The sequence below is a fragment of the Tenrec ecaudatus genome, chromosome 11 (genome assembly GCF_050624435.1).
Source record: "Tenrec ecaudatus isolate mTenEca1 chromosome 11, mTenEca1.hap1, whole genome shotgun sequence".
Lineage (NCBI taxonomy): Eukaryota > Metazoa > Chordata > Mammalia > Afrosoricida > Tenrecidae > Tenrec > Tenrec ecaudatus.
Genome location: NC_134540.1, coordinates 13,554,688 through 13,615,635, shown reverse-complemented (window position 1 = coordinate 13,615,635; position 60,948 = coordinate 13,554,688). Strand labels below are relative to the sequence as shown.

The following is a 60,948-nucleotide window of genomic DNA, read 5'->3' as shown; positions in this document are numbered from 1 at the left end:
GATGAGAGCAAACGGTCATTTCAATGACAGGAAAGAGACCAGAGTGGATGTCCGAAGTGACTGCAACTTGCTTTTAAGGACCGAGCAGCTGAGGCCAGGGAAGAAATCATGAAGTCGGTGCTGCACAGAACATCTCAGAGTGGTTTAAGGAGACAAAGTGTTAGGGCAAAATGTGCACCGACCCGGAGTTAGAAAACCAAAAGGGAAGAAAGTACTGGTGTCTGTCAGGGATGCCCTGTGCCCTGCGCTTACTGGCTTTCCCCAACAGCCAGGCCAGCAGCAGCCTGACTCTCCCCACAGCATCGGAGGTTTCCAAGCACTCTTAAGAATGACTGTCTGGGATCCTCTTTGATGGGACTGTGCCCGTGACCTAAACCCATTTTCATCTGTTGTCTCCAATAGTTCAAATCTGTCCATCCAGTGAGTGCTTTTACCATGTGTCTGGATGTCTACAAGGGTCCAGTGGGGTCCACTGTACCCCTGTGTGCCAGCCACTCCAGGGAAGGCGGAGCCTTTTTAGGGCGAGGATAAGAATTCTTCCCCGTAGAGGGTTCCTGTCCATCACATAAGGTGATAAGACCAGTAGGAGCACAAAGCATTTTATTTGCGCGTAATCACGCAGGAAGGGGTGCTTGATTGGCTTCCTTGAGCTAGGTTTCTATTACAGAATTATTACAAAGGGATTGGAGTTTTGCACCAAGTGGATTGAGAGACAACCGTAGCATCAGTTTTAAATGAGCAAGTTTTAACTTTTTTGTGATAAAAGGGCTTGGATTGCAAAGTTCCTGGGCCTGTCAAGCAGGATTGCGAATTCGTAGCTACTTTTCATAGATCGCCTGTCTGTCATCCAGGTGCAGTCATCTGTAACCTCATCCTTGACGTGGGTTAAAGTAAAACAAGTTGGTTGCAGGGGACCGCAGGGTGGTGCCATAGCCTTGTCTGAACTGCTCTCTTAACTAAAAGGGCTTTGTTAACCACTGCAGAGGATGCACGGAGCTGCCCTGCGTCAGTTCTTGTGGACAGCCTGAGGGGTCAGATGGCAAAGCCAACAGTTGGTCGGTTGACAGTCCTGGTGACTGAGTTCGTCAGCAATTTTCATGCCTACAAAAAGCACGGGCAGGATCAGAACACGGAGAGCCTCAGAGTTCAGTTACTCACTCTCACTGCCTTTGAGTGGAATCCGACTCAGCCACTCTGTCGATATCCAAGACGGAACTCTACAGGAGCAGCAAACCTCGCCTTTCTCCCACACAGCGGCTGGTGGTTTCGAACTGCTAAGCTTTCCGTTAACAGCCCAACTCAACTATTGTGACACATAGTAGGTGCAGCGGTTCTCAACCACTTTGGGGGTCGAACGACCCTTTCACAGGGGTCGTCTGATTCATCACAGTAGCAAAATGACAGTGATGAAGTAGCAACAAAAATAATGTTATGGGATCTGTATTAAAGGGTCGCAGCATTAGGAAGGTTGAGAACCACTTGAGAATTAAGAGTCCCCCCAAGAAAGATAAGGTCTACTCACAAGACAAATGAAGGCTATAACAAAATTCCTGTCAAGGGCATAAACGAGAGAATCACTACTAAGAAGGACAGATAAAACGCTAATAATTAATGTTACTTCAAAACGTGTGTCTTAGCTGCTAGCAGTCGGGAGTTTAGTAGAATGTAAAAGCTGGAAACAGTTTCAAACAGGCAGTAAGATTTGAAATAGAAGCGAATAGGTGTTCTAATCCCAGGTCGTAAGAAATGGAAGTACTACCTCTAATTTCATTTTTTTTCATGAATGTTTTGAAGCTCCTGCATTTCCTGAAAGCATTTACATAATGAGGTGTGAGTTCACAAAGGAGGACCAACATCAGGACAGGGACTAATCTCCCGCAGCTGGAGTTGAGGGCCAATCAAACGAATCCGCATCAAAGTGATGAAAAACACGTCCCTAGGACCTCTACGGCTGTTGGAGCTTTTTTTTTAGCCACTAACAAATTTGCATTTATAGAAGGTTACTTCAAAGGCAAATGGAATTTAGCAAAGAGCTACTGAGTCTAGCATGTCCATGCAAGTTATACGTTTGACCTGGGCAAAAATGATCAAAAGATGGCACCCGATGAGGTAAATGATTAAATTCATCAAAATAGCCACAACTAAAGGTTCTGATTCTGGTCACGAGCAAAAATCTAGAAGCCAAAGCTCGCCTTTCTGCGCTCATTTCAGAGTTCCTAGCAGATGAGTTACGGCAACTTTCAAGACCGAAAATACCCACGTTTTACTGCAAGTTGTGGAGTCAATTGCAAGTCAGAGAGGTGGTCTACCAGAGGATGGCTCCGCATGCTGGACCACTTGAAGTTGTGTCAGAGAATTTCCCCGTCACCCGAGGCCGGGGCCATCCCCACCTAGGACACATGGAGCCAAGTTCCGGCCGCCTGCAGTGTTGCAGCACATGGACTCCTGAGCAAGATCCAATACGATCCTTTCCATCGATCTGGCACCTTTCTCCAATTAATGTAATCCACAAACAAGAAGGGTGGTGCGGCACACCTGTCGGGCGGGGCCTTTCCTGTCAAAGCCACTCAGAAATCTAGATCAATAATACTTAATAAATGTATTAGCTCGGGATGGATGAGGGATGTTTGTCAGCTGGCCTGTTACAACCTCATGAGTTAAGTTTAAGGGCCGCAAAGAGTAGCTCTTAAATCCATCACCATTCATGGGAGGATTTGCAGCCAAGTTAATCCCACGGAGGACACGAGCTCGGTTTACTGAGTTGTTCTGATTCCATTAGTTCACCTGGGGTGAGGTGAGAAGGGCAAAGAAGACTTCTGGAAAAAAAAAAAAGGAAACATTCCACAAACAGTGATGATACGTGGCCCGGGATTGCAACACAGAATGAGTGGCGCTCCCCACCGAGTCACAAAAGCAACCGTGGCTTTGTGACAAGGAAAGAAACTTCCAACACGAGTACCTTCAAATCACAGCTCACAGATGCACAGCCATTGGTAGGTGGTGACAGAATAAATCTATTTGCCATTCAAGCTTAGGGTCAATTAGAACTACTTTACAGGTGAGGACTGATAAGGTTTACCTGGATTCAACTCTGGGCAGCCAGAACATTGCTTCCCCTCCTGACCCTACAACTTTCTAAAAAGCTCTTCAAAAATTAATTTAGTTAATTCCTGTGACTACGTTCCTACTCAATGTTCCTTTGCGTCAGAGGTTAACAAAAGAATATATAAACCTTTGGGAACAAACGGCCAGGCATCAGGCCTTTCCCGTAAGATAAGATTCGGTGCTAACGTTACAGTCTTTTTCCATCGCTGCTTCCCAGTCATAAACGAGACCGCGTCAAACTGTGGGGTTCTCTCTGGAGTGTCGACCGTGCAGTCAACCATGACAAAGATGACGTCTCCCATGGACAGAGGGTCAAAATTGACTTGATGGCGGTGGGTTGAATTTTAGTTGGTATTTGCTAAGAGCTTGGGGGAAAAAAATAAAGACATGGACTCATCTTGGCCAGACCTAACAGAATATAGCCTACTGTCTTCAATTAGAGTTTAGCAAATGTAAAAGGCATACTTCATTGTCTCCTCTTCACTCAGGTCACGGCAGCGCGGTGAGTGGGTGTGTGGATGAGGCGGCAGCTTGCTTTTGCAGTCACACCAGCTAAGGCAGTTCCTCTGACTTCCCTTAACTGGGAGCATTTTCGGGCTGATGGGCCTGGATATTGATTGAACAGTTTAAAATGGAGCAAGGATGTCAAACACCACCACTACCACCACCACCACCACCACCACCACCACCACCACCACCACCACCACCCCAGCTCCCATTTCCAAAATTACAAGCAATTCAACAGACTTTAAAAGTTCATACAAATGGTGACTGATAGTCCCAAGGCTGGCTTGCAAGCTCTCGGGGTGCAATTAATTCATTCAGCTTGTGAAACAGAAGTTAGTTCAGAACAAGGGTTCTCTCCAACCTATCAGCGAGGTTGTAATAGCATATCCCTCTGATAACAAGAACTAGGAGGATGCGGTTTTAAGTATAACCCATCTACAAAGAGAATTACCTTGGGGTTGAGCTGGGGAGTTTTCTGCAAATTTCGCCTAGGGCCAATTAGCCGATCTGTTGGATCAAGGCACTCCAGAGGGAGGGCCGGTGTTCACGTGACTGGGGCCAGGAGGAGGGCAGCTGGGTTTAAAGAGTTCCCTGGGTGCAGCTGAATGTTAGATGCTGCCGGAGGGATGACGTCACGTGAGAGTATTAGACAATAAATGTCAAGTCATTAACACGCAAGGCTTTAAAATTTCACAAACTAACTTGTTAGACGTTTATCCAGATAGATCAGACACTTGGACGTCATTGCCTAAATTTCCTGTCTAATGAGCATCTGAAGCTTTGTCTTTGGACGCCTCTCTCAATCACAATAATGAACATACTTCTCACAGACTGACTTACAAACTTATTCTGAACAAGACTACGTACTGTCAAATTATAAAGAATAATGACTCTATTCATGCCATGTAATAGCAGCAAGTGACTTCAGGGTCTTGAAAATGCTTCTAAGCCTCTATTGTATAAAATGTAATTACTGTTGAAATGCAGTTTATCTAAATACTTTAAGTTTTTATTTTTATTTTTTTGAACTCAGATACTTTTGTTTAATAAAGAATATGATTTGTGGCAGTACTTTTCGACTCATCTTCATACAGTATGTCAAAACGAGACTGCTTGAAAGGACAATAAAAAGCTACCAAACCTGTTATTTGGATCCTGAGAAACACCATCCAACCCATCTTTCCAAAAAGAAAACACGCTTTGCCAAATAAATCCAGCTCTTTCCCACTGTGATTTTACTTCTGGTCCTAAATATAAAGCTTAGCGGAATCTTTTGATCTCTTGGATGCCTATTATTACTTTGATCTATTCACTAATAATTACAAGTGCTTGTGTGTACAATACTGAGGTAGGGGCTAACCCATCAGCGTCCCAGGTAAACTCCAGTGTCTGACCAAGAAAGCTAGAGGAATGATTTAAAAATTTTTTAACATTTATTTGTTCTAATATTAAGCAGCAGAAATATAAATAGGGCTTTAAAACTGCTTTCTTGGAGGTTATTTCTTAGAATGGGACAATGTAAAATATTGACTTGATTGAAACCAATTATGTAAGGCATGCAAGTACTTTACTGTTGAAAAAGTCATGATAGAAAACACAAAAGAACAATGATAAAACCAAGCCCACTGTCATCAAGTCAGTCCTTACTGTAGACAATCCATAGGACAGAGTAGAACTATGCCATTTTGGTCCTGCGGCTGAAAAGTTTTTACTCAAATTTTTACTTTCAAAAAGGCGTTCCCTGATTTAATGATATCCCTGTAAGGGTTTATCAACTCATTTTGGAAATCACCCCATCTTTGCTCACCTGACCAATTAATTGATATGGATATACCTGGAGTGAAGACATTTCTCTAGGGTCTAGATCATTTCAAGTGTGCCTCATTGTGAAGATGATGCGTATCCCTTGTTTTCTTAGAACTCCTTTTACAGTGGGGAGAATTTTTACATTTTACAATTCTTTCATGATAGGAACCTATTTGTTTTCTGATAATTACAGTAAGGCAGCATTTTATTTTTGTCTTAAAAGGTCTTCATTTTTTGTGGGGGAATTTTTTTTCAAAGGTGGTACATGACCACACCAGGGGGGCCAAAGAGGCTGCTCTTGCCCACCCTCTCTTTCTTTGGCTTATGATGAGATATGTTTTAATTATCCACTTCATTTACATACATTTTCGTTAGTGTAGGTATTTTGAAAAACAAGAGCTAATTAAAGTTTTATTTGAATTCTTTGTTAGTACATTAACTTTTTTTTAGCATATTTCCTTTAATAATCTTGTAGATAAACACATAACTCTCTGCTTAACTTTCCCTTAGCCTTCTACAACCTTCCATAGCCATACAAATTCTTTTCTCATTTTGGAATGACTAATCTCTTCTACTTTAGAATAAAATTATTATCTTTTCTCTTAATAAAACACATTTTATATATTCAATCTAACCTAAAGTACTTAGAAAGATCTTGTCATTTCTTTTTGTGATCTTTCAAGTTGGCATAGTATAAAATAAACTTTTCTTAGAATGAATCCATTTTTATTAGTTCCAGGGAATTTTAGGAATATCTGATTTATATAAATTCTATTTATTAAAATAATCAGAGTAAATTCATTGAAGAGGTATTGAAATCTAATTTGATAAAGACCTCTTTTGAGTACTGAAAAGCCAGATATTTCTCTGAAGACTAAGGTGTGGCTGGCGAAAGCCATGGTATTTTCAGTTGCCTCAAATGCAAGGGAAAGTTGGGCATCGAACAAGGAGGACTAAAGAAGAATTGACGCGTTTGAAATGTGGTGCTGGGGCAGAATATTGAAAGTCTCATGGACTGCTAAAAGGACAAGGCGGTCGTCTTGGAAGAAGTAAGGGCAGAGTGCTCCTTAGAGGCAAGAATGACGAGATCTCACCTTCCCTACTGGAGACAGTCTCTCAGGAGAGGCCAGGCCCCGGAGAAGGACATCGTGCTTGGTAAAGTAGAGGCAGTGAAAGAGAGGAAGGCCCTCAGTGAGATAGATGGACACAGGAGTTCAGGCACAGGTGCGATTGGGAGGCTGGTGCAGGACTGGGATGTATTCAGTCCTGTTGTGCAGGGTGACTATGGATCAGAACAGACTCAATGGCTCCTAATAACGAAAGCAACAATTTAATAATACTATCTGAACATGGGAAAATTTCTTAATTGTATATAGCCTTATCTTCTTCAGGCTTTATATCATCCAACAATTTATTATTTTATTTTATTTTTGGCTGGGGTGGCGGGGCATGGCAGGAATTTCATTTTTCCCAGAGCATTTTTCAAATATACCAATTTATAATAAAGTTTCTCAAAGTAGTTGCTAGACTCTTGGGCACAATAGGTATATTTACAAAGCTACCTTATGAAGGAAACAACAGCAATACCCTATCAACTGTTACTTATGGCTTCTTGTGGCAAGACAAAAAAAATTTAAACACAAACAAGACAGAAAAAAATACATGAATTAAAACCAAACCTCTATAACATTAAAACACAAATATAGGAAGCATTTTTAACCTTAATTTTGCTGGCTACAGATTTAGTCTCTTATTTTAAGTATATTACTTTGTATCATTGGAAAAGGCTTAAAAGTGGGAAGTGATTTAAACTGCTCTTAGAGCATTTGAACAAATCCGGATACAAACTATCAAGAGTAGGTTTTTAACCGAGGTGGTTTTCAATCCAGAGTCCCTCACATTCTAATTTACCTTACAGAAAAGTAAATCTACCTACATAAAAAATTGTCTCAAATTGGCAGCTTTCTCCAGACATTTTTGGGTGAAAGCATTGCTAAGTTTGGGATTCACCACAGAATTGGATCCGTGGTGCTGAATGCTCTTTAGAAATACCATCCTCCATCTCACCAAAGAAATGTGCTCACACCTCTAAAGATAAAACCTTTTTTTTTTTAGAAAAAGAAAAATAGACGAGTTCTTCTGCCTTCTTCTAAATCCCCACCAGGTGGCAACCAAGCTAACTTTTCACTTTACCAGTACAAGAAAGCACTTCATGAGTTCAAGATCATGTGACCAATAAAGAGATCAAAATCAAACAAAATAAGACTGTACACACCATTCAAGCTGTGAACAGAAGTGATGCAGAAGCCAAATGAATCCGCAGAAAACCTCAACACAACTAGTTAAAATCCAAATGAAAGGGGGGCTCCCCCCCCCACAAAAAAAACACCCGCCCCCAAACACAGAAGCTCTGAGATCTCAAGGAGGCAGAAAAAGAACAACAGACTTTTTACAGCGGCACCAGAACAAACACTAATCCACGCTCCCTCCGAGGGCCTGTCGAGAGAAGTCACTTTCAGGTCACAGGTGCGCCCCCGCCGGACATAGTGAGATATCACTCAACCCTCAACATGAAATTCAGAGGATTTACCCAGCTTTAAAGATGCGTTTGAATGGGGGAACATGAGCTTTACTGAAGCCAAAGGAACAGATTCAAAATGTGGGAGCAATAGACGCCTATGTAGGTAGTCACAAGTCATCTAAGTTACATCATTTAGCTGGGGGTTACAAACTTAGCGCCACATATGACCGGGTCGAGGAAGAAGTGAATCACAGGGAATTTCTGTCTAAGAAACAGCTTGCTCAAGTAAGTGATGGCCAGGGAAAATCAGACGAGAGCGGTGCCTCGGTCTTATTCCTAAGGCATCGTTTCTGCATCGTTCAACTGAGAATGGAAAAAATAAAACAAAAACTCCCGGCCATGAAGTCAATTATGACTCGGAGCGACACTAAGGATGGAGTAGAGCCGCCCCTGTGGGTGTCTGAGGCTTTAATCTGCACGGAAGCAGACAGTGTCCTCTATGTCCTGCACAGGGCTGGCGAGTTCAGACAGCTGATCTTGTGGGGAGCAGCCGCCCACCTGCGTATTTCTCCTGGGAAAGAGGGTTTCTTCCCGAGAGAAAGAAAAGCCACAGCGCCAACAGACATAGAGCACTCCCGTGCACTCACTGAAGCAGTGTCTGCAACAGCAAGACATCAGAAACGGCCCAAATGCCCATGGGTAGAAACATGGAGAAAGAGACGTTGGAACTTACCCACAAGGGAATACTATGCATTGCTAAGGAGAGAGAGAGAGAGAGAGAGAGAGAGAGAGAGAGAGAGAGAGAGAGAGAGAGAGAGAGAGAGAATGAATGAGGAAGCCATGAAGCACATGGATGGACATGGACGGATCTGGAGAACATTATTCTGAGTGAAGTCAAAATCCATCACAAAAGGGAAAATTCTGTACACGCCTGTACACGACGGCGACCGTCAGGCTAAAAACCCAGACAAAGACTCCCGTGCCAAACTTTGGAGATTCCCGAGGCAGGGCACGGATGGTCTGCCTGCCCCGAGTCCTCTTTTACCTCCACAAGATGAAGCACTCGCTGAAAGGCCGACAGGTTTGACTTGGGTGAAAGGGGGGGGGGGCACAGAGCCCTAAGAAGAGCAGCCACCAGGAAAGGGTGTGGGGACAGTGTGGGGAGGGGCTGTTGAGTGACTGGAGCAGTTGAATACAGAGTTGGTGGTCGGAAATGTAAGCTCTCCACCTATTTCACAATTAAGTCATTAAAAAACAAACTGTTGAGGACACTTGGTAGAAAAAGATACTGATAAACCTCGAGAAACAGTGTACCAGCTTTCTTCCAGCAGGACCACAGAGAAGCAATCTCCCTAGCTACCCATGGCTTCGAGCCAGATAATGAGCCTAAAAAAAGTCGGTATTGTGAATTTGGGTTTTCATTCTGTAGAAGGTAGCTAAAGCGTGGGCGTAGGTCAGGCATGTTGACTTTGGTCAAAGGTTCAGGAACATGCGCTCCTGGAGCACAAATACACGTTCCTTACTTCCCAGCCGCTGTGAGCCTGAGCCCCTGGACAGACCCTCCCTCTACCAGATCGTGGGTTTGGCAGGAAGCCTTTTTAGTTCTTATAAAATAAACAGTTGTATCCCAGGCTAGCAGATTCTTTTTAATCAGCATCCTACTGATATGTTGTGATGTAAGTTTTTCTGAGCTGTTCAAATATACAGTTCACATTTGTCTTGGAGAAAGCAATACTTCAAAAGACCTTTGTGATCGACACAATAGATGGACTACAGAGTGTGATGAGTTGTACAAGTCCCCAATAAAATGATGAAAAATATATTCTTGATAGTGCTTGAAAGTTTAGGGAGGAGAAACCTCCATCGAAAGCATTCATTCTTAAATAAAAATGGGGTTTTCTTTGCTTCCTTATCGCTAATATTTGAAAGAAAAAATTTTATACTGATCAAGCTCAATATTTCCCCATCCATCTAAAGCTACCACAACGTGCTCGCTGTGGGTGATGGTGGCATGAAGTGCAGGTGAAACAAAACCACCTGTTCGGCTGTCACACGTTTCAGACAAGTGACACAATGGCGCTGGGAACCATGGGGAGGAACGTGAAAGTGTGTTCTCTAGGATCTCTGAGTCTGAGAGGAGGAGCTAGACCAGTAGTCGCAGAATTTAAAATTAAAATCTTGTGTGCTTCCACTTTCTTCCTGCTTAAGACCCACCGAGGTGTTGGCCTGGGTGGTTTGGGTCGATTTTGGCAAATGCGCCAGTTATGGAGTGGCTTAGTCGGGATGGTCTGCCCCGCGTCTGGTTTTACCGCCACACACTTTTTCTAAGGGTGTGCTTTTTGCAGAGCACAACGTTGTAGATTTATTTTTAATTTGCTGTCTCCTAACGATAGCTAGTGGAGAGAGATGCTTTCAGTTCATAAAACGGTCCACATGCTGCCACCAAGTCAACTTCTTCTTCAAACTACCTGCCCTCCAGCGTCTGAGAACCACTCATCAATCATCCAGACAGGTGTGCCCGGTCAAAGAGAGTTCACACCAGGAGACTCATGCGGTGTGCATGCTCTGTCTCTGGCTTGTTCCCCTTGGCAGGTTGTCTGCAACTTGTCTTTCACCCATGTGGTTGCACGGGGCAGGAGTCCTCCATTGCACAAGGCAGACCACGTTTTGTTCGCGCTTTTAGTGACGGATGCCTTTCGGCTACCATGAATAAAGTTGGGGCATGGTCTATTCTACTCTGTCCTAAAGGGGGGCTATTGACTGAATGGCAATCTGTTTGGCTTAGATTTGAAAGTTGTTTTTGTTTTGTTTCCAGGAAGGAGCATGTTATGTTTGTTAAATTATGTTCTATTATGTTCTAGTATAATGACTCTAGCAGTTTTTATTAGTTGCTGTACCTTTTCTTTTTTTCCCCGGATGACTTCAACTTAGTCTAGATTGCTGAGGTTTGTACCAATAAAAATCAAATCGTTCCAATAAGGATAATTTTAAAAAGCCAAACTAAAACTGTTTTCAAGGACAATGTTGGCCTTAAAATACCATGGCAACACAGCCCTTAGCATTAAGTAGCATTAAGCCAGCACCAAAGTGAAAAAGAACGATTCCCTAGGAGTGCAAGGAGCTCTCATCAAAAATAACTCTCCAAGCTCTCTCTGAAAGTACAGGGATCGCCGCGAAACGATAAGATCCCCACGCCTACGAGGAAGCTCCGTTAGTAAAACCACTATTCCAGTTTAGGCATAAACTACTCTAAGTCAGTTCTGAAGTCAGAACTTGATAGGACATGCAACAATTACTAGTGTGTGGACAGTGAAAGTCAAAAACAAAGTGGAAGGATTGGTGGTTGGAAAATACAGTCTCAGGGGTGATACTGAGCCTGCAGAGTGTGTGAAAGAATTTTGCAAGGCCAACGACTTATTCGTGGAAAATACCTTTTCAGTCACATGAACGATGACTATGACATCATTTCCATATAGAATGCATAGGAATCCAATCGACTACATCTGTGGAAATAGAGGATGGAAACGCTTGGTATCACTACCCAGAAAACCCAAGGGCCAACTGTGGAACAGGCCTCAAATCACTCACATTCAGTACAAGTTCAAGTTGAAGCTTAAGAAAATCAAAACAAGTCCATGTGAGTCAAAAAACAACCATGAGCATCTCCCACCTGAATTGAGAGACTGTCTTAATAGATGGAGTGTTAAAATGAAATGTGCAGCTAGAAAATCACTCAGAATTTTTCAAGCCAAAAGAACTCCAGGGGAAAAACATGTAAGCCTCGAGTTGCAATATTGAATGATCCTATGGGGGAAATATTTAATAATCAGGAAATATCCAAAGAAGGCAGAAGGAAAGCTCGGTCTCTGTGCCCAAAGGGATACGCAGCCATTTCGAGAGGTGGCCTATAAGCAAGAAGCAAGAGTATTGAAGTTCGAGGTGCACTGAAGGCACTGGAGAAAACAAGTCCCCAGGAAAGGATGGGATACCAACGTTCAACAAGCCCGCACGATACTCGAAGTGCTCACTCATGTAGGCCAAGAAATTTGGGAGACAATTACCGGGCCAACGGACTGGAAGACATCCATATTTGCGCCCATGCCAAAGAAAGACGGCTCAGTGGAGTGCAGAAATTATCAAATAGGACCTCTAATATCACATTCAAGGAGAATTTTGCTGACTTCAAAAGCAGCTGCAGCAGTTCACAAACAGGAAACTGCCTGAAGTTCAAGGTGGACTCAGAAGAGGATGTGGCATGAAGGCTGTCATCGCAGATGTCAGTTGGGTCCCGGCTAAAAGCAGAGAACACCGGAAGGTGCTTACGTGTGTCTTCTTGACTGTGCACAGGCATCGACTGTGTGGGTCCCACTCGCGATGGATAACACGGAGAAGAATGTGAGTTCTAAAACCCATCGTTGTGCTCCTGTGAAACCTGTAATGGAAGCCAAGGTAAAGTCGTTCAAATGGATGAAGGGGATATGGAATGGTTTAAAATCCGCAAAGGTGTATCTTGTCACCATGCTTATTCAATCTGCGTGCTGAACAGGTAATCCAAGAAACTGGGCTCCATGAAGAAGAACATCAGGATTAGAGGACCCTCATTAACCACCTGAACTGTGCAGATGTGTGAACTGGCTTGTTGGAAGGGACAAGGCCTAAGAGATCAGAGACTACCATCCTCAGCACGGGCTTCCGTCGCAGGGAAGTCAGATCCTCACAAGTGGACCAGCAGACACCAGCCTGATCAGTGGAGAAAAGAGTGACGTCGAGAATTTCGTTTGACTTAGATTCACAGATCCATGCTCAGGGATGCAGCAGTCGTGAAATGAAGCAACACAGACAGCAGAAGATCTTCAGCATGTGGCCTATTGAAAGTATTAAAGAGCAAAGAGATACAACTTTGTGTGCTAAAGTGCTCCTGGCCCAAACTATGGCATCTTCAGTTGCCCCAAATGCACGTGAAAGTTGGACAATGAATCAGGAAGAACCGGTGCCTTTGAATTACGGCATTGGTGAAACATGCTGAAAGAACCATGGATTGTCAGTACAACAAACCTGGCTTGGAAGAAGTACTGCCAAGTTGCAAGCATGCTGGGCATCTTATCAGGAGGCAAGGGTCCCTGGAGAAGGCCATTATGCTTGGTAAGTAGGTCAGCGGAAGAGGAAGACGCTCCAGGACATGAATAGATAGATAGAGTGGGGGCTGCAACAATAGGCTCAAACACAACTGTCAGGGAGGTGGGGGACCACCAGTGTTTTGTTTTACTAGACATCGGGTTGTTATGAGTCAGCATTTACTCCATGGTGCCCAACAACAAACAACAAGGACGTCCCTGGGTAGTGTAAAGAGTTAACACACTCAGTTGTTTCCCCAAAGGTTGGGGAATCCAGGCAAAAATGCTTTGGAGGAAGAAAGGCCTGGTTGTCTGTTTTGGAAAGATTGCAGCCATGGGAAAACCCATGGTGCATCTTTCTACCATGGTACACACACACACACACACACACACACACACACACACACACACACATTGGACACACACAGGGTCGTCAACTCCATGGCAGTCACGATGGACACAGGATTGACCAATGTTTGCAATCAATACAATAGCCAGCTTTACAGAGTGTGGTAGTCACATAATCTGTTGTCAATTTGAGACTTAAGAGTGAAGGGGTGGAGGTTAGCCTGTCAATCAGGTCACAGCTTGATGACCTCATTTGGAGGGGTTGAGATAAACGGCTCACTGGAGGCGGGACATGTGCTCACGGCGAGACATTACTAATGAAAAGCCTGATGCAGATACACTGAGGCAGCCAGAGCCTGGAGCTGGAGGAGCCACACGGAGACCCGTCCCAGCGCTGAGATGCTTCCACCATCACTGGATCCACAAGACTTTCCACCAACTGACCTCTGATCTTCCTGTATTTGGCGCCATTGCATGTATTTTGTGAGTTTGAAGAGACATGTAGAGGTTGTACTAGACATATGCTCGAATATCAGACTTCGGGATTTGATCTGAACTAGGCTGGGATGTTTTCTCAATATTCAATTGCTTTTGTATAGAAAACTCTTTCTTATACACATGAGTATCTCTGAATTTGTTTCTCTAGTCAACCCAGACTAACACATAGCGATTCCTGAACCTCGCTCATGTGCAGTTCATTTTGCTCTGGGTAGAGTGGTAGGTTTCAGAGTAATATCTAAGATTATTCTCAGAGCAAATGCTTCTTTTAACTTCCTTTAGAATGATACACAGAAGCAGAGGTTAACTGAAGATTCTCCATGGGGATACATGTGTGCACATGTATGTGATTCAAGCAAGGTGGCCATGTCAGCAATCTACCTGGTGCCCTCTCTCCCCTCTGGGTTTAAAACTTAGTCTTCCTTGCCAATGGATGTTAGTGAGTAGCTTATAAATCAAGTCGGGAGGAGAGAGAAATGACACATGTGAAAAAACAAGTTCATAATAAAGACTTGTCTAAACCCATGACCACATTCAATCCCCAGTCCTTGCGTGGGTAGGACCACACTTTGTAACGATGACAACTATTTTCCTAAGAAGTTTCATCGTTTCAAAATTCTTGAAAATGATGCTTAAAGCTTCCATGTTTCAATTTCATCTGAATCGCAAGAAGGAAGTTTGGCAGGTTTTTGTTTTTAGTTTCAGAAGAGAAAACAAAACAATCTGAAGAGGTGTATATTTAATAGAATTTAATAAGCATTTTACATATATACTCTAAGGATCAACGCATTCACAGGGGAGGGGAGAACATGATTGTATGCTAAAATGACACCTAGGGTTAAAAATGAGGTACCAGCTACAATACAACTGTAGGGTACATCTCATCCAAAAAATACTTCTACCGCAAACTCTGGTCGGTAAATTTTCCACGTTTTGCGCTTATGGAGGTTGTCTAATTCATTTCTTGGAAGATAAAGCCTAAGAATAGAGAACAAAATGATCATTTAGCTTCAGGCTCACAGTAAAGACATGCTGTCGGGGCACCCTAGTTAGATCTTGAAGATGATGATGATAACAACAAAACGACTTGCTTGTTACCGTCTCAGCCTCTTGTCCGTGTCCCAGCTGGCCCCTTCCCCTCGCTCCCTGAGGGCCTGCTGGGTGGGGGCCACTGAGCTGCCTCAACTTCATCTCCTGGGGGAGGCAGGCTTCACTCCCCTCCAGACCTGATCGCTATGCTTTGTAATTTCTACTATGGTTCTTGAGGATGAGACGAAAGTGGGGTCTGCAGACCCACGGTCCGCTCCAGACCCACTGCCCGCGGCTGCAGACTCGATTTCAATTCGCAGTCTCTCTCCAGGGCGGAGGGGAGGTGCTCCTTAGGGTGAGCAAGGCTGGCTGCTTTGACCACAGCAGAAGGGCCTCACCCTCTGTGCTCCAGGACTTCTAAGTGGGTCCCCAGTATAGCTATATTTCTAAATAACCGGATTAATATGGGTCCAGCCATGGAAAATGGTGACTTGAGGCGTGGGGGACAGGGGGCGTTTCTAGAAATGGAATTTATGGCCATCTGTAAAAGGTTTGTCTGACACCCATACCCGCTGAAGACGAAGCCACGTCTGTTGAGTTATATCAAAGCCGTACCTGTGATTTTCTATAAAACGCGTGTGGAACCAGAAGAAAAACGGGCAGTTGTCGTAGTACTTGGGAAGATCCTAAAAACACGTGGTTTAAATTAAAAAAAAAAAGAATCAAGACTATGAATTTTTTGTAATAAAAGGATACCACAGCTACTCGTGCCCAAGGGATTCCAACATGCCCCACTGCTCGTGTTTGTGTCATTAAACACGCAGCACTGCCCCGTTTCCAGCACATTCTTCTCTGGCCGTTTGCATCAAGACCGTCAGGGAAATTGGTTAGTGAGCGGTATTTCGGAGCAGAGGCACCTGGTCTTTAAAAGGGCTTCAGATTCAGATAGTGCTCAGTAGCACCCGCCAAATACCCAGTGGACCGATGCCCAGCTAGACGGGCACCCTCCTGTTCTTCCGGCAGCAGATACACTGATGAATTAGCCACAATTGGTGATGAGGATCTACCTAGGAAATTTCACATGCTTATTTTCCCTCATAGTTCTTGGCAACCGTGAAGGCTGGATGTTACCAAAGGCCCCCAGGGTGTGTCCTTTGCCCCCGTGTTTCTGCTAAGATTTTGAGAGAGATTCAGAATGCTCCTTTAGTCAATAGGCAACCTTCCAAGAGGTGACCCACCCAGGTCACTTGGATTCATCCTTCTACACCCATGAGAGTCCTCCCCCACAGGGAACAAGTGAGGGAGGAAGGAGGCCACAGGAAATAAGCTTTTAAATTGACCTACCCAGTTATACAGGCAGTGGTGGCTGATGGTTTGGTAGGGCAATGGAACCACTGGGGCTTAGAAATGCGGTCTACAGGGACTTGTATGCAGGCGTGCATTTAATATGCGCCTGGTCGGGACAAATCGACACCACGGATACCCTCAGAAGATATCGACTGCAGTGTGCAAGGGGGCTCAAAAGAGTTGGCGACAAAATGCAATTAAAAGGTAATGACACTTCCACACACCCTTTCTCAAGCCCCCTTGTGCCTTCCAAAGGCAATGGGAAATATTCCCCTTTTTCATCAGCTCAGGACTAAATGACAAGTACAATTTGGAACCTATAATCAATTCAGAGGAAAGCAAGCGCTCCCTCCTTTGAATGTATTTTATCACTGATGAGGAACAATGTGCTTTGAAGTCATAATACAAATAAACGAACCGCTGTCATGCACTAAAACATATACCTGTTCTTTCTTGGCATCTGGGTTTTTAAAACTTCTCTCATAATAATTAAGACAAAACCAAACTGATTCATAGCAACCCTGTAGGCTGACTTTGACAAAAGCAGAGTGTGGCGCCTCTTCCCAGGGAGCAGCTGGTGGGGTTAAAAGCTGACCTTTGGTTAACAGCTGAACACTTAACCACTGGGCCACCAGGGCTCCTTATTGTTCCACGTGGAAATGGTATCAAACCAAATCCATTGCCATCAAGTTGATTCTGACTCATAGGGACCCAACAGGACGGACGAGAGCTGTCACATGTGGTTTCTGAGGCTGTAGACCTTTGCAGAAGAGCCTGGCCCATCTTTCTCCCCAGGATTGGCTGATGGGTTTGAATGACTGACCTTTGGGTTCACAGCTGATCTCTTAACCACTGTGCTATCAGGGCTCCTGTCAATTGTGCAGAACTTAGAAAACGCAGACATTTGAAAGTTAAAATGAATGTCTTCTTGGTTGGTTGGTTGACTTGGATAAGCCTTACTGCTCTACTCTCCCCCTCTGGTTAGAGGTCAGCTCTCTCTTATCATCTCCCCCACCCCCCGTTGGGAAGTGTAGTCAAGAACGTTCCAGACTCAAGTGCCACAAAAGACTAGACAGAAAACAATGCAGAAATTACTTACTGAAGAAGAAAGAAATCTTATTTTCACATCATCATGTAGACTTGGACAGGAGTTTAGTTTAATTATTACTCTGTCTGCTTCTGCATCATGATACATCTGTGAAGAAACACACAGAGCTCAGAACCATTACCCCGAGCTGACCCAGAGATGATAAGCACTAGCAATGAAGTCATTTGTCACGTCTCCAGGCTTCCTATGATTAATGAAGTCCTGGTCGCATAGCCTCGTTGCTGCTGCCGCTGCTGGGGTTGCTAGGTGCCTTGAAGTCAAACTTCAACGTATAGAGACCCCATGGGACAGGGGACTGATCCATAGGGGTGTGTACGCGCGGATCTTTAGAGGACGGAGCCCTGGTGGCATAGTGGTGAAGGCACACAACTGCTAATAACTGAAACAGTGGCCTGGGGAAGGTCTCTGCCCTCCTTTAAGGCTGCTGTGAGTTGGAGTTGACCCAAGAGCAATGGGCTTGGTTGGTTTGGAGTCTTTATGGGAGCAGGTTACCAGGTCTTTCCACCTCGTTGATGCTGGGGGGGGTTGAAACATTAGTCTTTCATTTATCAGCTGAACACTTCACCGTGTGCCACCTGGGCTCCTTATCACCTTGTGACCACACGGAGATGGAAGGGCTGACCGTCATTTCTGTCAACCTGCTCCCTTGTCGCGTAAATGCTTGGAGGTTAACTGGGAACCCTTCAAAACTAAAGTATTCGTTTTCAATTTGAGGATGAAGTGCGACTTTGTTGCAGGTGGGTGAGATGAGTGGGGCTTCTTTTTAGAAGGCACTAAGAAGAGCTATTGCAAAGCGGACACCGACATTCAAAGAGCAATGACGATGGATGGTGCTGTATCCAACCCTCGTGCTGCTTGACAAAACTAGAGGCCTGGCCCACTGCAGCCTGCCGGAGGGAGGGCCCAAAGATAGGCCAGGCTTCTGGAATGAAAGACTTTGAAGCGATAGTAACGATATGATTGCCAACGCTTCCCCGTTGGATGATAATGGCGCCCACAAGGAGGAAGGTCTACCTTGAGCACTGAGAAAAGTGCCGAGGTTTCAGACGGCTGCGGCTCGTGCCTTCAGGGAGCTGTCCACCCAGCGAACCCCAGAGTGGCACATCGCCATGTGCAAGTGAAGGCTGGGCTGTTTTGCACTTTGAGGGAGGATAGTAGGAGGTGTAGGAGGAGGGCATAGGGACTGAGCAAGGCTTGGAAGGAACTGGATGGAGAGGAGTCGGAAGGCAATCCAATGGAGATACCAGGGGGAAACACCAGGAGGAAACAGGAGGCAGAAATGAGAGTGTTGTCTTCTAAGCTCCAGGAGAGGCTCAGCCTATGTGGAATAGTTTGCTGGACAAGTTACTGATGGAAATAAGCTTGGCTGTGACAGAGTCAGTGAAGCCTGGTGGGTGAGGCATTGGGCTGCTGACCACGAGGTCAGCGGGTCGAACCCACTAGCCACTTTATGGGAGAAAGACGAGGCGATCGGCTCATAAAGGTTTACAGTCTCAGAAATGCTCCACCAAGTCCTTATCTCGAGAGCTCAAGAGCCGGGGAAATAAGCATGACACCGGCGAGGTATAAATGTGTCGCATTTCCCAAGTGGTCAAGACGGACTGACAATTACAACATAAGACATGGCATGTTTGGTGCTTTATACTTGACAAAGCAGGCTCACGTGTGGCACGAGAGGCAATCTTTATTTTACAGATGGGGATATTGAGCCCAGATGGGGACTGGCTTTGCCCACGGCCATGTAGTTGTTCCCTCTGCTCTACCCTGCAGCTTCCTTACAATGAGATCAGTCTTTCAGGATGTGGTATCACAGGACTACCAGAGTCCCCATGTAACCCACCCACATAAACAACACACAGACATAGAATGCACATGACACACACAGGAAAATCACGAGTGGGTGTGGAACCGTTTGTAGAAAACCATACAACACATGTTATTTGTGTAAAAATAGACAATAGATTGCATTAGAGAAGGCGAAAAAGAAGGTAAGGACACCATTGTAGAAATCTAGGTACGAGGCATTTAACAATGTCCAAAATCCATTCCTGAAAAAACACTTAGCAAAATCGGACATTTCTCAACACAGTAAATTCCATAACTGCAAAACCAATGATCGACATCTTACTCAATAAAGAAAAATGGAAAGAATTCCCTTGACAAACGGGAACCAGCCCAGGATGCCCCATCACTACTTGTACCCAGCACTGTGCTGGGAATCTTAGCCAGAGCTATTAGAAACAAACATCAAAAATCAAAAGAATCCAGATCGGCAAAGAAGTGAAACTCTCATTATTTGCAGACAAGAGAGGGTTAGACGCAGAAAATTCCAAAGACTACACACACACACACACACACACACACACAGCCTGGGACCGGTACAGTGATAGACAGACAGACCAATGGAACAGACCAGAAACCCAGGAGGTGTGCAACCACCCACAAACAACTGATCTTCAACAAAGGGCCCATCTACCTTAAATGGAATAGCTGTAGTCTCTTCAACAAATGGGGCTGCATAATTGGATCTCCATCTGTAGACAATTAAAACAGGTCCCATAGCTCACTCCATGTACAAAAATGAACTCAAGATAAATCCCATAAGTAATGAGAAATTAGAGCCAAAATTAAGGGCCCTACTGCAGAGCATGGACACACTATCAAATATGATGGAGACACCACAGCAGAAGGCAACATAGATGACTGAGACACACTGAAAATATGACACTTATGTGCATCATAAGATTTCATCAGAAAGGAGCCCTAGCGGCATAGTGGTTACACATTGGACTGCAATACAAGAAGGATTTCATCAAAAGAGTGAAAAGAGTACCCAGAGTGGAAAAGTTTTTGACTAAGGCACACTGAACAAGGGACCAATCTCTAAAATCGATACAAACTGTAACACCTCAATAAGGGAGAAAAAATCCAAACAACCCAATTAAAAAATGGACAAGACACATGAATAGACAGTTCACCAAAAATGGCATCCAAATGGCCAGCAAATAGATGAAGAAATATCCGTGATCACTAGCCAGCTGGGAGATTTAATCAAAGCAACGACGAGATACCACCTTACAGCAACAATGATAACCAAACTCAAACGCACAGCCTTCAAGTGGCTTCTGACTCACAGAGATGTTGGAGGGCAGGGTAGAACCGGCCCGTGCGTTTCTGAGACTGTAACTTTTCATGGAAGTAGACGGTCTCCTCGTTCTCCTTCAGAGTGTGAGCAGTTCAACGTATAACCCACCAGGCCACCACGCGAAAAAACAGGAAATAATAAATGCTGAGAGGCTGTGGAGAGATTAGAACCCCCATACACAGCCAGTGGGACTGTAAATATGTACAACCCCTGCGGAAAGCGACCTCAAATAACAGAATAGAAATTCCACACGACTCAACAATCCTTCCGCTGGATATATTCTCTGAAGAAGTAAGAGTCATATGCGAACAGACAGAAGCACTCCCGTGTCCATCGTGGCACCGTTCACAATACTGGAAGATGGACACCGCTCACATCTCCACCAGTAGAAGAACGGATACAGATAGTCTGGTCCACACACTCGATAGGATATTACGGATCGCTGAAAAAACAACAACACCCTGAAACGCCTCATGGCATGGACGGAACCGGAGAACATCATGCTGAGTGGAATCAGGGTGGACATTGGATGAGACCACTGTCATAAGAAAACAGCGAAAAGATAAAGACCTTCACAACAAAGGGACGGAAAGATAAGACTTTCATACCAAAGGGGCACGCATTAGAATTTGCCCACGAGGAAGCGTCTGGGAGGGAAGATAAAGCAAAGTGCTAGAATGAGGGGGCAGAGTGGAGATGCAAAGCCCATCTGTAGACAGTTGGACATCCCCTCACAGAAGAGTCACAAGGAAGGGATGAAGCAGCCAGGGTGCAGTATAGCACCAACGAAACACACAGCATTCCTCTAGTTCTTTAATGCTCCCTGCCCCCACTATCACGACCCCAGTTCCACCTTACAAATCTGGCTAGACTGGAGCATGTACACTGGTACAGATAAGAGCTCTAGACACATGGAATGCAGGACAGATAAAACCCTCAGGAACAGTAATGGGAGTAATGATACCATAAAGGCAGGGGGCTAGGTGCAGGGAGAAAGGGGAAACTGATGGCAATGATTGACATATAACCCCCTCCTCCCTCAATCCAGGGTTTAAAAAAAAAAAAAGGAAAGAGCTAGACTGTTCGTGTGTGTTAAATTGGGCATCGTGGCATTCTATGATGTTCACCGTCCCAACACAACTGCTGAAGACAAAGCGGGTGATTAAGCAAATGTGGTGACGAAAGCTGATGGTGCCCAGCTATCAAAAGATATAGTGTCTGGGGTCTTAAATGCTTGAAGGTAAACAAGCAGCCATCTAGCTCAGAAGCAACTAAGCCCACATGGAAGAAGCACACCAGCTTGTGTGATCATGCAGTGTCGAAGGGATCAGGTATCAGGCATCATCAGAACAAAAATTCTTACCAGAGTGAATGAGGGGGGGAGTGGGGAGTGGAGACCCAAAGCCCAGTTGTAGGCCACTGGACATCCCCTTGCAGAAGGGTCTCGGGGAGGAGACGAGCCAGTCAGGGTGCGATGTAGCAACGATGAAACATACAACTTTCCTCTAGTTCCTAAATGCTTCCTCCCCTCCCCCTTCTCCCCCCACTGTCATGACCCCAATTCTACCTTGCAAGTCTGGCTAGACCAGAGGATCTACACTGGTACAGATAGGAAAGTACGTTCTAGAAAATGCCTGGCACCCCTCTTCTGAACGAGGTCCATTTGGTTCTGTCTAGCATCAAAACACCCAGTGCCACTAAGTTTAAAGGTACCCAGACAGTCACTAGGTTCTCTTGGTGGTGAGACACAGTTTGGCAAGGTCCACACGCCTGTTGGAGATTGCGTTTACACACACACACACACACACACACCACACCACACTACACCACACACCACACCACACCACACCCGCCCAGAATTTCCAGTGATGGGCTTTCTCTTACCTTGCAGTTTTTGTTAAAAGAGCAGAAAAAAGCCACCTCTTTCTGCATTGTTATTTGTATTTTCAGATCCTCCCCGTTACCTCTCCCGACACCTGAGTGGAATCAGAAACAAGCTGGTTAGAACAGAGAATGCCAAGTCACACCCAGGGAACATTCTGTATTTTAAAGAGAGCGATGACTTTGACAGTTAGCCGTGTGTCAGCCTCTGACGGTTTCCATCTCACACATACTTTGTGTTTGAGAGCCACAACCACCAAAGCCAATTCTGTGTCCTGAGATGAAAACGTGTAAGGTGATGGGTGATGGGTGGAGGGCAGGGCCCATAACCCAGCTTCAAAAACTTCGAATCTCATCCGTTGACCTGTGGTGCGGTGAGGGGAGGGGGGGAAGGTGATTGGCAATCCTTCTGACAGAGGTGTGATCACAGGCAGCTCATCCTCACGTGTCTTAGAAAGCTATAACAGAGGCAGCTGGCAAGTCAACTCCGATTCATGATGGCCCGTGGCTGTCACAGGAGACCTGAGCCCCTAGCATTCCCCCCTGACTCTTATGAATTACTTTTCTTGGTTTATAGAACACGCAATCCTTTTGGATGGCTACTGTTATAACAATCCCTTTGAAAAATTCTTCTTTTTACCCCAACAGTTTTATTGGGATCTAAACCACACATCATACAATCCAATACTTCAATCACATCAAGATGACTTGTACAATCATCACCACAATGCATTTGAGAACATTTCTTCATTCCTGGGCGCATCGTTATTAGCTCCCCGTTTCCCCCCAAACTTCCCTTGCCTTACCCCCAAAGGAACCATTCAACCCGCTACTGTCTATCGATTCACCTCTCGGATTTCATATACAGAACATCAATAAGACAAACAAAAACTAACAAGAAGAACAAAGTGAAGCAGATAAAAACCTCAACCGAAAAGCAAGCAGATAATCTTAAAAAACGAGAACAAATTTAAATGGATCATAATTCAGCATTGTGAATGGCTGATTTTTCTTTTACAAATAGATGACCAGGACTTTCTTCTGAGGTGCCTCTGGGTGGACTAAAACTTCCAGTGTGGGGTTCACAGCCAAGAAAGTTAATCATCCTCTTGGTCCCCTTGCTGTCTAGTTGACACCAGCTCCTGATGCCCAGAATCACAAAGTAGAGCCAAACTCCACTGAACTGCCTGACCGCAGACAGCAGATCATCACGTCTTTATCAGCCTTTTAGTCAGTAGCAAAGCACATTAATCGTCTGTGCCACAAGGACCCATTTCTACAACTCTCTAGATTCCTCACAGCCCAGTTTAAGTCCAGTTCCCAATACTGTCTCTGGGAATGCCAGTCAAGCTTCCCAGTGACTTCACAGCATACATTTGCCAGTCAGTGGTTTGTTTCTTCTTGACCCTTTTTCTTTTCTTAATAAATCATTTTACTAGGGGCTCTTACAGCTCTTGAAACAATCCATACATCAACTGTATCAAGCACATATGTATATATGTTGCCATCATCATTTTCAAAACATTTTTCTACTTGAGTCCTTGATATGAGCTCTTTTTCCCCCTCCCTCCCCCCCCACCCCACCTCATGGACCCCTGATAAATTATAATTATTTTCATATCTTATACCATCCACTATCTCCCTTCACCCACATTTCTGTTGTTCATCCCCCTGGTGGGGTGGAGTGGTTATATGTCCATCATTATAGTCGGTTCCCTGTTTTCCCCCTACCCTCATGGTATCACGACTCCCATTATTGTTCCTGAGGGGTTTATCGGTCCTGGATTATGTGTGTCGAGAGCTCTCATCTGTACCAGTGTACATGCTCTGGTCTAGTCAGATTCGTAAGGTAGAACTGGGATTATGAGAGTTGGGGTGGGGGTGGGGGGAGAAAGCATTAAAGAACCAGAGGCATGTTGTGTGTTTTGTTGGTGCTATGCTGCACCCTATCTTGCTCTTTCCTTGAGACCCTTCTGTGAGGGAATGTCCAGTTATCTACAGATGGGCTTTGGGTCTCCACTCCAACCCCCATCATTTGCATCAGTATATTTGGGGTTTTTACTGGGGGGGGTGTCTTCTGATGCCTGATACCTGATCCCATCAAACGCCTCGTGATCGTACAGACTGTTGTGCTTCTTCCATATGGGCTTGTTGCTTCTGAGCTAGATGGCCGCTTGTTTACCTTCAAGCCTTTAAGACCCCAGATGCTATATCTTCTAATAGTCGTCTTGCCCCCTTTTCAATTCACATCTTCTAGTATTTCTTCACAGGGCTGGATTCTGATTTTCAGTGCTTTCCTTTTAAACTTTGTATAGTACACTTAAATGTTGAGGTACAGGAGGCTAAAACAAATATCCTAATAAAGTCCTAAGCGAATCATTTTTCAAGGCCCATCCCATCACTGTGTGGTTTTTTTCTTAATTTTGTTTTCACCAAGGGCTCTTATATCGGGTTCTCCACAAAGGGTTGGAGGTTTACATCCAACCTTGGAAGCAAAAGTCCTGCTGGACTCTGACAACTCCCGATCAATGTACTGCTACAACCATTGTTAAACGATCTTCAGCAAAATTTTACTTGCGTGTGACATTAATTATATTGTTCTATAGGTTGAGCATTTTGTTGGGTCACCTTTCTTTGGAATGGATACAAATATGGATCTCTTCCAATCAGTTGGCCAAGTAGCTGTCTTCCAGACTTCCTGGCATAGACGAGGAAGCGCTTCCAGTGCTTCCGCAGGTTGTTGAGACACTCCCATCGGCATTCCATCATTATCTGGAGCTTCAGCTCCTTCCTCCAGTACCACTGTTTCTCGACCATATGCTACCCCCTGAGGAGGTTACATGTCGAGTAGCTCTTTTTGGTACAGTGGTCCTCTGTGTCTTTCCATCTTCTTTGGACGCTTCCTGCATCATTCAGTAGTTTGCCCATAAAATCTTTTACATTGCAATGAGAGGCTTGGAATTTTTCTTCAGTTCTTTCATATGCTGATTGTGGTCTTCCTTTTTGGTTTTCTAACTCTAAGTCTTTGACCATTTCATTATAATATCTGTCCTTTTGAACTGACCTTGGAATTTTTAAAAATTATTGTATTGGGACTGTACAACTCAACACAATCCATACACACATCCATTGTCTCAAGCACATTTGTACATATGTTGCCATCATCGTTTTCAAAGCATTTTCTTTCTACTTGAGCCCTTAAGATCGGTTCCTCATTTTTTCTCCTCACACCCCCCTCTCCCTCATGAACCCTTGATAATTTATATATATATATATATATATATATATATATATATATATTCATGTCTTGAACTGTCCGATGTCTTCCTTTATCCCCTTGCCTGTTGTCCACATCCCCTGAGAGGGAGTTACAGGTAAGTCATTGTGTTCGGTTCCCCCTTTCTCCCCCCACCTTCCCCTTCCCCTCCTGGTATGGCTACTTTCAATTTTGGTCCTGAGGAGTTTATCTGTCCTGCATTCCCAGTGTTTCCAACTCTTATCTGTACCCATGTACACGCTCTGGTCTAGCCAGATTTGTAAGGTAGAATTAGGGTCATGACAGTTGGGGAAGGAAACATTAAAGAACCAGAGGAAAGCTGTATGTTTCATCAGTGCTATACTACACCCTGACTGGCCCATCTTCTCTGCATGACCTTTCTGTAAGGAGATGTCCAATTGCTTACAGATGGGCTTTGGGCCTCCACTCCACACTCCTCGCCTCACTCACATTATGATTTTTTGCTCTGGGTCTTTGATGCCTAATACCTGATCCCATCGACACTTCATGATCACACAGGCTGGTAGGCTCTTTCCATGTGGGCTTTGTTGTTTCTCAGTTAGATGGCCGCTTGTTTATCTTCAAGCCTTTAAGATCCTAGACGCTGTATCTTTTGATAGCCAGGCACCATCAGCTTTTTTCACTACATTTGCTTATGTACCCACTTTGTCTTCAGCAATCATGTCGAGAATGTGAGCATCTCAGAATGCCAGATTATTATAACAAAGTGTTCTTGCATTGAGTGAGTACTTGAGTAGAGGCCCAATGTCCATCTGCTACCTTAATACTAAACCTATTAATATATGTACATAGATCTATTTCTCCATCATACATATATGTATATATTTACAAATGTATATGCCTGTATGTAGATCTCTATAAATGCCCTTTGCCTCCTCATTCTTTCCTCTATTTTCCCCTGGAAATTTTCTGTTCAGCAGTTTTACTTAAACATTTCTTCCATATGCCATACCTACTCTGTGATTAAGAGCCAATTTTAGAGTCTCTTATGACATCCACTTTGGTCTTTTCTTTCACTCTCGTCTTTTTAATGACTTCTTGATGTCATCCCACAGCTCATCGCATCTCCTGGCATTAGTGTTCAATGCAACACATCTGTTCTTGAAATTCAGGTGGGATATAAGTAAGGCCATGCTTTGGCGCTAGTGGAGCGGTTTCAGTTGTTTTCAGCTTTCACCTGGGTTTACATAGGAGAAGTTGATGGTCTGTTCCACAGCCAGTCCCTGGCCTCTGCGCTGCTGATACTGAGTTCCTCCATTGTCTGGAGAATGCAGTCAATTTGATTTCTCTGCATCCCAGCTGGAGAAGTCCATGCGTGTAGTTGCGGTTTCTGTTGTTGAAAAGGGTATTTGCTATGAAGAAGTCATTGGTCTTGCAAAATTCTGTCATGCGATCTCCAGTTTCATTTCTAGCACCCTAGATATATCCATATTTTCCAACTACTATTCCTTCCTCTTTTACATTCCAATTGCCAAAATTATCAATGCATCTCGATGTAATGTTTGAGCGACTATAGACTGAAAACATTGGTACAACCCATTAATTTCTTCATCATTAGCTTTGGTGGTTGGTGTATCAATGTAAACAATGGCTGTATTGATTGGCTTTCCTTGAAGCAGATAGATATACTAATATCACAGACAGCATTGTACTTCAAGATAGACCTTGAAGTTTCTTTTTGGATGATAAATGCAACCCTATTCCTCTTGATTGTGCCATTGCCAGCATAGTAAAACATTTGATTTTCTGATTAAAATGGCCAATACCAGTCCATGCCAGCTCTCTAAGGCCTAGGATCTTAATCTGCATGTGTTCCATTTCATTTTTGACAACTTCCGATTTTCCCAGATTCTTAATTTGTACATCCAAATTCTGATTATTAATGGATGTTTGCAGCTGTTTCTTCTCAGAAGAATATTTATGCACATATGTATGTACAAGGGGTTACCCCCCCCCCCCCCAAAAATGGAATTGCACTGGGTGGAGCAGAGCTTTGCATCAAGAAACTCACTCTGAGTTAGTGCACGCGGTGGTGTCACCTGGGAAGGTTCTCTCTGGTCACAGTGAAGTTTTTCGTAAAAGCATTTTCACTTGAACCTCATTTTTTGTGACATTCAATTTAAGAGAACAGTGTACGGCTGTGAAATTTTGTCCACAGTAACTCTTGTGAAGTTGAACACAGCTAACAAGGACAGCACTGTGGGAAAAACTCAAGCGTACAAGTGTTTTCTCATTTCAAAGAAGGTGAAATGTCAATTGATGACAAACCTCACTCTGGATGTCCATCAACTTCTCAAAGAGATGACAAGGTAGACTCGTAGTGCATTTGGAGTTGGTTCCACCGGGTCAGACTGTTAATCAAACTTTCTATTTATAGGTTCTGAAAAGATTGTGTAACAGTGTGCAACAAAAAAGGCCTGATTTGTGGAAAACAGGGGACTGGTTTTGCCACCACAAGTACTTGTTCACGCAGCCATCTCGGTCCACAAGTTTTTGGTAAAAAAGAACATGCCTCTCTTACTCCATGCAACTGACTCACCTGACCTTGCTCTGTGTGACTTCTTTTTGTTTCTTTGAAAGAGGGACATGAAAGGACAGAGATTTCAGGACATAAAAGAGGTGAAGAAAAATAATGAGGGAGGTGCTGTCAGCCATCCAAACACACGAGTTTGAAAAATGTTTCCAAGAATAGAATCACAGATTTGACAAATATATTAAGTGCAATAGAGAGTACTTTGAAGATGATAAGGTTGTTTTGTTTAAAAAAAATTTAAATCCATAGCTTTTGAAAAAAAATCTGGGTTTTGGGGGGGTACCCCCATGTGTCTATGCATGTACACACAAATGTGAACACACGTTATTTCCTCCTTTAGTTGAACAGAAATGGTTGCCTTTCACAGTGTTACTCTGTAGCTTGATTATTTTAACCCATGCCACAGATTTTAGTTAGCTCATTAATGAAGAAGTCAGGCGAGTGTTACAATTGGTTCAAAGACTTCAAAGTAGCACACATATTGGGTTTATAGACTGAGGAATGAAGAAATGAATTTACAAAGAGATAGTCAAATTAATCAATATTCGACTGCATTCCACTGTAGGCAACTAATTTGCATTGATATGGATGCATTCAGTGCACACGACTCAGTGTTCTATAACCTGCAGAGTTGTAAAACAGCTCAAAGATGAGGAAGCGGGGGTAGGGGGAAGCCCCCAGGAGTGCATCAGACAAGATCCTGCGTCCATTTCACAGTCTTTCACACTTTTCCCTCAGTCGCTGTACCTCACATCTGCTGTATTATAATAGTACCAAAGAAGGAAGAGTTTTCTAACGGGCCTGGTTACTGACATAGGTGTGGTGACAGTCTTACAGGCACCATGGAGTTTGCTCTGCACGTCTTCAACGCATGCAGTGTCGAGCATCTGCCCAAGTCATGTGCTCAACTTCTGCCTGCAGGTCTTCGTAAGGAATCTCTCAGATAGGACTTTTTAAAGTTTTTATATGAGGCAGCACTGCTCTGTCACAGAGAGCAGGGCTCCCTGGTGCCTCACAACCATAGTGGACGCTGGTCTGCGGTGGGAAACCAGGCCTAGGATATCCACCAGATGTCACTTGCCAGCATCCAAAAACTCACTGCCATCAAGTGGACCCCAATCCATTATGATGCGACAGGTCAGAGTTGAACTGCCCACTTGGGCTTCCAAGGTTGTCAATCTTTACGGATAGAGGTGACTTCATCTTCCTTCCTTAAAGGTGCTGGTGGTTTCCCTCTGCTGACTGGCTGGTGAGCCGCCCAGTTGGTGAGAAACGACATCACCAGGGTTTCTCCTGCAGCACAGATAGCTGTGGGTGAGAGCCTCAATTCTCTAGACCTGCCCCTGAAAGACTTAGCTCCACAGTGTCTTCATGGGACGTCAGCCAACTCCAAGAGAGTCATAACAGAGAAATCACTGTCTTAAGATACACTGTCAGATGGAGGCAACATAATTCTAGAACTTGCTAAAAACATTTTAAAAAAATAAATAAATCATTTTATTGGGGGCTTTGATAGCTCTTATAACAATCCATACATCAATTGTCTCAAGCACATTTGCACCAGTGTATTTGTTTGTTTGGGGTCTTCAGATGCCTAACATCTTATCCTGTCAACACCTCATGATCTCACAGGCTGATGTGTTTCTCCCATGTGGGTTTTGTGGCTTCCCTGCTAGATGGCCACTTGTTTAGCTTCAAACCTTTAAGACTCCAGACTCTATATTTTTTAATAGTCGGGCACCATCAGCTTACTTCACCACATTTGCTTATACACCCATTTTGATTTCAGGAATTGATCATGCAGGGAAGATGAGCATCACAGAATGCCAGTTTGTTAAAATACAGTGTTCTTGCATTGAGGGAGTACTTCCGTAGAGACCCAATGGTGGTCTGCTACCTTAATGCTTAATCTTTAAATATAAGTACACGGACCCATCTCTCTATCCTTATATATTAATATATTTACCTATGTGCATGTCTCTATAAATATATTTTTGACTGATAGTTCTCTCCTCTATTTCTTTTTACTTTCCTCCTGTCCTACTATCATATTCTGGAAACATTTTTAAGCATGGAGTTTTGAGACATGATCTCCACTCACATTGTTCATGGCATGAAAACTCCAGGAAACGAAGAGGCCTGACATGAAAGCCAGTCTGTGTGGAAGAGCAAACACAAAGGTTTGTGTAGATACTGTTATTCCCACTGGCGACAGAGAGGAAATGGAGGCAGTATGCCGAGGCTGGCACACCGCCCTGCTGGGGTTGCAGCTGGTCTAAATATCTTCGTGGTTGAGACTGCCCAATAGGCTGTGCTACCTCTCGCCGGCGGTATAAAGCGGCACAGGCCATTCTGCTGGGGCCTGCCAACTGTGGAGAGACATGGGGTCAGGGACAGGGGCGGGCCAGCCCCCGCATATCCCACTGCCTTCCCAGACTGGCGGGGATCTGACACATGGGGGTACTGAATGAGATCAACCATTAGCTCACACGTGTCCCGGAAAGGGCCACTCAGGGTGTTGTCATCTCCAGTCTTTTCATAGGCAGATGTTTGCTACTATGCTCAGGCGCCGTTTCAGGGTTGGCCCGCACAATGTCTGGCTGAAAATCTGGGCTACAGGTTCCCTCATGAATTTGGCCTATAGAACCTTTTTTCAGAACACACAGTATTTGGCGCCCACCCTGGAAGTTAAAACCTTTCGTACATTAGCTCACGACACAGGATAAAGTGCAGGCATCTACTTTTGTAGCCACCCCCCCCCTGGCCCCTGGATTGTGCCAGCGCTGCTCCCCACCGGGGTGGCACTGCCCACTTTGGGAAACACTGGACTCGACCAACGTTTCCTACAGAACCAGTGCCAGGGGGTTCCAGGTTGCTTGGGGAAGCCAGAAATGTAGTCACCCATCCCAATACCTCGCCACCACCAAGAGGCATATTTGTAAAAAGAACGTCTGGGTGACAAACAACGCGTCATGCATGTGCGGCTCGGCTGTTAGAGACATCTGGATGGAGACACTGGGGAGAAAGACTTGCTGGTGGGGCAGGAGGGGAAAGAGAGGAGCAGAGAGGTGTCACTTGTACGTGCGAGAAAACAGCAGCCTCGAAGGCGCACAGGCCCTGCCTCTGTCCTCTGTCCGCGGCTCCGGCCTGGAACGTCCAGTCTGTGAGGCCAGATGGTCAGTGAGATGAGGAAAGGGTGGAGGGAGGAGTGGAGCCGTGAGAAGGCAGCCACTCAGGCAAAGCAGGAGCTGGGAATGGCAAAGCATAAGGAAGCCTGGGCGGTGACCATCTGGCCGCCAGATCACGTGAGCTTACCGATCATCCTGGGGGGTGGAGGGATTGGGGGCGGTGGGGGTTGGGGGACATGCACAGTCAGATCTGAGCTGGCAACGTCTGTACAGACAGCTATGAAGGGAACCCCCACCCCCAATGCTTCCAAGCACTCACCATGAATGGCATGAATCACCATGCTTTTTATGAAGAGGCTGTTTTTCGGAGGGAGAGCCCAATGGTAGTCATGTTTCACTTTGGCAAAATAGCCCACGTAACGACTCTGAAAAACAAAAGAAGCCACAAGCGACGGGGAGATGAAGTGGCCGAAGTCCGCCGTCCCAAGAACAGACCACCGACGAGACCGTGTTTTTAACACAGAGCTGGTTCCAGATAGTGATTCAGGAAGGCAAGGTTTACCAGGTTCCCATGTGGATGCATGCTGTTTCACAGCTACCTGGGGGTCCGGGTGGGGGGAGAAATCATGGTTGTGGGGCGGAAGCAAGGAAGGAGAAAGGCTTGGCTTGTAGGCTGTTCCTGTGTGAGCGGGCAGCTAAGTAGAGAGCAAATCACAGGAGGCTGCGGCAACACAGCTAGTACAATGGGCCCTGATGGCCCATGTGGGACGAGCTCCATGGTGACTGAGCTGGGGGACTGAGCTGGGGGGGGGCTGGTGGCCACGTGCAGCGGCCTCCAACATTGTGCACGGGGAAGAGCTTCGAGCAGACTCAATAAGATGATCTCAGAAGTCACTGGCAGGCGCCATATCACTCTTTGCCTGTCCCCACCAGCCACGGCTTGTGCGCCTTCCAGTTTCCAAACTGTTTGTGCAAGGTGGCTCTGGAATCCCCTCAGCCGCCCTGTGGCCGGCTGTTCCCCCAGGCCTCCTCTGGAACCTTCCTTCTCCTGTCCAGACTTCTAACACAGAATCTGCCGTCCGTCCGCATCCACAGGCTACCCCCAGGGGCTAGTCAGGAGACAGGCACGGCAGGGCACGCAGCATGGTTCTAGTCTTCCCACCAGGCATGGCCAGAAAGTGCCGGTCTCGAAGAACTGCCATCCCAGACAGACAAACTTCCAGGTGGACCTGGCCAAGGCAGCTTGAGAGCCTGAGACTGCGCCGTGGCCTTGCCCCCAGCGACTCAGGAGAGATGCAGTGGTAACTGGGGCTTCTGCTCTGGCTCACATGGACAGGAAGCTGTGCATGGCCCCGGAAGAGACAATGGAGGGGAGATGGACAGAAGGCTCACTGAAGGAGCACCACCCGACATCCCTTCCTTGGCCCCTGACAGTAGACTTTCCACTTCCCGCTAGAACGTTATAACACCACCATCCCCTACGGCTCTGAAGCGGCTTTCCTGTCCTCTGCCTTGTCCCATAGCCCCAGACCTGAAGAATGCACTGCAGCAGGTCTGTGGAGCAAGGACTCCCTAGAACAAAGTAGGAGGCTCTATGCCACTTTGTGATGCAGAAAGAGGGGGACGATGTGGTGCTGTGCCATTAAAGGGGGTTACAGCCAGTCACTTCACATAACTAAGGAATGCTGGAAAACAGAACATTGCCCTGTGAGCTGGAGCCAGAGACTCCTTCAGGCCATTGTAGGCACAGCGGGTGAGTATGCAGCGCAGACAGGCTCAGGGGCACTGACAAGCAGTACCAATGGGTTAAGATTGAGACCCAAAGTCCATCTGTAGGCAATAGGACAGCCCCTCACAGAAGGGTCCCAAGAAAGGGATGAGTCAACCAGGGCGCAGATCTAGCACCAATGAAACACACAATATTCCTCTGGTTCCTTGAGGCTTCTGCACCCCTGACTATCATGACCCCAGTCCTGCCTTTCAGTTCTGGCTAGACCAGAGCATGTGCACTGGTACAGATAAGAGCTCACGACACACGGAATCTGGGTCAGAGAAACCCTTCAGGAACAGAAATGGGAATAGTGATACCAGGAGGGTAGGGGGAAGATGAGGGGAGGAGGGGAGAAAGGGGGAACCAATCTCAATGCATTCACACACACACACACACACACACCAGGGGACGAACAACATAAAAGTGGGTGAAGGGAGACAGTGGTTGGAGTAAGATATGAAAATAATAATCATTTATCATGTATCAAGGGGTCACGAGGGTGAGATGGAGGAAGGGAAAAAAGAGGAGCTGATACCAAGGGTTTAAATAGAAAGTAAATATTTAGAAAATGATGATGGCAACATATGTACAAATGTGCTTGATACAATCAATGTATGGATTGTTATAAGAGCTGTAAGAGCCATGATCATTAATGAATAAGATTAGCGTGTGGGATGTGATTGAAAACAGGGGAAGAAACGGTTGAAAGCATTGACCTGTAGACACTCTAGAGTTGCAGGCTGGAATGTTGGGCGGTGTTCTCACTGGCTGTGAGGACCACTGTGGTTTTCGAATCTAGAGATGGCACCATCAGAGCCCGGCTTCAGGAAGGCTTGCATCCATCCCTTCCTGGCTATTGTTTTGGGGGAAGGGTTGGGTGTGGTGAGCAAGCATCAGTGACCAATGTGGAGTGCCTTTGCTCCGAACTGTAACAGTGTAGGGTCAGCAGTCAGAGTGGCCTGAACAAAGTCAAGGCTAATTAATGCTCCTCCCGATTCCCATCACGGGAAATAATAGCCGTCAGGGCACAACAGCTCCATTGGAGTTAATTTCTCCGAAACATAATCTATAACATGAGACTTAGAACAGCATCCACGCACAGGGTTGTCAAGAATAGTCGAGGAGATGATGAACTGGAAGCCCTTACTTAGCCTGGCTCAGCAAGGTCTAGAAGGTTGTCAGTGCTATAGGGTAAATGCCCTGGTTTCTTCAATCAGCCGATTATTGGGAACAAAGGAGGGAGATGGGAACTAATGAGACACAACACGCTCATGGTGAGAGAGAGAACAATCAAGTGAAGTATGTGGACCTTACTGGATCCTGAGGGAAATAGGTCACATTAAAAAAGTTAACTATCTCCCCATCACCCCCATCTGGATGGTCCAGATTTTAACATTGGTAAAGTGAGACACCATTGATAAAACTCATTTCCTGGTAAAATAGCCACGTAGCAGCTGGAAACCGTATTCCCTAGCTTGTCATGCATTCTTTCCAAAAATCGGGACTTTTTAAAAATGCCACAGGACACAGAAAAAATTGTTCAAAAGCGGGACTGTCCCACCAAAAGCGGGACGTCTGATCACCTTACCATGATGGACAACAGAAACGTGGGCGAAGGGAGATAGTGGTCGGTATAAGATATGAAAACAATAATAATTTATAATTTGTCAAGGGGTCATGAGGGTGGAAGGGGGTAAGGAAAAAAGACGAGCTGATACCAAGGGATCAAATATAAAGTAAATGTTTTAGAAATGATGATGGCGACATATGTATAAATGTGCTTGATACAATTGATGTGTGGAATGTTATAAGGGCTGTAAGAGCCCCCAGTAAAATGATCTTTGAAAAAAATAAATATACAATCCATTTGAAGATCATTATGGAAATATAAACATGAACTGGACATTAGGCATTAAGATGTTATTAGGTATACTACGTTCAGGTGTGATATGTGGTCTTAAGGTTTTGCTTTTACGCGTCTTTACCTTAGAAGTCCTGCTGAGCCATGTGGGGTGTAAAAATGATATGATAATTAAGATTTGCCTCAGAAGAATTCCAATTTCTGGGCTGGGGCAGGGTGGTGGTGGTGAGGAGAGGAGGTGGGGATGGGAGGAAATGACTGTGGAGGCTGCCTGGTGTGTATACAAGGGTTCGTGACACGATTTGCTGGCCTTTACTGTGCTTGAAATCTCCACAATAAAACACCTTTTAAGAAGGTATTTCACATTGGGATGAAAAGATCATGGAATTTCCTGAAAATTTCTAGAAGCCCCTTCGAATATGAAAAAGCGCAATGGTGTCTGGTTCTTGAAAGACATGAATCTCCTCTTTCCTTCCCCTTCCAAAGTTATGCATAGCTTGAATGGACCCGGAGGGAATTTGTGGGAGAATGAGTTCCTCTCTGCAGGAAATACAAGGCTGTTAACTTTAGATCATCTTCTGGAACCTGAGGGATCTGGCCTTCCAGCTTCAGGAAGGTCATCAGCTCAGGGGCACTGTCCATAATCGCCCAAAGAAATTGGGGTGCAGGAAGTGGTGGGGAGACGTCAGCCTTCCCCAGGCATGGGCATGCCACCAAGGCGTGAGTGCTGGGCTCTGGGCAGATCAGGCTGCTGGGCCTCTCACAGGACACCCAGATGTTGCTGGCTGGTCAGCAAGTGATCATCCATGCCACCCTTAGCCCACTCCCTCAAAGAACCGTGTCCCGCGCTTCCTAAAAAAGATACTTACCTGGGAAGGTGTTTCTACTCCCTGAAACTTGGAGCTGGTGGTTTTATCCGTTCGGCGTTCTCCAAAAAAATAAAGGCTTTCCTATAGTAAAGTGGGGAGGGGAGGGGATTCAAATATGGCTCCTCTGCTCTCTTCTCGTTCCGGTGTAAGACCTACTGAAAGTTAAGGGCACGCATTTTCCTTAAGACCATGGTTTTTGGGCAAAGGCTCCCCCAGATAACTAAATGAACAAATCCACAGTACAGCCTGCTCTCGTTCACAGCTTCATGAAGCCCTGGACTATAGAGCCGGAAAACCTGCAGGTCTGTCTGGCCCGGCCTTTCTACAGATGAGAAGGCTAAACCCAAAGAAAGCCAAGTGGCCTATCATGAGTCACAGAAGAGGCCCTGGGACATGGGCCTCCTATTGTGAGTCTGGGGCTCTAGATCAGTGTCTTTCAACCATTGGGAAGTGCACATGCACATTAATCAATCTAGCCCCCCCCACACACATTCACACGGCCACACATACGGGAACCAAACATTTCAGAAAACAATACTTAATTTTAGATATTTTTCTAGCCTAACTTATACATAAAAAAAAAGAATGGTCACAATCCATTAAATGGGGTTTGTGATTCATGGGGAGATCATGAATCATACTTTGGTAAGCACCATTCTGGAGCACCCCCCCCCCCCTTTTCAAAATATGTGTGTCTCAACTGGGCCTTGGGCCTGCCCCACAGTGGCACTTGTCTAGACTCCATCCCATCGACGAACATGACTACCAGAGAGAGTCCGGGAGTGGGGGGGGGGGGAGTTGGAGGTGGGGGGAGGGGGTACAGGCTTCTCTGTAGGTTCCCAGCAGTAAGAAGACCAAAGGTGATCTCAAAGGAGGAAACCCCCATTCTGTGTCCGTGGGACAATATCAAGATTCATTAGATAGATTCTCCTTAAATAGCCTTAGAATTCTAGGTAAGCCAAAAAAGCATTGCTTTTCTCATCCTGAACAAAACCTCTCCTGAATGTTGTGGTCATTGCATCATCAAAATAAGTAGGCCTGAGACCTCTGGGCATCTCCGAGGCGACAGAGTGGGGCAGGGCTCCCCACCCTCTTCCTGCTGTGACCAGCGGTGTGAGGGAAGCATTTGGATCATTTTTTTTTTTTGTACAAGTAAACATCTTTCTGGCCTCCCTCTAATTCTAGCTCTTCCAGATCCGGTCTTTATCGAAAATGTTGACATGATGTTCATGATGGATTTTTGCATTCATGATTATTTTTTCAATATTGGATAAAAATATCACTCATCCTGATTACTGAGATTTGGGGCACCCTTTTCAATTTTATGCCTGAAGTAGAGGTCTTCTTTGCCTCACCTAGAAACCTGGGTCAGCTGCTAACTCAAAAAGCTCAGACTCACTGGCACTGACTCCGTTCTGACTCATAGCAAGCCTACAGAGCCGGCTAGCAGTGCCCTGTGGGTTTCTGAGACCGTAACTCTTGGAGGCTGTAGAAAGCCCCGTCTTTCTTCCATGGAGCAGCTGGTGGCTTCAAACCGATGACCTTGAGGTTGGCAGCTCAATGTGGAACCACTCCACCAGTGCAAGTTAAGCAAGTATCAAAAACGTCATTGTCCCTTCCAGTTACAATTCTCACGTAAGTTCCACAATTCAAAGAAGCACTTCTACTTTTTTCTCTTTTTTTTTGGTGACATTCAGAGCTAACCTATTCCATCAGCATAAAACAGAGCTTTATCGTAACAGCTTTTATACCTCTGCGGATGTGAATATTTCACAAGCAATAAGGCAGGCACAGACCATAGTTCCAGTTCTCCCTAGGAAAGAAAGTAAGCTATTTCAATGAACCTTGGTCAATGTTAGTATTTGTAAAACTCACAAGCTACCTCTACACACCCAACCACAGGATGAAAGGAAGAAAACTGACGTAATTCCACACGTCTGCTAATTTTTTTAATCTTAGAAATTTCATACAACACCAGTGGTACAGTTTTTTAAAAAGTAGATGGCATTATCTATTAACACTTAAAGGTCATTATCATAATACATAGCAATTATAGTCCAAGATACACAACAGAAATGAGGGCAAATAAATAAATAGGTATTTCACAGCAGTATTATTTAGAATAGCAAAAACTGAAAGTACTACAATTTAAAAAAGGATCCCGTTTGCATTAGCAATATGTCTTGGTGTGAATTTTTAAGAGATGGGTGTGGTCTTTATGAAGAAAAGCATACATGTTAGTGAAGGGCAAATAAGAGGATTCAAATACAGATAAGACAGCCCGTGTACAACTTACTATTACAAAGTTGGCCATTCTTCTCAAGTGAGTTTACACATTCAAGGCAGTTCAAATAAAAATCCCCAACATCACACTGGTACAGATAGGAGCTGGAAACACAGGGAATCCAGGGCAGAGGATCCCTTCAGGACAAGTGGTGGGAGTGGAGATACCAGGAGGGTGGAGGGAAGGTAGAGTAGAAAGGGGGAACTGATGACAAGGATCTACATATAAGCTCCTCCCTGGGGGACGGACAACAGAAAAGTGGGTGAAGGGAGACATCGGATAATGTAAGATATGACAAAATCATAATTTATAAATTATCAATGGTTCATAAGGGAGGGGGGAGGGAGGAGGGACGGAAAAAATGTGGAGCTGATGCCAGGGGCTTAAGTGGAGAGCAAATGTTTTGAGAATGATGAGGGCAATGAATGTACAAGTGTGCTTTACACAATTGATGTATGTCTGGATTGTGATAAGAGTTGTATGAGCCCCTAATAAAATGATTAAAAAAATCTTCAACATCTTATGATCCAACTTAAGAATATGACTCTAAAACTGTCTAGGAGAGAAGTTTCCAAGAAGATCCATGACCACTCTGATATTATCAAAATATAATACAGAGCTATAGGAATTGTAACAATGTCGTTTAGACACAAGAAGACATATGTTCATGTTCACAGCACTCTGCACAGGAGCAAGAAGATGGAGTCAGCCTAATGCCCATCACTAGAAGAACGGGTAAACCTTGGTACATCCACACAGTAGGATGCTAGGTTATCACTGAAAACACGAGAAGCACCTCATGGCCTGGATTGACCAGGAGAACACGGTTGCTGATTGAAATCCATCCATCACAAAAGGACAAATATTTGATGAGACCACTGTTAGTTAGAAAGCAAAAAAAATCAAGACAAAAGGAAACAGACTTTATAGGTTACCAAGCAGGGGACAAGTTTTCAGGAGAGACCAGTCCCCAGAAAAGGTCATCATGCTAAAGTGGAGAGGCAGCAAAAAAGAGGAAGATCCATGGCAAGTTAGGCCGGGTTGGCTAGAGAAACAAATCCAGTGACACTCATAGAGATATGAGAGAGCTTCATCTCAGGAGTTGTCTATCAAGAAAACACCCCAGCCCAGTCCGACTCAAGTCCATAAGTCCGCTACTAGTCCCTAAGTCCCTCTTCAGACTCACGCAGCCACATGCAGTGATGCCGAATGGAGGAAGATCACAGGCCGGTGTGTGTAAAGTCATGTGGATCTGGGGGTCGGTGGAAGCATGGCAGGGTTCCAGCAGCTGTCAGGTGGCCAGCAAGCAGGAAGGTCAAGGCAGACAGAGAGTGAAAGAGTGTGTGTGTGTGTGTGTGTGTGTGTGTGTGTGAGAGAGAGAGAGAGAGAGAGAGAGAGAGAGAGAGAGAGAGAGAGAGAGAGAGAGAGAGAGAGAGAGAGAGAGACTGGCCACCAGAGAGCTATCTGTCTGGGCTGCAACCTGATGGACAGGCTAAACTCCATCCATATCTTCTTACAGGTGCCATGTTGGCAAACAAACAAACAAACCCCTAACTATCACAAGATGGATGGACACAGTGGCTTCAACAATAGGCTCCAACATCACAAAAATTATGAGAACGGTACAGGACAGGGCGGTGTTTCGCTTCATTCTGTTGTGTGTAGGGGCATTGTGAGTCAGAACTAATTCAATGGTACCTAACAGCAGCCACAGGCAGGGGAGAGACAGACAGACAGACAGAGAGCAGCCAGTAGGTTCAATCCACCAACCTCTAGGTTGGCAGTCCAATGCCTAAGCCACTGTGCTACCAGGGCATCTGTGCTTGCTCAGCCATCATTTCGGTTAGCAACCGAGTGCTTAACCACCGTTCCATTGACCAAACCCAACCCACTGCCGGTGAGCAGATGGCACAGTGACTCTACAAGGGACTTCTGAGATGGCAAGTCATTCTGGGAGCAGGCAACCCCACCTTCCTCTCTAAGAGCACATGGTGGGCTTGAATCGCTGACTTGGCCATTAACCGCCTGTGGTGGTTACATCTGTGTCAGCTAGACACTCTGGCTAGGGGTGGAGTCAGACCTGTCAATCGTGTCAGTCTGTGCTGCCCCCTTGGGAGCATGGCCTTCTCGTGAAGAGGACTCCCTCTCACCCCCGCCTTCCTGCCTATTGGGACCTCTCCTCCCTCACCTTCCTGCTTGCTGGCCACCCGGAGAGCTGCCGAAGACCCGCCTTGTTTCCATGGACCTTGGATCCATGCAACTGCACCCAGGGAGGGGCCTGTGATCTTCCTACACCCTTCATCACCCTTCATCGCTGCGTGCGATGCGACTGTGGGTGTGAAGAGGGACTTATCGGCTTGAGTTGGACTGGGCTGCGATGCGTTCTTGATATGCCATTACTTCTTGATAGAGAGCTCTTTCTTTTTTTTTTTTTTTTTAACGAACAGGCTTTATTAGGGAAAAACCCTACCTGGGCAAAGTCCCACAGTCTGCAGCGTCAGAGCCGAGTGAGTCGTTAGAGAGCTCTTTCTTATACATCTATGAGCATCACCGGTTTTGTTTCTCTTGTCAACCCAGCCTAACCCACAGTCTAACTTGTATCCAACAATGTCCCGGAGCTTCTTTGCCTACAAACGAGCAGACTTGAAACTAGTTCTTAACTAAGACAAGAGCTTGATTTTACTCAATTACAGAAGGCAGTTTGACCGGGTTGTATCATCCCATAAATCAATATAAAACTTGTTTTAGAGTCGCCGTCACGTCATTTGTCAAAAAGCGATCGATGTTTGGTTGACTGTTAAAAGCCTGATGCTTGAATGAGAGAAAATCTAAATGAATTCAAAATAAACTAACTTAAGTTATAAACGGATTTTTCTTTTCACTTTACCCTTATCCAAATCAACTTATTTGTATTGTGACACTACAAATTCTAGTACAATTTTTATCGGTTCACACAGTACCCTTGTCAGCTCCCTTCACCTTAGAATGCACTCATGGCGCTTGAGAACCGCCTGAAATAAAGCAAAAAGTGCCCTGGAAGCTTCTGGAGGAGGCATGCTTTCCTTTCCTGACACATACACACCGGCAGAGGAAAAAATGAAACACATGAAGAAAGTGTTCCTTCCATTCTTTCCCCCACATGGTCCTCCCTCTCTCTCATCTTCCCTCCTTCTCACCTCCCTTCGCTCAATCCTGAGGCTACATCTAAGTGCCACCCGCCCCTGGTCATAAATTGAGATGTTTTAAGAGTGGATTTTCTCTACTCTTTACTTTAGCAATAGACTTTACAATTCAACAGCTTGAGGTGTATTCTGGGTGACCTCCATTTACGGGACATTACTCATGTTGTATAACCCTCCCTGATAATCCTTGCTAAATTCCCCTTCACTGCTTTCTCCTGACAATTCCCTTTCCCTCCTGCCGCTTCCCCCGGGAACCACCGCTTAAGCTTTGGTCCCTAAAACACAAAAACAAAAGCGTCTCGAGCTCTGAAAACGGATGACTAGCGAGATGTAGATAATCCATGTCCTCTAAGGCATCGTTTCCAACTTTCTTTAGGAAACGTAAAACGGTGATTACCTTTTCCCCCTTTACAGTGAATCACGACAACGTTGTCTTCGTCTTCAGTCAGCCATTGGGTAACTTCCTGGGTGAACTTCACCATCTCACTGATGGCAAACGTTGAGAGCGTTAGTTTGGGGAGAGTGGGGGAGCAAGGCCCAATATACTCAGCCACCCCCCCCCCCTCAAGCAGCCTAGCCAAGAACTCACCTCAGAGGAGGCACATTGTGGTCGTCAATCATGATCCTGCGAACCCTGTTATGGAAGTGTTTAGGGTCATAGCCTCTTTCACCTAAAACAAATGATACCTAGGCGTGATCTCTGGGCTCCACACATGTGGGCAATGGTCACGTTATGAACAAGTTATAGGAACCCCTGATCCACCTATCAGAGAAGCTTTCTGGGGGTCCTTCCTACCCTGAAAGGACAGTAAGGGTCTCGCAAATAGGTCTGTCTTGTCCATATCTGCTCCTCTTAAAATCACAGGCCCAGGTGATTTGTCTTTCTTTTCCGGGTCTTATTTTCAACTTTCTAGAAGACTACTCATTAGACTGTTGTAGGATACTGAGAAACTATGGAGCAGAAGCAAATGTGGCTGGCCAAAATTCTTGTCCACCCTCTAAAATGATCTATTTGCAATATTTATTGGGAGAGGGGGAGAGAGAGGAGAGGCAAGGGATAGGGAAAGGGAGAGCAAGACACAAAGTTGCTTAGAAAATCCAAGGCAGGGTGTTTCCCCATAGACGGCCCTGCTGAGAACGCATTTGCACCGTGGGCTCTGTTTCCTTCAACCACCATCCAGCAGTAAAATCTGAAAATTTTCTACAATTATTTCACCTCCACTCCAGCCCATTAGATCAGGACCGGCTGTTAGCACGCTCCTGTGAGCCCGGATGAGGATCTTTGAACTCATGCGCCATTTACCACCAAACACTTAGAATTAAAGGAAATGTGAAAACAGAATCGTACTCATATATGCCGAGATCTGTTTCTATCTTGAGAAGTGAAATATCTAGTTAGGTACATACTGCACAGATTGTAGATCATGTAATGGTCTAGGTGTTTGGTATCCAGGAATCGTACAACTTCCTAAAAGAGATAGGGATGTTAAATAGCTACACGACACCAGGCTCAGTTATTTCCTAGAAGTAACTTTAACATGGTGAATATCTTTAATTCACTGGTCTCTCACTTAGCACCTACTAGGGATGACTCCAAGGACGATGAGGGTACGGACATTCCCAGGCAAATCTAACCCACAGACAGCTTCTCAAATGCCCACCAAGTGTGCTTGGCTGTCTCCACTAGCCTCCATCCTGCATTCATGCTGGAAAAGCTCCCAGCGATGGAAATTAGATTGCTGATTGGCTTTGAGCAAGTTTGTTTCACCTGATGAATTCAGTCACATGAGTCTTGTTTAGATTTAATTCTGAATAGTTACGTCTTTTAGATAATTATCTGGATATGACAGCACTGTTTAAATGAGCACACAAAATACAGGATTGTTTGTGCATGCATGTAATTTTGAAAGGTAGGCAAAGTATATCGATTTATAAATATGTGGTGTCAAAACAGAGAATTTTATTTTTTTTGACTCAACTGTGCTTTCTTATTTTCTAAAATGAATGTGTGTGGTGTACTACATATATTTTATGTCTACTTTAAAAAATAATTATACATAGATAGCTTTAGAAATAAGGGAGAAATTAGTGTTTCTTGTTTTAAATAGTTAATATTATATAATCCAACACTATTTCCAGCCAACTCATACATCCAAGACAACCACACACACACACACACACACACACACACACACACACGCCACGTCTTTGTGCAAAGCCAAAAAGGACTGTCACACAGCTCAGGCTTGGTTCATAGAGCACCTCGTGGCACGCAAAAGCTGCACAATGAATAAGGACGACTGCAGAGGACTGGTTGCCCTTGAAGTATGGCGTTAGCAAAGAATATTGAATCTGCCACAGATGGGCAGAAGAGTGGACAGATCTGACTTGGAAGAAGTACAGCCAGAATGTTCCAAGAATGGTGAGGCATGGTCTAACTTTGGAGGTTTTATCAGGAGGGAACGGCGCCTTGGGAAAGACATCGTGCTTAGTAAAGTGGGCCGGTGAAGACAAGAAAGATACTCAAGGAGATGAATTGGACATTTCCCTGCAATGGTTTCCAGCTTAACGACCATCATGAGGACGGCTTGCGTTCTGTTGTGTACAGGGGCTTATGAGCCAGAACCAGCTCAGTAGCACTGAGCAATAGCACGGCTGCTGTCTTCACCACATCTGCTTACACACCCATTTTGTCTTCGGCAGTCATGTCGGGAAGGTGAGCATCACAACGTGGTCTTGCGCTGAGGGAGGACTTGAGTAGAGGCCCAATGTCCATCTGCTACTTTAATACTTAGATCTCTATCCCTATGTACATAGATCTATATCCCTATCATTATATAAGTACATATTTTATATTAAATAAATATATTAATATATTTACATGTGTGCATGCCTCTATTTATACCTCTATAAAAGTCTTTTGACTCCTAGTTCTTTCCTCTGTTTCCTTTTACACTTTTCCCGTCCCACTATCATGTTCGATCTTCATTCGGTTTTCCACGCTTCTTCTCAGCTACATTGCACTTGATCAAACCCCACCTGGTAGGCATTCCACAGCCTCCTCATCATTGATTTTAGATCTCTTGTTGCTCCCTTATCCCAGGGTGTGTTTGTTGGCTCCCTTTCCCCCACCTCCTCCTCTCCCATGCCCCCCTGGAACCAGCACTAGTGGTTGCTGGCTATTACAAGATATAGCATCTGGAGTCTGAAAGGTTTGAAGGTAAACAAACAGACATATAGCAGGGAAGCAACAAAGCCCTCATGGAAGAAGCACACCACCCTGTATCAGGCATCAGAAAACCCCAAACAATAATTTCTATGTGAACGAGCTAGGTGAGGGTGGAGACCCAAAGTCCATCTGTAGACAATTGGACATCCCCTCACAGAAGGGTCACAAGGAAGGGATGAGCCAGCCCGGGTGCAGTATAGCACCAACAAAACACACAACATTCATCTAGTTCTTTAACGCTTCCTCCCCACTTCCCCACCACTATCATGACCCCAGCTCTACCTTACAAAGTCGGCTAGACCAGAGCATGTACAATGCTATAGATAAGAGCACTCAACACACAGAATCCAGGACAAGTAAAACCCTCAGGACCAAAAATGAGAGTACTGATACCATGAGGAGAGGGTGAAGGTGGGGGGAGAAAGGGGAAAATTGAATGCAATGATTGATGTATAATCCTACACCCACCCTGAGGGGGACAAACAATAGAAATGTGGGTGAAGGGAGACAGAGGATGGTGTGAGATATGAAAATAATAATTCATAATTTATCAAGGGTTCACAAGGGTAGGAGGATGGAAGGAAGGCAGGGGAAAAAGAGGAGCTGATACCAAGGGCTCAAGTAGAAAGAAAATGGTTTGAAGATGATGATGGCAACAGATGCACAACTATGCTTGATACAATTAATGTATGGATTGCAATAAGAGCTGTAAGAACCGCCAACATAAAATAATTTTTAAAAACAAACAAATGGCAGCAATACCTACTGCTTATTGCAGAAAAAGGAAAATCAAGGTATCGGGTGGTCAGTGTGTGAAACGGGGTCTCGTCGTCATTAGGAGTAAAGGGTAAAGAAGTGGACGCTCTGTGACGAGGGGAGGGGTAAAGAGCTTTATACCATTACACACCCTGAAGGGTTCTTACACCAAAATAAGACCCAGATGGACTCGCAACTAAGGGGCAAACCACCACCGTCGCTCAGAAGTTGAACCGAACATCAATCAGTTCTTTGCATCAGAAAGAACCAAGGGGCAAATCAATGGAAGATTGATACATTTAGGTTTGGCTACAGTTGGTGCAGTGGTGATGCACTGGGCTGGGATCTGCAAGGTTAGCAGTTTGAAACCACCAGTGACTCTGTGGGAGAAAAACGAGGCTTTCTATCCTCATAAACAGTTACCGCCTTGGAAACTCACAGGGGCAGCTTGACCCTGTCCTATAAGGCCACTAGGAGTTGGATTGACTCGATGGCAGTGAGACATAAAATGTTACATTTCTTTTAAAAATATTGCCACCCTTGGTTACCACAAACAAGCAATAGCAAACATGTGAAAAGATTTTTCCACAAAAATGAATGCATATTGTATGGATTGTTCTGAGAACTATAAGAGCCCCCAGTTAAATGATTTATTTTATTTTTTTAATTGTAATTTTTATTGGAAAACAAATATACAACTTGGAATGGATTGGAGGCAAATTGTGCCACAAGCAGATTTTCTTTAAGTGACTAAACAACGTTTTAAAAGCAAACAACCATAAAAGAAAATATGTCTGGCACAAGACCAGCAGTACAAAAAAATATAGCATCCGAGTACCTGGATCATACGCCTGTTTTGCAATTGGGCAACTTTTAAGTACACGTGGTTGACTGTCCACAGTCCGTGCTGAGTTACATCTCCACACTTCAACAACCACATGCTAATGGTTCCTAAGGAAAACTACTGAAACAAAGGCGTAACCAGATGTTCCTTCGTTTGACCAACTCCATCTAGGTTTAGATGTGCAGAAGAGCTTAGATACAGCCAGAGTAAGCCACATGCAGCATGTTACTGATCGATAGTATAAGATAAGGTTTCAGGACAATGACAGTAAGCTAAGGGAAGAGGATGTGGAGGAAGGAAGTCCTAATTACTATCTGTGCATATTCTTTTGACAGTTGGGGGAAACCTTTTACAGATAAGTGACAAACAAAGAAAAGGCAAATAAACAATTTTGTACAAGAAATGTAACACATTCTGTACAATATCTTCACTTTGCTGTCATCTAAAATTATTTTTTAATGAATGCATAGAAAACATACCTAGGATCATAAATTAACAACTCATGACAACTTAAAAGATATTCCCCTCCATCCTACAGATAAATGGGCCAAGGACATAAAAAGTTCACAAAACAAAGAATATCCAATTAGCTACCATCCTATATAGATTCTCACCAATGAAGAAAAATAACAATGAAATATCATTTTACCCATGATATTATCCCTTTCCTTTTGAATGTGAAAATCTAATGCTAGCAAATACGGCATTAAAATAAAACCTTTCATCACTGTGAATAAAATCTCTTGGGCAGCAATTTGGTCATTATATTAAGACCCTTACATCATTCATATTCCTGGCCCATGATTGTGATCTGGAAGGCAGCTCGCACGTTTCTGAGCCCCAGGATCATGGCCTGGGAGGAAGTGGAATTGAAGCACGAAATATGGTATTTTCTGTCACTTCACATTCATGTGAAAGTTGGACAATGAATAAGAATACTGCAGATGCATTCGAATGAAGGTGTGGGTGAAGAGTATTGAAAATACCATGAACTGCCGCAAGAACACACACACACACACACACACACACACACACACACAGAGAAACTTTCCTCGGAAAGACAGAAGGAGTGCACCGCAGAAGCAAGGATGGCTACGCTTCGTCTCATGGACTTGGACTTGGACTTGGACTTCATCTCATGGACTTGGACATGGGATCGGAGGCACCAGGCCCTGGAAAAGGACATTGTACTTGGTAAATCAGAAGGCCCGTGACAAAGAGGAAGACCTTCCATGTGATGAATCAGCACCCAGTCTGCCAGAGGGGACTGGGGCACAACAATCGTGAGGATGGCACAGAACGAGGCAAGGGCTTCTCTGTGGTACACGGAGGCGCCCTGAGTTGGAACCAACTTAATGGCCCCGCCAGCAACACCAATGTCTATGTTGTGAAGAGTTTTAGTCTTGATCTATACTATATAAATGCACGGAGCGTGAAGATATCAAGGACAAATTTTGTACGATCTCACTTATAAAAATGTAGAGAGAGCAAAGTTTATAGTAGCTATCAGCAGTAGGGGTGGTGGGGGGCGGGAGCCGTTATTGCTTAGGAAGCACCAATTTATGAGCTTCAGTGATGGAAATCGGGGCAGGTTCTGCGCAGCCAGTTACTCTAAGTGTTGTCAAGAAGTTGTGTACCTGTAAAAAGTTGAATTGGCAAGTTACATGACAGATATATTTGCAACGACAACAGAAAAGATGGTCTTCTGCGGCCACTTTGTACAACCCAGCGCTGCATGGGATTTGTTTGCTTGTTTGTTTGTTTGAAACTACCCCGTGTGCCATTACAGCACTGAAGGCAGCTTCCGTTTGCCTTGTCCTCTGGTCTCCTCATTCGATCCGTGTTTGGACCTGATGGGGAAGGATCTGAGCGCTTACAAAGCTGTGCTTTCAGTTTTCCTCCTTTCTCCCCGCACCCCCGCGGCACCCCAGTCCCTTTTATTTATGGAGCGGACCACAAAGAGAAGCATACCAAACAAAGCCGCTCCGCCCTCTCAACTAAGCAACGACAGCACCCCAGCAAACCCACAGTGAACATTGTCTTTCAGATTTGGGGGCTTTTATTTGCCATCCTGGGTCCTTCCCACCTCCACCCCACCCCCTCCCCAGCCAATAGCCTTCCAAGTCTGCTTCTTTGGGTGTGGAAACCATTTTTACTCATTTTTTCCTTTATACTAATGGTGTGATGAAGTATTTATCTTAGGAGACCGATTAACTTTGCTGAGCACAATGCCTTCCACATGCATCAGGATCGTGAGGTGGTTGACGGTTTCGTTCTTGTTTTTGAGAGATGCATAATTTTCCATGTTTTTTCATGTGTCCAACCATTCCTCCACCAGTGGGTTTCTTGGTTAGCTCCATCTTTGTGGCTGGGACAGAAAGTGCTGTGATCAACAGGGCTTTAGTATAACTATCTGTCTGTATTTTGTTCTTTAGTTCTTTGTGGCAAACACCAAGTAGAGATCTATGGGGCTTCGATTTGCATTTGTTCAAAGAAGTGCTGTGCTGTTTTCCACAGCGCTGTCCAGTTCTGCAATGCCCCCTCCGTGCCTGCATCGCCACCTCTCCACATCCTCGCCAGCATTAGGTGTTTGTGGTTTTAACTTGACTAGAAGTGTCGGTGTGGGTGCTATCTCGCTGTCAGCTTCATTTTTATTTCTTTCATAACTAATGATGCTGAGCATTTTTTCATGGGATTGTTGGCTGCCTGGGATGTCATCTTGAGTGAATTGTCTATTCGTGCATTCTGCCCATTTTTTATTGGATTACTTGTGTTTTTCTTATGAAGATGTTGCGGTTTTCCATATATTATGGAAAAGATTAAGACTAGCCCTTTGTCCAATATCTAATTGCCATTTTCCCCCAGTCTGCGCTCGCTCTTCTGATGAAAGCTTTTCGTGTACAGAAATGTACTTTTAGGAGACTTTAGTCCTCTATTTTTGTCCTTTGTACTCTGAGTGTTTTTCATTATGTTTGGCATTATACTTATGCCTTATATTAGGGCTTTTAAGTTTGTCCTTATTTGCATCAATGATTAATGTCGTTCGGGGGTTTATCTCTCTGGAGTTCATGTTTGTATGAGGCATTAGGCGTGTGTTCTGTTCCATTATTTTGCAGGTTGAGATCCAATGTCTCCAGTACCACTCGTTGAAAAGAGTATCTCTTCCCCAGGTAATGTGCTTGAGTCCTCTATCAAAAGGCCCGTCTCTGTGGGTACATGGTTGTATTTTTGGATTCTCTGTTCTAATCCATTGGTCTATATAGCATTATACCGTGGCTGTACACCATCGTCTGTTTTGAAATTGGGGGATGGGGGTGACCCGTCTCCTACTGTGTCTTTGTTTTTCAGTAGTTTCTGTTTCTCCTAAGTTTCTTTCTCCTCCATATGAAGTTGATGCTTACTTTTCCCATTTAGTTGAAGAATTGTGCTGACATTTGGGGTTGGATTGAAGAATTTGAAGAATTTGGTCCTTTGGTTCGTAGGTTAAGGGTCATGGCTTCACCGGACATACCAGTTCACTGGTCTAATATCATGCTTAGTGCTTCTTTCTATTTTCCAGTTCAAAGTGTCTGGGGTCTTAAAAGCTTTCAAGTGGTCACCTCGGGTATAGTTACTGGTTTGCATTATCGTGTTATAACAGGGAGCCAAGAGGAGGAGGGGGAATTGGAATGTGTGGCTAAAATCGCCTTCATAAACAACTGCCCCCTTTGCCACGAGACCAGAAGAACTGGCGAGAAACTGCCCAGAAACCATCATGGAACACTGTGACCACACATCCTATAGAAGAATTCTAATCACAAGGAGGAAAATATAGAACAGAATTTTAAATTCCCATGCACTCCGGATTTCCTGGAGCCATGGAAACTGTATGAGCCCCTAAAGCTATATCCCGAGATACTTAAACCTTAAACCAAAACTATCTCTACAAAGGTTTTTCAAACCAAACCCTATTGCTGTTGTTGTTGGGTGCGATTAAGGCAGTTCTGACCCACAGCATCCCTGTGCACAACAGAACGAAACACCGCCCTGCTCTGTGCCACCTTCACAGGTGTTCCTCTGTTTGACCCTGGTGCTGCAGCCACTGTGTCCCTGCATTTTGGTGAGGACCTGCCTCCTTTTCCTGGGCTCTCCTTTACCAATCGTGAATCCTTTTCCAAGGACTGGTCTCTCCTGACAACCTGCCCACAGTATGTGAGGCAAAGTCTTGCCATCCTTGCCTCAAAAGAGCATTTTGGCTGGGCGGCTTCCAAGACAGGTTTCTTGGTTCTTTGGGCGGTCCATGGTGCTTTCAACGTTCTTCGCCAGCACCACCATTCACATGTGCCGATTCTTCTTCAGTCTCCCTTATTCAGACCAAACAACCGTTTAGCTTAACTGGCAAAGGAGGTCTGCCTTGACCATGATGTTCTTTTAAGATCTGTCCATCGGGGATCAAATTGCCAACAGCCACATGAAAGACTTAGGAAACATGGGAAGTAGTGAGTTTACATTAATGGGGAGGAATAACTGGGGAAAGGGATGAGAATGTGTACAACTCTAAATATGTAATCGGTGTCACTGAAATGCACGTGTAGAGACTACTGAATTGGTGATGTGTGTCTTGCTGTGTATATTGTCAACAATAACAACAAAATAAATGAAATTAAAACAAAACCAAAAAACCCTGAGGCACTTCCATTCTGTCACATGGATCACCATGAGTCAAAAAATCAAATTGGACGTATCTATGTGTGTGTATACACACACACACAATTACATTTTTACTGAGGCATAACAAATTTATAAATTTCATGGATACACACATCTATATGTAAACCACTTTAATAAATTTAGTTATAGTTTCACAGTAAACCCCACTATATTTATGAAATTAATTTGTGTAGTCATCCACAGGACTTACGTCAGTAGCTCCCACTGTCATTTAAGATCTCAACCTAAGAGCACACATCCAAGTTATATCATTCCCAATCTGTCTCCCTGCAAAGGTAACTAACATCACAATTCTTTGCCAGTTCTCCCATCAAGAGGTGCACACTGTTTCCGTTTCTTGGAATCTGGGTTGGCTTTACAATTGGCTTTGCCTGTTAGAATGAAACCGGTGCCTTGTTATATGAGCCATCAGCCTGGGCTTCCGAGGGGTCTGGATCCATTCCTTGCTGTTCTAGGGACCCTGTGCCTCCCATCGTGTAAACTAGACTTGACTAGCCTGCTGGTGAGACCACGTGGTCCCTCCATAAATTCAATTTAGATTAGCCTGTCCTCATAGGTCCCGATGCCTGTCCATAGCTATTTGAGCAAGTCCAGGAGAATCCCATCAAGCCCAACTGCATTTAATGAAGCCCAACTGAAATTCACAAACCATAGTGTCAAGAGTTAAATAAATGGTTGTTGCTATCAGCCGTTAGTTTTGGGGTGTTTTGTAACATAGCAGAAACCAACTGATTTCGATCCACTGTGTTTTTGCTACCTGAAGGTAATATTTTAGGAGACTATTCCCATCTCAAGGTCAATATTAAACTTACGACTTACTTCAAAGTCTATGTTCACTAGAGATATAATAAATATTTGTTAGATAAATCCTCTTACCTTAATGGGATTCCTATAGAAAGACTGTTTGCCAGAGGATGGGAATGACATTGCAATAATGCGATCTGAAAGGCAAAGTAATCACTACTGTAAATGTTGTTCTAGTTGTGGAACAATATAAAAATTTTAATTTTTATACACAGACTCCTTCTTCATCAAAAAGAACTTTCAAGGTTGCAGTGACAGAAAAGCCAAACCTCAAGAAAACAGGGAAATGTATGATCGCTATTGTTATCCAGTAATTCTCTCTATTACTCAGATCTAGTATTAAGCGCTAATAAGAGAGGCACATCTTATCATCTTTATTATTATTTATCCGGTGTCATGGCCATTAAACTCGCATGCTGCTCTAAAGGTCCCACTGGCTCCAGCCACATGAAGTGGGTCTATGTTAGCCTCAGGCTAGAGTTGCCCCATCCGGCTGGAATCTATTTCTTATCTTAAACACCTGTTATGTAGGGTCTTAGGAAAAGGGAACATTTCTCTCAGGGACATTTGGGGCCCAGAGTAAGGGCTGGAACTCAGTACATTCTAAACTGAGTTCAAAAGGGGTCGATTGAATATCCACTCAACTTCCTGCTGTACAAGCAAGCAGGTTCCCTGATTTGCGACAATGGAGCTGAAATACTATCTATGCACAGCAGTGTTGGTGATTTAATTCATGTAGAAATGTTGTCACAGTTCTTTTATTTTTAGCATTCTTCTTTACCGAAACAGCAGATAGTATGTAGTGGTCAAATATTAAATGATGCTTAATGTTGCATAAAGTAGACAAGGTGGCACATCCTGGTCACGACACATTAGCAGAGCCCCTGGAAGTAGAGCATCCTCTGGTTGACGGGTGACTGACTCTCAGAAAGAAAACACAGGGAAGAGGAGGCAGGGGAACTTCAGTAGTGAGATGTCTTCAAGAATGAAGAATGCTTTTAAACAATAAGACTTCATAGGCAAGAAATTAAAAAAAAACAACAAAAGGATGAAGTAAGCCAACAGGTGAAGTGCACACACCAGTGACGTAAGTGAGATCAAGGTCAAATCCATCCTTGTTGTATCGCCTCTTGTTGCCTGAAACCTGCGAGTTTAAAACAGCCATTTATTTGTAACAAAACAAACCAATCTCCATAAAAGTAAAGGTAAGTAAGTACAAAATAAATAAAAACAGATATCAACACCTTTACCAGTTTTTCCCCAAAGATATTTTCCCCTAAATTAGACACATTACATCCACTTACCATCCTTCTAATCAGTCTTTCAAGAAGCCTTTTTTGATAAGCCAGATGAAAAAGTCTTATCAGAATGATTAATCGTAGAGATCGGAATAGAATTGTCAATCTAACAACAAATCAAAAAAGATCCATTTTGTTGTTGTTGCTTCAGCAACAGCATTTTGCCAAGTCTAGAACCACAGAGCTCAATCAGGGCCACTTCCCCTTCTACACACCCACCCGAGTGATAGGTGGCAATGTCTGCGGAGATTTGGGATGATCAGACTGAGGGGTGGTGGGTAGGGGAACGATGCTACTAGATAGTACCGGAATCTAGTGGGAAGAGGCCAGGGATACTGTTTGACATCCTCCAGGAACAGGATAGCCCAAATATCTGGCCCAACATACCAATGGTAAGAAGCCCTGGTCTGGAGGACCAGAATCATAGAATTTGTGGATCTAACTCTTGTGCGGGCCAGTACTTCTCAATGTTTTCTCCATCAAAACCAACAGAGGGTTATTTTTCACCTTTGTTACTCCCACAAGTAACAGAAGTTCATTACAGCTTCAACATACAGAAAGACAAGCGGCAGGTGGAAATGCTTCCCAAGTTTGCTAGCTGGGGCCTCTCTTCTCATCAGAGATACTAGGGCAGAGGGCTGATGGCTTACGAGAGCGCTTCTCTACCTTGAGCAAATACATGAGAAGCACCTGTAAATAAATGCTCGTTAAACCACAGGTTACTTACTGAATCCCACCCCCAAGAGATTCCATAGACCTTGGCAAGACCTAAGGAATTGGTTTCTAGCAAGCTCCAAAGTGGTGCTGAGATTACGAGGCAGGGGACCATGCTGGTTATTTGCAAATAACTCTGAAGGTCATGTGCACCCTTTATGGGTCCCTAAATACCACCACCTTTTAGTTTCCAAGTACATGAAAGTTCACTAAATATTTCATGTCAAGCAGTTTATAGGCATATTGACAGTAAAAGGTTATATATGAGAGGTCAACAAAAAAGAAAGGACACACCCACAGACACACACACCAAACAAACCAAAACAAACTTGAAAGGCTTAGAGGAGTGAATCGTGTTTCTTACCTGGGGATATCACTATGATCATTAAAGTTATAAAAAGTATAAACGATATTAACCAGCAGGATCACCCCCATAACGAAAGCATCTAAGGAGTTAAGGATATCCGAAAAGTATTGTCGCGTCCTATAACATAAAACAAAGCAAGTTAAGTTGATCCCTCCAAAAGGGAGAAAGCAATGTCTTAAGAACACACACTATTTGATGCATCCTCCTTAAGAGTTCAAATTCATTGCATCATCCCATGCATTCAACGGTCTGTGTTTAAAGAAGAAGAAGAAGAAGAAGGAGGAGGAGGAGGAGGAGGAGAAGGAGGAGGAGAAGGAGAAGGAGGAGAAGGAGGAGGAGAAGAAGAAGAAGAAGAAGAAGAAGACGATGACGACGGCTTGGTGACATATTCCTCGTGAGTCTGAAAAGGGCAGTGACAAGGGTTGGGCAACATGAAGACTGTAACCAATGTCACTGAACTACACATGCTGAAATTGTTAGATCGACACATGTTTTGTTATGTGCACAAAGCATAATTAATATCTCACCCTGATTTTTTAAAGGAGGAAATTTATACTCATTGTTTTATAAACCTCTACGACAAAAGCAGTAAGGTGGAAATTCCAGTAGGGACAGTAAGTGATCTAGCTAAACCACCGAAAAAGGGCATAAACATGATCTTCACATCGACGGGAGAAGAAGGGCATCAGGAGGCTGAGCAGTCTTGTTGGGCAGTGGACCCTGAACTTGACATAGCCCCAGAACAACTAGGGCTGTGAGGAGAGTCCAGAGAGTTTGTGAGGAAGTTTTGTCTGGGGACACACTAGAATGGGTTGGATTTTTTGTTTTAAAAAAATGTAGCACATGAGCTAAGCTTAACTTCCATCTACCATATATACCTCCCCAAGGCCGGCTCCTTCCTACCATGGACAATTTCTCCAGGGAGGGCTCATTGCAGACCCTGAGTACCTGGCACCAGGCAGCCCCCCTTTGCTCAGAGGCGTGAGGATAGACGGTCCGAGGAGGAGGAGCCACCTGTCTTCTGAGATGCTCAGTCTCTAACTCCCACAGCTGTCCAGTACCGAGTCTTGGGTCACGTGCGTCCACCTCCTCACAAAGGTAGCAAGCTGAGAAAAGTTAGCAAGCCCCAACTGACAGCACGAGCATGCCTCCATCTCCTGGCCCCTTTAAACAAAGTTTTGTTTCACTGAGATGGGGAGTTTTCCAAGCCACACTTAGTATTTAGCTATCAACTGTCAGGTAGGACTCCGTTGTGAATAAAATTATTCATTATCACTCACCTATGTTGAAATACAGTGATTAAATATTCATAGCTCCATGTGTGTTGCTCTTATAGGTACCACTGAATCGGCTATAATTCATAGCGACTCCTTGTACAACAAAGGGAAGCGCTGCCCGGTCCTGTATCACCCTTCACAATTGCTGCCACTTTGGAGCTCGTTGCTGTAGCCACTGTCAATTCATCTGGGCAAAGGGTCTTCCTCCTTTCAGAGGAGTCCTGGTGGCGTAGTGGTTACAAGTTGGGCTGCGAACCATCAGGCCACCAGTTTGAAACCATCAGTGGTTCCTCTGGAGATAGATGAAGTTTTCTACTCCTGTAAAGAGTTACAGTCTGGGAAATTCAAAGGGGCAGTTAGGTTCTGTTTGATAGGGTTGCTTTACGCCGAGTTTGGTTTGGGTTGGGCCTGGTGCTGTCCCACGCATGATGTCATTTTCTAGAAGTTTCTCCCTCCTGATAACACGTTCCAAGCACTCGAGACGAAGTCTAGCCATCTTTGCTTCTGAGGAGTAGCCTGGCTATCCTTTTTCCAAGATAAGACGATTTCATTCTTCTGGAGGAAGGCTCTGCCCACACCATCATGCAAACGGATCCGCCCTGCTCCACTCTTTCTTAGCCATTGTCCATCTTTCGCACGCACGCAGAGGAGGCAACTGAAAATATCATGTCTTGGGTCAGGTACCTCTTAAATTTTCAAAGGGATGTCTTTGCTTTGCAACACTTTAAGAGAGACTCTTTTTGCTGCTGCAGCAGATTCGCCCCGTGCAATACGTCCTTAGATTTCCTGACTGATGCATTCCTGGGCGTGGACTGTTGAGCCAAGGAAAATCGACGGAGCGCCAATCTTTCCGTTTCTTGTCGTGTTGCCCCTGGGTGCAGTGTGAGGAGAGTTGTTTCCGCTGTGGCCTAGTGTGGTCCGTACTCAAGGTTCTGATCTTTGTGCTGCAGTTTTTGCTCTCTGCAAGCACTGCTGTGTTCCCATCATCGGCAGTGCTGGTTGGTCATGAGCTTGCCTCCATCCTGCATGTGACATGCTTCTTGGATATATGTCAGTGTCTCTGATTATTGGCTCAGGATACAGACTGAATCAGTATGGAGGAAGGATAAAAACCCTGATGCACACCACCCCTGAATTTAAACCACAAAATATCTTCTTGTTCTATTAGAATTCTACCTTTAGGTCTATGTACAGGCTCTGCGTGAAGACAATGATTATGCTCTGGAATTCCATCCTCTACAGTGTTATCCATAAAGCATTATGATGCAGACAATCAGATGCCTTTACACAGTAAATGGAATACAGGTAACCAATTACCTGGCATTCTCTGCTTTCAGCCAAGAGCTACAGCTATCAGTAGTGATGTCCCTCATTCCGCATCAAAACACATACATGTTCCTCCTACCAATGTGTATGTAGACACACCAGCTGCCTTGCTCCATTTTCAAAATCTCCTTTAAGCTTTATCTTTCAAAGGAACCATCTAGAATATGTTGTCTGGGACTGGAGTGCCAGCTATAATAAGGATATTATTAAACATACTTATGAAAAATTAAGATGTGGACTATTGCTCCTCTCGGGCCATGGCTTTGAAGAGAATTCTTTAGGTAAAAAGGGGTACATTTGACTGTGTTAAACCTGGTAATTACTTGAGGGTGCTTCTCATTGCTTTATGTATACAATGTAATCGAACTTACCCTTCTACGTATATTCGAAGAAGGACATCCAGGAGGAAAAATGAAGCAATGGCTAATGAAAGCGAACGATATCCGATAGAAACCAGTTGTGATTTCCCATGGACAAAAGGGTCCATCAGGACCACAAGCACATCCACAAACACCAGGATGACTCCAAATATTCTAAAACAGACCAAAACAAATGAATTACAAACAAAGACAGCTTCACCCCAATGGACAGACTGGGAGGTGCAAACAGTGAGGGTGCTTAGCTGATGACAGCAAGTTTAGAGGCCTGAATGCTCCGTGGACTGAAAACCTGCCAACCTATTTCCCCCAAATGAGCCACTGAATGCCCTCCAGAGTGTGGTCCTCCTCTGACCGACATCGGTCTCCCTGATCAGGGAGTCAACGCGACAGCGGCTGGTTGTCAGATTATACTATGATCAGATACCGAAGGCCCCTGTGTCGGGTGAAAGTGTTGCCTTTGAACCTACATTTTTTTTTGATTGCTCAGTTTTCAATCCATAGGAGGAATGTTAGGGAAAATGCTATTCTCACCAAACCACATCAAAGTAGATCACAACGCCCTTGTACGGCAGACACTGATTGGGCCCTGCTCTCTGTATCCTGCCGGCTGGCACAGACGGCAAGCTGACTCAAAGTGCCACGTCTCTGTTCAGAAACCAAAGGAAAGCCTGAGCTAGCATAAACTTTTAAAATATCACCCTCATCTGCAATAATATTGTTTGGTCAGTAAGATTTTTAAAAAAAATAATTACATATTCATGGATGCTTCTAACAGAGAGATAGGTACATAGAAAGAATTCAATTCTATCACTTTCCCACAATTAGACTTTAAAGTACCACCTAAGCCTTTCACTCCCATATTTTAAATGCATTCACCCAAAACTACACAATCTCTTAGTCTTTGAAGTATTTTTGTAATAATTTCAGCTCATTAAAATATTAATTTTAATAATAGGAAGCAAGTATATTATGTAGAGACCATTCTAGATCTGTAGGGTGCTTAATAAAAGAAACTTTACTTAAACCTTTAGAATTTTTACATCCAACTTTCATTAATTTTACTTTCACAGGTAGAGAAACATTTATATTAATGTGTCAGCATTAGACTAAGGAAAGTGCATTAAACGGTATACCTCGGACAGTTCAATAACATATTGACCGTGTCGTTTGGAAAGCTTGGTGCTTTAGTTTGTTTGTTTTTTTGTTCCTTTTCAGATGGTTTCTCATTTAAAAAACAAATACTCAATTACACCCGTACCTGAATAGACATGATGACACAATTGAGTTCACAAGTCTCTCTGTCTTGCTACTGCAAATGTAAGTAGACATTAATAAATCTCTAGAGTTTTCACATTTGGCACGGATTTCTACTAACAACAACAAACACCAGCAGTGACTAGGGGTAAAAACACAGCAAAACTTCAAAAAAGAAAGTAGAAAATATTTAAAAATGCAAATGACTTTAAAATGGGTCAATAGGGAGAGCAAATAAGGCATTTCATTTTAACTTAACACACTCCTTCATTCACTCACTGTCATTTTTATGCCAACTCAGATGAGTTACCCTAACTACAGCTGCCATGATAGTCGCTAGAATGTTCTCTAATTGGGAGGCTATTCACATCCCTTGACGATGGTCAGAGGGGATTCACCGGAGGCTTAATCCATGCAACACACTTATTATAGAATAGCCCATACTACTTCAAAGACCAAATAGGTTTATTGTTGTGGTGGAAAAAATTCCTTGGCACACCTGCCTGCCCTTGTCTCACCAATGCAGTTTTCTATTTTCTTGAAAGTTCTTCCTAATAAGGTGCGCTGATCATCCTGTGTCCTTTGAGGAAACCAAATCAGTAATGCACTGTGGGAGTCCCCCAACCTTCTAAATGGACTGCTCAGCCTTGAATTTAACTGGCCCACAGATTCTCTGAGATGCCCTTGTTTTGATTGAGCCGTGCTCTCTGTATCGTATTGGTAAGTCCAAGACTCGCCCTCAGTTAGGATTCTTTCCATAAAACTGTCTCTGTTAACGTCCATCGTGCTTAAAGGACTGGGGGAGAGATCAGCTCCTTGAGCTGAAAGATCTTCACCCAAGGCTTTTGGCACGCAGGAGCCAAAAAAGCTTGTTGAGGCCAAGAGGTTCACATCACATTGGGAGATTCGCACCTTCAGTAGCTATCACAACAATGGTAATTCTACAGGCTTCTTCCGCCATTTCTTGGAATTCACCCACAGTTTCTTCACTCATCAAGGTCAATGGTCTTCCCTCAACTTTGAGGGTTTTCCCACATTCCTTAAAACATGTGACCCCACCTAAAATTTGTTGTTTAACATGGCGGCGTCAGTCCCGTAAACTCAACTCATTGTAAAGTTTTAATGATCTGGGAAGAATGTCCACTTGCATCTTATTAGAATTCGGCTATTTGGCACTCATCACAACTTCACATTACCGAGTAGAATTGCTCCATGGGGTTTTCCTGGCTGTAAAGTTTATGGAAGCAGACCATCACAGAGCTGCAGGGCGGTTTGAACCACCAACCTTTGGGTTAGCAGCCGATAGCACACAGCCTTCTAATTTGTCTCCCACTCAAAACCAAACCCATTGCCATCTGTCTCAGAGGGTTTTGGAAACTGTAAATCTTGATGGGCGCACAAAGCCTCCTCCTTCTCCCATGGGATGGTTGGTGGAGTTAAACAGCTGTTAGCTGCCCACTGCCCACTGCCCACTGCTTTGCCTGCTGGATCCCCAGGGCTCCTTTAATAAATGGCTACAGTGATGGGCTCATTTCCCCCCAGACATGATTCATTCTCTAGTACTGATGTAAGCTGGGAAGTGGCTAAGTAGCTCCTCAAAAGAGAAGCCAAGCAAAGGCCTCATGGATGTTTCTGCCAGTCCAGACACTTTATAAACATGTAGCATCTTAATTGTGAGTTGAGATAGTTAAAGTTTATGGTGCCAACCTGGCCAATAAACACATGTGGGATTAATTGAAGGGCAGAGAGATAAATGGGTTGGTGAGCCTCGTCTTTCTAGTTCTGTGGTCTCTTGCTCTCTGATGGTGGGACCGGTGTGCCTTAGCTAGTTCCCTGCCTCAGCTGGCAAGGCTCACTTCCTGTGAGACATCCCCAAGGAGAAGCCGCAAGGATTGATCCTGATGCAGTCCTGGGTGCTGGAGACGCTGTGTGAAGACCCCTGCCAGTGATGAGATGCTTACACCACCACTGGATTCAAAGACTTGCTACCCACTGGCCTGTGATCCTTCTGCATTCGGCATCATTGTGTGTGTTTTGTGGGTTTGAGGAGGACTTTGTAGATCGGTGTTGGACATATGGGCTGTTACACTTATGGACTTGGACTGGAGGGGGTTGGCATGCTTTCTGAACGTATACTTACTCTTTTATATAAAACTCTCTCTTATATACATATGATTTTCTGTGGATTTGTTTCTCTAGTCTACCCAGACCAACATATGAGTACATGAAGGCATGCTAAGAATACCTTCGACACGTGCAATAGGAAGTCCTGGAGATGCTATTCTTCCTAAACAAATTAAAATTAATAAAATCCCAAATAGTATGACTAGGTCTTTCATCAGATTTGCCCACATAGTGCCATAAATCCAGGAATCAGTACATGCAGAAAAAAAGTGGAAGTACCATCATTGAAGGGTAAGTTTTATTTTGCCTTCCTAATAAGAAAGAGGCTTTGTAATATTCATGGAATTATTACATCTAAAGGCTATTTTTCACACTTTTGGGTACACAAATGTTTAATTATGAATAGATGAAAAAGAATTTTTTTCCTCCCTAATGTGGTCCTTGTCTACCAGTTCAGTTAGAGTCATTTACTGTGTACCCGCACATGGTCTTCCATTTTTTCTTGGCTTAGTAACAGCCATGTCTCCCAA

The 60,948-nt window shown here is 44.4% G+C and overlaps 1 protein-coding gene across 1 annotated transcript; it reads right to left on the bottom strand.

Annotated features, from left to right (window-relative positions):
* Window positions 1-14,780: 14,780 nt before the first annotated feature.
* On the bottom strand, window positions 14,781-54,125 carry LOC142461652 (phosphatidylinositol 3,4,5-trisphosphate 3-phosphatase TPTE2-like). The gene is made up of 14 exons (XM_075563599.1): window positions 54,055-54,125; window positions 52,983-53,082; window positions 52,759-52,822; window positions 51,751-51,815; window positions 42,743-42,803; window positions 41,925-42,006; window positions 41,733-41,821; window positions 37,621-37,682; window positions 35,870-35,950; window positions 31,688-31,793; window positions 22,413-22,492; window positions 17,375-17,470; window positions 15,544-15,614; window positions 14,781-14,877 (listed from the first exon to the last, which is right to left on the bottom strand). Exons 1-14 carry the CDS (start codon window positions 54,123-54,125, stop codon window positions 14,781-14,783), a joined length of 1,125 nt encoding a protein of 374 aa, XP_075419714.1.
* Between the last annotated feature and the right edge of the window lie 6,823 nt (window positions 54,126-60,948).

Coding starts and splice junctions, on each gene's coding strand:
- LOC142461652 (XM_075563599.1), bottom strand. CDS start 54,125: ATGGGGGTGATCCTGCTGGTTAATATCGTTTATACTTTTTATAACTTT. Junction 52,823..52,982: donor AAAGACTGATTAGAAGGATG/GTAAGTGGATGT, acceptor TTAAACTCGCAG/GTTTCAGGCAACAAGAGGCG. Junction 37,683..41,732: donor TCACTGTAAAGGGGGAAAAG/GTAATCACCGTT, acceptor TTTCTTTCCTAG/GGAGAACTGGAACTATGGTC.